Source organism: Chenopodium album, chromosome 8 (assembly GCF_948465745.1).
Source record: "Chenopodium album chromosome 8, dcCheAlbu1.1, whole genome shotgun sequence".
In the NCBI taxonomy this organism is placed as follows: Eukaryota; Viridiplantae; Streptophyta; class Magnoliopsida; order Caryophyllales; family Amaranthaceae; genus Chenopodium; species Chenopodium album.
Genome location: NC_137841.1, coordinates 66,332,384 through 66,401,400, shown reverse-complemented (window position 1 = coordinate 66,401,400; position 69,017 = coordinate 66,332,384). Strand labels below are relative to the sequence as shown.

At 32.0% G+C, this 69,017-nt stretch overlaps 5 protein-coding genes across 5 annotated transcripts; 3 read left to right on the top strand and 2 right to left on the bottom strand.

The window, feature by feature from the left end:
* Positions 1-6,497: 6,497 nt before the first annotated feature.
* LOC145556316 (protein BIG GRAIN 1-like B) lies at positions 6,498-8,530 on the top strand. The gene has a single exon (XM_081617967.1). The coding sequence runs from the start codon at positions 6,793-6,795 to the stop codon at positions 8,176-8,178; it is 1,386 nt and encodes a 461-aa protein (XP_081474093.1). The 5' UTR covers positions 6,498-6,792; the 3' UTR covers positions 8,179-8,530.
* A 10,615-nt stretch (positions 8,531-19,145) lies between these two features.
* LOC145555357 (mechanosensitive ion channel protein 10-like) lies at positions 19,146-20,943 on the bottom strand. The gene is made up of 4 exons (XM_081617103.1): positions 20,890-20,943; positions 20,301-20,594; positions 19,661-19,869; positions 19,146-19,356 (listed from the first exon to the last, which is right to left on the bottom strand). Exons 1-4 carry the CDS (start codon positions 20,941-20,943, stop codon positions 19,146-19,148), a joined length of 768 nt encoding a protein of 255 aa, XP_081473229.1.
* Positions 20,944-30,092: 9,149 nt separating this feature from the next.
* LOC145556314 (mechanosensitive ion channel protein 10-like) lies at positions 30,093-34,950 on the top strand. Its single transcript, XM_081617966.1, has 6 exons — positions 30,093-31,437; positions 31,551-31,671; positions 32,335-32,628; positions 32,733-32,935; positions 33,778-34,075; positions 34,546-34,950. The coding sequence occupies exons 1-5, from the start codon at positions 30,107-30,109 to the stop codon at positions 34,025-34,027; spliced, it is 2,199 nt and encodes a 732-aa protein (XP_081474092.1). The 5' UTR covers positions 30,093-30,106; the 3' UTR covers positions 34,028-34,075; positions 34,546-34,950.
* A 3,530-nt stretch (positions 34,951-38,480) lies between these two features.
* Positions 38,481-43,068, top strand: LOC145555356 (mechanosensitive ion channel protein 10-like). The gene is made up of 5 exons (XM_081617102.1): positions 38,481-39,823; positions 39,926-40,046; positions 40,575-40,868; positions 40,967-41,169; positions 42,652-43,068. Exons 1-5 carry the CDS (start codon positions 38,481-38,483, stop codon positions 42,905-42,907), a joined length of 2,217 nt encoding a protein of 738 aa, XP_081473228.1. The 3' UTR covers positions 42,908-43,068.
* Positions 43,069-44,121: 1,053 nt separating this feature from the next.
* LOC145556313 (thermospermine synthase ACAULIS5-like) lies at positions 44,122-48,720 on the bottom strand. The gene is made up of 10 exons (XM_081617965.1): positions 48,506-48,720; positions 47,816-47,882; positions 47,470-47,564; positions 46,530-46,632; positions 46,076-46,164; positions 45,759-45,915; positions 45,543-45,618; positions 45,357-45,415; positions 45,127-45,263; positions 44,122-44,469 (listed from the first exon to the last, which is right to left on the bottom strand). Exons 1-10 carry the CDS (start codon positions 48,652-48,654, stop codon positions 44,388-44,390), a joined length of 1,014 nt encoding a protein of 337 aa, XP_081474091.1. The 5' UTR covers positions 48,655-48,720; the 3' UTR covers positions 44,122-44,387.
* Positions 48,721-69,017: the final 20,297 nt, after the last annotated feature.

The window sequence follows — 69,017 nt, the reverse complement described above, 5'->3', positions numbered from 1 at the left end:
GGTGCCTACTGCAACAAGCTGCAGAAATTGACTCAAACATTGGTTACCACGTGAATCTTAAATTAAAGTTTTTTTTATTTAAAAAAAAAAGAAAAAGAAAAAGAAACGCAGCGCACGTGGGTGGGTGTAAGTGCAAAAATGGGCCAAAAAAAGACCCGACAAAAATCCAACATGAGAAGTGATTTTGTCAGAAACTTAGATAATGACATTATACAGAATACTGCCCTTTTTTTTTTTTTTTTTTTTTTTTTTTGGGTGAAAGAAGAAAAAGGATGAATTCAGCTATGATATCCTATATTCTTTTTTTACTGTATCTGTAAATATGCATGTTGTGTTTCTCCCAATGGCCCAATGTAGTACGAATAAATTTTAGCTTTTGTTATGAAATGAATACACATACATGTATGTGCCCATATATTGTATCTTTTCAGTTACTTCATTGATGGCCTTCCACCTTTGCCTTGGGATCGTTATTACCTTCTCTCCTTATATTACGCAAGGGCACTTTGTATCCATGAGTTGTGTAATCTCCGTCTTATGATCTCTTCATTTTTAAATACTTGTAATAATTCGAGTGATACATTTGTCAATATTGATGTAATTTGTATGTATGGAGTATTATGCATGATTTCATGGGTAATTCAATGATACATTTGCCTAGATTGAACTAGAAAAATAAAGCTAAGTTTAGGGCCTATTCACATTTACTTAATTTCAGCTCCAATTAGTTCAGCTCCAATCAGTTCAGTTCATTTTAGTTCAACTTCTAATTTCCTTCTCTCATAAAATATTCATTTCAGTTCAGTTCAGCTCCAATTAGTTCAGTTCAGTTCAGTTCAGTAAATGTGAACATGCCCTTAGTTTGGCTCGAGCTATAGGTCATTTTTTTCTTATTAAGCGCTTAGCTTGAACAAACTAATACTTGACTCTAATAGACTTAATTCCTTGACATCCCTAGCTAATTATGTTCATAATAAATAAAGAAAAATTATGGCGAATTATATTAGCAAAGGGTGTACCGATTTCAAGCTTTTGCAGGCCAATTAAAACATTATCATAAACCAAGCACCATGATCTTAGCTAGTGTGTGAAAATGAGAAGCCGTCGTTATCCGAACATATTTGAGACATACCACTTTGGGAATACTTAAACCTAAGTATTCATCATTGAAAGTAATTACTTTCTCTCATAGAGTTTAAATTAGCCATTAATAAGCGCTAAACTCTCACATGCTACTTAATTACTCTCTTTAATAAGCATGCACACTATAAAATTAATAAATAAACAAGCTCATTATTAGTTATGTGGTCAAAAAATATTTATTTGTTAGTTCTTAGGGTTTAGCTGTATATACCTTATGAAATGATTGTTGTAGATGCAACATTTGTCAAAAGAAACTGCATATTATATATACATACTAACAAAAGAAAGTGCTTAGCTATGAATTATGATAATTAGCTTGGAGACTTGTTTAATGGTGTAAATTTTATAGCTTGGGCTATAATTTATGCAAGATTAATTAAGAAATTAATTAATTATAATGTTAACATAATCTAGCATGGTGTAGATAAAATGATAACTAGCTTGTGCTTCGCATGTCTTATAAGACAATCTAAAGATGAGAAACATGAGATCGAGTTTATTCACACTTATTGCCACCAAGGCCAAATTGTTGCCATCACTTACAAGTACGTAGATGCTCTTGATCGCATCTAATAATAATTGCTATACATTATAATGATAATTCACATGTACTTGTATACATTTTGATCATTCTCATACATTGAACTTTTTCCAAGGGGCTAGATACAATGTCATTTTCAGTTATTAGTTGGGAGTTTATTGAGGTTTGGCATAGCAATTTTGTTATTATGTTAATGAAGTCCAAATATTAGATATACATAATCCTTATATCTTTGACCATCGTATTTAACAGTGACAAATAGTATAAACTATAGGAAATTGCTTGATTTGCTTTTATAAGTTGAATCTTAATTTGTCTTACATAACTATGACAAGCGTTACAAATCTTATTTTATAAGAACGTACGTACACTAAAACTATACTTTATCATGTGCGAAAGAAAGTACATATCTAGGTAGTGGGAAAAAATGCAATATATTCTCAATTACTTATGACTCGTCTACACAACATATATAATTAATTTAGACATTATTAAGATATACTCGTATGGTATATATATAATACAAGTATTTATTAAATTAAAATGTGTTCATAACTTCATATTATCAAGTATCCGCAAGACCGCAAAAACGTAACATGATAAAGACATAAAAAATATACTCGCTCTGCAAATGTAAAAGAAAATGACATTTATAAATCATATATGTCATTTTATATAGACAATTAAAAAGAGCGTTAAACTTTAAATTTCATGATTTTTTAAGATTTCGAATTTCACACTAGTTAATAATTAACAAGGTAAACAATTTTACAATTTTTTCACTAATAACTTTTCATGATTAAAAAGGTAAAATATATTGTCCCTGCTCAATTTCTGGGGCGTACATAAATATATAAGTAGTTGATTATTCCAAATTTCTTTGTTTCCGTTAGCATTGGCTTTTGAATGATGAAATGTCAATTCTCCAAATAGTATGTTGAGAAACATGGCTCCTGTGTCTCCTTTTATGTTCTTCAAATAATGCTCAACACTTTATGATCCATATTGAATGATGCAAAGTTTGGGTTAAATCACTTTCTCTTCTTTTCTTTGTATCTGTTAAATTTAACACCCCTTAGATAAGTCACATTTTTAAAAGTAAGCAATTAGAATAAAAGAATTTGCTTATTTTCTTTACCTAATTTCGGCAATATTATGGAATTTTAACATAGACTCATTTTTCTTCACCTTATGCTTGTTACTTGCTTATACAAGTATAGGTATTACAACAACATAAAATAATAAATTTTAATAAGGTAAGTTCAAACAAATTTAGAAGATAAGTTCAACTCATTTTTCTTCGTATAACATTCTACACTCGCTCCCGGCCTTGCAATATATATACTTTCTCTTTTCTTTTTCACTTAGACTTGTTTCTTATATCACGTTTGTCAATGCAAAACTTCAACGTTCAATAATTTTAATTTTCCATAAATAAAAATTATACAAGTTTACGTTATATATTATGATATTACTTGTTGTAACGAATTTAAAAAGATCTCACATGGATATGTTTTTCCTTACATACTCCCTTCATTCTTAAATACTTGCTCCATTTCTATTTTTTGCACTTATTCATTTATCTGACTTTATATTTGTGATTTATACATAAGAAAAAATATAGTCTTGTGGCTGAGTATTTGTTGGAATCGTTGCAATGAATAAATTATTAATTTTCAATTGTTAGAATTTACACTTATTAATAATTAATATTGCATTGGCATACGTGCAAATGAAGAAATGAAGCAAGTACTCCAATTGTTAGAATTTGCAAGGAGAAATGGAGCAAGTACTCCAATTTTAAAATGAAGGGAGTATTATTCACAAAAGACGGTTAAAGGAGGAGTGGTGAATAGTGTAAAAGTCAAAACGGGTTAGTAAAAAATAACGGAGAGAGTATGTAGTGAAGCAATCATAATTTTCGAAGGTAATAAAATGTGTAGTATCGAGTATTGACATTTACCAATTTATACAGATAAACGCTATGAATAATAAATTTTTATATAATTCAAGTACAACTTATCAATCATTTTACCTCATATTAGGTACTTATATTTATCAACGATAATTTAAATTAATGAAAGTTTGACTTAAAATACATGTGTGTCTAACTAATGATAGGGAAGGAGTTCACATTGATTTAGCTAGCTGAAGGAGAATGTCCATGAATTAGCTATATGTAGTTATCAACTATTCCGTACAAATGCTATTGCTTTAAAAATGTAATAGAAACTTGGAACAACAAATTCATCAAACTAATAATACTGTGTACATTCCTCTCCTTCATATACACAAGAGAAGGTTTTGCGTAGAACGGACTCACATGACTCCAATTTATAATGCACACATTCATCCCCCCACTCGCATGAAAATCGATAATACTACCTCCGTTTCTTTTTAGTTGACACGTATTCCTTTTAGGAAGTTTTTTTTAGTTAACACGTTTCCTTTTGGGGTAAATTTTTTACCTTGCATTTACAAGCTACCCCACTTGTTTTTTCATTCTCTCTTACTCTCTCTCATCTCCTTGATATATGTGTCTAAATCAAACGCGTCAACTAAATAGAAATGGAGGAAGTATTGTCTTATTCCTGACTAAAATTATCTTAATCCTGACTAAAATAGTCTTATTTCTAATAAAATTTATCTTATTCTTGACTAAAATAATCTTATTCCTGATAAAAATTATCTCAAATCATACGCCCACATCAAGTTCTTGAGCAGCAACAACCATTCTTCCACATATACCCTTGGAGGATTGATTGATTTTGATGCTCTCTCTACATCAAGCAACTATCATGAAGATACAATTTCCAGCAAAGAATTCTCGCAATCCCATTAAGATCGGAAACATCGCTAGAAGAAGTGAAGAAGATGATGGAAGAGATGGACAAAGACGACAACGAAATTATCTAAGTTTCATGCAAGATTTGGGGGAAATAAAAAAGAAGACAGAGAAAGAAGTGGAGAAGAAGATCCGGTCATTCTCCAGATCATCTTCATCGCCGGCAAGTTGGGAGGTGGAGTAGAGGAGGCGGAGAGTGGTGGAGGATCTGGCCACCATTGATGGGCGGGAGGAGAGAGAAAGGGGAAGAAGGAAAATGAAGATGGTGGATTTACGTGAGTTCGTATCACCCAAAACTTTAACCATAAACAATCATGTAATCGACAAAATAAATGTGGCCTAAATTATTTAATAATCTTAAAATAAAATTAACTTAACAATACGCATTCAAATATAATATATAATAGCTAAAAATAAAAGATATTGTAGCTACTTATTCAACAATGTCCATTCATCGATTTTGTTGGCGGTTTTGATAAATTTTATTGGCGGTGTTTAACAAATTCTTGTAAAACTATCCAGGATTGATTAGGGAAACATCCCTACGAACCCTACTCCCTACTATATATATGTGATCGATATTCTATATCCAAGCTAGGTAATTTTGAGCTGAGAAGCCAAGTGTCATCTAAATGAGTAATTACATTGTCAGTGAATGATTAGTTCACTCATTATATATTAATAAAACTAAAAAGACAAATAGAAATAACGTAAATTAATGAGGTGATATATTCTTCAAAGCTACCTATAAGATCAATTTCCCTTTGTTTAATACTTTGTTAATTAATTCATGGCATAGTGCTAATTATATATCTTGTGGTAATGGTAGTTAGTAAAACATTGTCAATGCAAATGCCAGCTCAAATGATCTTCATCCTTTAATCATATCATTTTAATTTTAATTAAGTTTATACCAACTAACTATGAGCCTTCCTTGTCATTTTCTGTCTTTTTTCCATCACAACAACCAATTATTTTAATTCTTCTCCCCTTAATTAATGAATTAAACAAACAAAAATTCTCTCTAGAATGTACAGTGTATATAATAATAATGCTTCACTAATACAAAGACATGCATGTACGTTGTTGTATATAATTATGAACCAACGTATTAAACCGTAGATAACGCTATTTCTACATGCGCCAACGCAGCAATATCAAAATAGAATTTGCTACTTTGAACCAATTAGTATGTATAAATAATTAATTAATTATGGCATTATCTCAATTGTTCGTTATTAACATGTGACTTAGCTTAAAATCAATCAATCTTTTTGAGCATTTTGTTCCATTTTCAAACTTAATAATTTGTGACTTTGTGAGAAGTCGTGTTTAGAAGATAACTAGTGGACTATGTTAACACTTTTATTAGTTTGTTAATATAGTGAGTTCGACTGTTTGAGCACTATTTCATTTGAATAATAGAGACTTAACAATGCACGTCAAATGAATTAATTAACCTTATATACGTAGTATTAATGTTAAGTAATGATTTTATTATTATTTGCAAAAATAACCAAAATAACTAACTTTTCTTAATTAATACAGTGTCTAATTTAAATTAAAGTATTACGGGTAACTTTATATAGAGACTCTAATATCGTTCAACAACATTTACAATAATTCATCACGTCCTGGTAATGATAATTATTTAACAACTTTTCAAACTATTTGTACATAAAATGTTCTTCTTTTACATATGGACAATACTTTTAGTCAAATTTCCTAAATTTTTCTGTCAAACATAATCAACGGCTTTTGCCTCCAATCAACAGGAAGAGGTTGGGGAGCTCCCAAATTCCAAACTTGACCAAAGGTGGAGAGGCGTCTCATCTTACCACGTCACATCAATTTTTATTTTAATCATTTTTAATTTTTTTAAAAAATAAAAATAATTAATTTTTTTTTAAAAGAAAAACCCATTTATCAGTAGTTCTATTTGCTAGTTCCAAATTTGCAAGATTCTTTATCCTCCCAACTTCTTCCCTCTAACTTTACAATGACAAACTGGCACTAACAAGAACTAAATTCCTCCCTTCTTAACATGCACGCGCATGCTCTTCTTTTTTAAAGCATCACAATTTTTATTTTCATTCTCTCTCTTATAATTTTGTTCTTCTTCACTTAAACCATATTTCTAACCCACAAAAATCATAAACACCTTTTGTCTTCTTTTTCTAAATTCCCTACTCTTTGATTTTGTTTTTGTTTCTTTTAGCGACAGAAGAAACAAATTACATGAAACTACATATATATTCCCAAAATGTATAATTGGGAGAAATCCAGGTCCAAATCCAAATCCAAGCCTAAGTATGGTCATGAATATGATGATCCCCATACCCCAACATTATCATCCTCTTTTTTAAACAAATTCAATAAACCCCCCAAATCCCACCACTCAAAAACCTCGCAAAATCTTGTATCAGACGGTCTCAACCCTGTACCTTCCAACAAAACTCACTTAGAACAAACTACGAGCACAAAAACCAGAGGATCACCAACAGCAAGACCACGACCTACAACATTAGAAGATGAGAAAATGTCGAGTCTCAGAAGGGCGTGTTTGGTGGAGAAATGGATGGAGAAGAAAGTAAATGACAAAGTCATTACTCGAGGAGTAGAGAAAAAATCAAACTCTAGATCATCATCATCTACGACTCTGCTCGAAGAATTCGACTTACAAGATGCTTTGTTTTTCAGTAGTACAACGACTACTACTACATCAACTTCATCTTCTCCATCAGAAACAGAGTTTCCTGATTATCCTGCTCCGAAGCAAAAGGATAGAGCTAATTGCTTTGCTCCTCCAAGGCCGAAACCAATCAAAACTCACTCAATCGAGTCTAAGTATCTTAAACAACTCGACAACAACAAAGTTGTAGATAATGAAGATTTAACAATGAGTTCCAGTACAACAAGATCAAGAGCAGCTCATTTTTACTCAAACTTGAAGAATTTAAAGCAGCCGATTTCACCAGGGTTGAGACTAACCAATTTCATGAATTCATTATTCGCAAAAGAAGGTAAAAACTCCAGGAAAAAGGGTAATAACAGCATAGCTTCTACAAAACAAGGTAACACGAAAGATGATACTCGTTCCTACTCGTATGCCTATTCATCTTGCTCGTCTGCATCATCGTTTTCGCGTTCGTGTATGACCAAGAACAAGAAGGTACAAGATGAAGGAGTTAAAAGGACAGTAAGATTTTGTCCTGTAAGTGTAATTGTAGACGATGAATCTCAACCTTGTGGGTATAAATCTTTGCGAGAAGAAAAAGGAGATCGTTTGTTAAACTCGAAATTTGGAAGATCTTTGTCAAAAAGTTATGAAGAATTAAGGAAATTTAATGGGTTGGAGAAAGAAAGTGATAAATTGCAACAACAAAAGAAACTTGAAGAAGTTGCTTTGGATTTATTAAGTGGTTATTGGGATAATAGATTGAGTAAATCCCATGATTTGTGTAGTAAAGAGAAGATTAATGAGGGTAATTATGGAGTTAATCGCGGCGTAAATTATGATCAACATGATGATGATGAAGAAGAGGATGATGGGTTTAGTTGTTCTAGTTCAGATTTATTTGAGTTAGATCATCTTTCATTAATTGGGAATGAACTCCCTGTTTATGAGACTACTCAATTTGATAACTAATTAAGATTATGTAGTGTTTTTTGTTTTTTTGTTTTTTTTTTTTTTGGAATAATTATTTTAGTGAAAAAAAAGGAGACAAAAATAATTCAAGTATAGGAGTTTATTTATCTTTTTTGACATTGTGTTAGCCTTTTTTAATTTTAATTTTATGGTAGAAAAAAAATTCACTAACGTACTTGTAAATGTGACCTAATCATACTTTAATTTGTTGAAGGGAATGACAAGACATCATTTTAGTGATGAAAGTGCAAATTGTAAATTAAGTTATGTGTAAGTCAAATGTTGAAATGATTTGCACATTTCTTTGAATGATTTCTTGCTTTCTACCATCATTAAGTAATATAGTTTCCAATGTTTGGACACAAGAATAATTCTCTTCGCTTTGGTCTATATATTTGTATTATTTTACTTCCACAAGTAATAGTGCAATGTTTTTTAAACTAGCAAACCATTCATATATATTACTATTTACTCGTACTATTTAAATGACAGATATTTTGAATGAAAAAAGGTTTAGTGGTTGAAAAATATGGAGCATATACCGATATGTCATAACATTCTCATAACTTATTTCATGAAATTCTATTCTACGTATATCTATATTAAATTTACATGTAAAAGACTAATAATCCAATAGTAAAATACAGAATTGAAACTCTCATGACAGACAACATAACAGAGTAGCTGTTTTTTTTTTTTTTTTTTGGATCAAAGTAGATACTATTTCAGTATTTCACAATAATGCAAACCTGTTTTAGTGTTTTGCAAAATGTGGGAAAAGATTAGGTAAAATAAAGCGAGTGAGCGAAAGGACTCCATAATATAAAATCTAAACAAAATTTGACTTATAAGTTGCACATTATTTTTAATTATTATTATTATCATCAATGTGGCTATTTAAATCGGATATATTTCGGGCTCGTTCCTAGACTTCCCATAAAGCCTAATAACTTTGGTGGGTCTTGATTTGATCGGATAAAATGCTCGCTCTAACTTTTATTAAAAAAAATGAGTATATTATTACAATTATTAGGGATATATTTTGATTAATAATTTTATGGGTAGATTTTATTTATTTATTTATATTTACCTTCACAAGATATGTAGGGGGAAATGGGCTCATGCTAATTAATTAGTTTGGCAATATATTTTTGGTGAGCTTTCCTATCAATATATACCTAACAAATACAGTATAGATCGCATTTCCTTGCCTAATTAATAAGACTAAGGGCCTGTTTTCATTGACTGAACTCGGCTGAGCTGAACTGAACTGAGCTGAACTGAACTGAAATGAACTGAGCTGAACTGGACTGAAATGAATATTTTATAAGAGAAGAAAATTAGGAGCTGAACTGAACTGAACTGAATTTCTAACGTAAAAGAACAAACCTAATTTTATTCATTCTTATGTTTAACTTTGGGACAATCCTTAACCATCCCACTATTTAAGGGGGGCATGTACTCCAAACGTATAGGGCTAAAATTAGAGCACTTGTCACTTCAACAAATGCAATGAAATGATCGATTTTATTATCTTCACCGCCCTCTTTAACATTAATGTCATTTCCAAAGATGATATTATGTACCACAAGTTTCCCCCATTAAAACTTTGAAGACTAATTGAATTCTACTCTACTTTTACATTATCTATAGTTGTCCCAATAACAATAATAGGAGATTTTATTAGAAATTTTACTATTGCGGCATAGCTATCATATTCAACATAATTCTTTTAGTTAGGGATTCCTTTTCTAAGAGTCTAACTATATATGCATGTTAGAATTATTAATAATTGAAAATGGCAATGTAATGTATATATACACTATGATCATCAAAACACTCCATGCATATAAATAAATCATGATAGAAGTGATCCGACTATCCGAGCCTGTGCTGTTGAGTTGGATATACACTTAATTGGATTGGGCTTTAGCTATAATTAACTTAAAAAGTCCTCTTCGATAAGGTTTCAATCTTTGAACCTCTGATAAACCTATTAACAACAAACCAATTGATTTTAATATGAAATGTCCTTAAGCCTTGTTTGTGGACTGAGCTTTCTCCTCTACCGAGTAGAGTAATGGTTAAGAACTTAAGATTTAGTCTCAAAATCAAAAATAGCACAAATGCTATTTTTGAATAGGATCGGAGATCATAGTAACTTTAAAATCGTCTAGAACGTAGAGAAAGTTAGAAGTGGGACAAAAGAAAGGTATGTACCCAATGTAGGGATGCAGAAAAAGAAACGAAGAGGATCACTTGATCAGTAGATATTTCATTTTTTGGATCATAAAGCTACTAAAATGCATGGTAGAGAACGACAGTTTGATTTGATCAAAGAAGGTTAAAAAAATAAAAAGCACATAAAAAAAAGATAGAAATAAAAAAAGATGAGAAATTTGTCACACTAATAATAGAATTTTGGGGGGAAATTAAAAAAAGATTCGAGATCGCAATCACAAGTAATAAAATGAAGTTTACAATTGGGATTGAAGAAAATTTCTATGGGAATAGTGAAAGCTGTGAAGAAGCTTATTAAAAACAAGTTGCTTTTGCTTTTTCTCTAAGAAAATAAAATGAAATAATGAAGAAAAAAAATAATTGGATCAAACTTTGAGATTTTTATTTATCATGATTCATGTTATATTTATTGCAAAAAGATGGAGTAAAAGAAGAAAAATGGCCCTTGCATGTATTTGTAGTGTTGCTTCAACATTGCGTTACCTTATTTGAGGCAAAAGAAAGAAAGGAACCATTTACTTCCTAGTGTTTTAGATCACTTCCACGCACTAACAAAAGTGATATTCTTAAAGGTGGTCCTAATGAAGTGGTCTAGGATTGAGTGTGTGTGAATGTTTAATTTGAACAAATGTTCGAGTTCAGGGTATTTTAGTCATTTTAAGAGGTGCTTATTATAATGTTCCATGCTGAAACACATACATATTATGAGGTGTTATCGATTTTATTTTACTCATAACTGAGAATTTAAGGAACAAAGGGAGGAATGTAGGTCTTCACTTCAACTTCAGTTCAGCTCCAATCAGTTCAGTTCAGCTCTTAATTTCCTTCTCTCATAAAATATTCATTTCAGCTCAGTTCAGTTCAGTTTAGCTCCAATCAGTTCATTTCAGTTCAGTAATGTGAACAGACCCTAAGGGATTGAGAAAGGAAGAGGAATTTTTTTGGTGATGGATGCCAAACCTTTTTTTTTCCCCTTTCTTTTTAGCGGTTTATTTTAAAGTTGTCGTTATAAATTTATGGTAAAATGACGATATATTTTTTTGTAGGCCAAGAAAGTGATTAAAAAAAGAATGTTGTCCAAATTATTATAAACTCGTTCAATTTCTTTGAATTTTATCCTCTAATCACTCATCCTTTGGTTCGAATCTAAATTCTTGAAAATAGAAATAATAAAATAATATAATTCGTAATGTATAGATATAAAGTCGACATTAAGATTTCATCCCAAGTATCACAGCAAAGCCCTTCAAACAAAGGATCATGTAATACTTTAATTTGTTGTTTTTTATGATAACTTGTGCATAAAACACATTTTAATACTGCCACAAGACATCAAATTTCTTGTAGTTTATGACAAACTGACAATTAGGATCCTGTTCAAACTTATGACTGAAATTAGTAGTATCATCGAGGGAAAAGAACTAATAAAGTTAACCTATGATTAGATATAATAATCACCTAGCAATATACTAATTATTTATTGTCGTAGTTTGGTACTTGTATAATATATTTACGTACTTGATTAACAAGAATTATAAAATGTATTAAGACGTGCCCAAGATCAGCATGCAAGGCCTGGCAAAAATTAAGTACTACTCGTAAAATGCTTATACTAATGAAATAAGGACCCACTTATAATTACAGGAATCTCCTTAGTCAAGATTCTAACATAATCACGTGATTAAAAGCTAAATATATTACTATTAAATTGATTAAAATTGATTAACTAGTTGATTTGTAGCTAATGTGGATTATTCATTTTATGCCACGTGCAGTCCTAAACTGTCTGACATTACTTTGTGAGATAACTCTTCCAACTAATCCCTTTAATCTCCGTCCTTATATTTTTGCCCCATTACTAAAATATAGGTTATCGGGTTAAACTTTTAAAACTTGATTAATAATTTTCACTGAATAATAGATGTATATCAAGGCATGCATGCTTTGTGTAAAATTTCACAACATATACTAAAATTATTTCATTATGTATACAAAATTTAAATTATTTTTACTTAATTTAAATTAATTACATTCTTTCAAAAAAAAAAAAAAATAATTACATTGAAATTAATTAAATTCTTGTTACAAAATTTAAATCATGTTTATTACGAGTACGTAATTATGATTTAGTTTTACTAAACTTAAATTATTTTAACTAACTAAAACCTTTTTATTACCGGTTCATTATTATAATTGTTCTTTAATTGCTAATTATTAAACTTACATTTTTCGTACTTAAATTATTTTTACAGAGGTGAACTTATTTTACTGAATTTAATTAAATTAACTTATATATTTTTGTTGAATTTTACTTTTTTTTACTGGTCTAAATTTATTGTTATTAAATTTAAACTAATTATTAAATTTATTTGAATAGGGTGAACAAAAGAAGAACTAAATCTCCTTGAATTAAAATCCATTGAATATGCAAATCAATCCATAATATTATTTCCAATTGATATGATGCTTCTTCATACATAGAAAAAAATCAAATTTAAATAGTAACAAATCAACATATTCATAGTAATTAATCCTCATGTCTCACACTTAATATCATCTCCAATTATTGATCCAATAATGGACAATGATTCTTGTATCAAAACAAATCAATCCAAATTATTATTTCCAATTGATGTTTCCTTATACATGGAAAAAATCAAATTTAAATAGTAACAAATCAACATATTCATAGTAATTAATTCTCATGTATCAAACTTAATATCATTTCCAATTATTGATCCAATGGACAATAATTCTTATATCAAAACAAATTAAGCCCAATTATTATTTCCAATTAATTATTCTTCATACATGGAAAGAAATCAAGTTTATACAATAACAAATCAACATATTAATAGTAATTAATGCTCATGTATCACACCTAATACAAATAATAGTCAAAGAGTAGTAGTTGTTCAATTCACTCACTCTCACTCTCCAGTTTTTCCTCCTATGCTAAAATTCTCATCAACTTCTAAAATTTTCAGGTATACTTCTTATTTCTCTCTTATTTTTAATTTATTTTTATTTTATTATATCACTTTTTACTCCTTTATTTTAATTTGTTGATTTCATGCTTCAATTATGATTGATTAGTTGTTGATTTATGCATTAGTTTCTCCATTTTTAATTTTGGGATTGTTTCAAAAATATAATTTTGGGTTTGATGATGAAATTGATTATTACATTGAAATTTATAGCTACAATATTCTTATTATATTTGTATTGGTGCCTTGATTATTCTTGTTAAAGTTTTTAATTTTTAATATGTAGTTGTGTGATTTAATTTTAGAGTTTGTTTGTCATAATTTAGTTATTACTTTGTATTAAAAAAAAATGGAAATAATAATTTATTAGTTACGGAGTTTGTTTAAATATGCTCAACAACCTGTTTCTGACAATGGGTGGCTTTTGCAACATTTTTTTTTTTTTTTTTTTTAATTTGGGTGGTTTTTTACAACATTTTTTATTGTTGGTGGTTTTTCACAAAAATGTGTTTTAAGTGGGTGGTTTTTCACAAAATTTCTTTTTTTTTTTTTTTGATTAAGTGAGATTATCATTTTGGTTGAAGATTGAAATTCATTTGAATGTCAATATTTATATACTACATCCATTAACTATTATTTGCAACAAATGAATATTTTATATCTCACAAATAATCCCCCTTTGTTGAAAATAATAGGTAACGGAGGTAGTATTTTTGTGTTTTAAGAAAAGACACAGACATGAGAGAGTATTTTAAGGACAAACAACACACCCAAATATTTTAGGTTGAGTTCATGGAATTTGAAATACTAAGCATTTTATTTGGTGGAATTTTACGAAGTTTATAAGTTGAATTATGTATTTCTTTTCCAAACAATCAACTAATTAAGGGCATTTACTTATTTAATTCTATCCAGGTCTTGCAACTTTACATTGTGCGAATAAATACGAGTAAATTCACCTCAATAGACATGCCCAAGGTGGTGCATGTTCATAGTGTTTACAAAATTCTGCATCATCCACCTTTAACTTACAACTCCAATTTGAGGGTTGCGGCTCAATTGAGCGTAGACTACTGCCTAACCTACAAGGTCAGTTACATTATTCTCTACATCATAGCCTAGTCGTTGGATGCAATGGCGTTTCAGGTGGTGCTTCTATTCACCAAATGGAGCATAATTTATATTTCCATCATTGACCCTCCTTTAATTCCTTGGGCTCTAACATCCACCAAACAAGCTAGAAGGCAACAAACAATATTAGATCACTCGCCGAGGTTCTTCTCTTCTTGGAACGATTGAGGATTAGGTGCTTGGAATTTTTGTTTTTCTCCTAGCCTATATCCTTCTACTTATAAGCATTATAGGTATAGTATTATTGGCCAGATTGAATTCGTAATTTTTCATGTCAATCAACCTCGTTCTAACCGGTCATCATCACAAAAGGCTTGGCGTGGTGCACCATATATTTAGACTATGAAAATTAAAGTAGAAAGATTATATTGTTTGTTGAGGTTCGTGAACAAGAGTATTCCTTTTCTATATTTACCCTAAGCCATATATATTAGCTATGTATGAGATTGCCTGCTTTCTCCAACATAGCTGGGGCAGAATCCTTTCTTGCAAGCAATCCCAAATTTTTAAAAAAAAAAGGTTAAATTCATGGCTTGGAGTAAATCTAGAAAAGGGAATACTCTTGTTCGCGAGCCTTAAACATTGACTTGTGACTTTTTTCTACTTCAACTTTCGTAGACTGACAAGTATGGTACATTAAATTACAAGCTAAGCCTTTGGACATGATAAACAAACTGGGAGGCTTATTGACCTTAAAAATTCAAATTTTGGCCAACAATGCTATGTCCATAATGCCTATAAGTAGCATGGATAAGGGCTAGAAGAAAGACCAAAATTCCGAGCACTTAATCTTGGACCGTTCCAAGGAAAAAAGAGCCCTAATGGGTGACCTAATGTTGTTCGTTGCCTTCACGCTTGATAGGTGAATAATGGAGGAGCCCAAGGAAGGGAGGGCTAATGATGGAAATATAAGTACGTTATGCTCCATTTGGTAAATAATCGCACCACCTAGAACGTCACTGCTTCTGACGACTAGGCTGTGATGTTGAGAATGATGTGACGATTGAACTTGTAGGTTAGGCAATAGTCTACTCTCAATTGAACTGCCAACCCTCGAATTAGAGTTGACACTTATAGGCGGTTGAGGCAAAGTTCCACGAACACTAGGAGCATGCACCATTTACAGCATGTCTAGTCAGTTCCATGACGAGGCATTACAGTATTGATATTGGCACTTGTATTAGGATGTTGGATGTACATTATTAGAGCTCGATTACAGTGTAGATCAACGCTAGTTCTCAAGGTAAGATATTCATAAGATTCACCAGTACAATGTGAGCATTATTTTGACATTTTACGCTATTTGTATATTTACTACTTTAACCATATATTGTACTTATTTATTTATAAAAATTATACTTGTATATATATATAATATATTTTACTTCTTTCAAAAAAAAAAAAAAAATTACTTATGTATAAAAATTAAATTGTAGTGTGTAAAATATACGTTGATATACATTTTACTGATAAAAAAAATAATAAAAAAAAAATACTGATTTTTGGGCATGATCTTCTAATACTTTATACATTCTCTTTTACTTAACCTGTTTCATTTATCATGCTTGTCAATGCAAAACTTAAACGATCAATAACTTTAATTTCTTATAAGTGAGAATTATTGAAATTATATATTATGATAGTACTTATTAAGACGAATATAAGAAGATCTCACATGAATTATTATGATAGTACATATAATTCACAAAAGACGGTCAAAGGAAGGGTGGTGAATAGTATAATAGTCAAAGCGAGTCAAGTAAAAAGAATGGGGGGGGGGGGGGGAGTATATATTAAGGTTTACTTCAATATATTACCTCTGGTTCTTATATTACTCGTGACAAAGGAATATTTTATGTTTCACAAATGATACCCCTTTGTTGCGAATAATAAGAACCAGAGGTAGTACATGGTATTGATAAAAAAAAAAAGAAATATACACATTTTACGGTTGAACATTCAAAGTACTCGGTATTAAATGATACCTCTTTGTTGCGAGTAATAAGAACCGGAGTAGTATACATGCAGAGCTAATGATAAAAAAACAAAAATGTACAGATTTTTCGGTTGATCATACTCTCTCTGTCCCAGAAGACATGACACTGTCAACATTGTACACATGTCGATGCACTATTTTAACTTATTTTCATATAATTAAATATTAATGTAAATCATTTTAAAATTTATATTATTAAACTTTATATTAATGCGTATCGAACAACAGATTTTATTATACTAGTAGAAAAGTATGGCCAAAACTAATACGAAGTACATAAATAGTGAAAAAAGTCCAACGTCTCATGTCTTCAAAGATGGAGGTAGTACAAAAGTACTCTATATATACAGAGTACATATTATACTTAATAGTTCAATAAATGTTCCTAATAAAATGTACATATACATTTATACTAGTTTTTTTTTAAAAAAAATTGCCCAACCTGATTCATCTGAACTTAGCTCTTATTGCGAGCATGTTCTCTTCAGTTTATTTTCAGTTCAGTTCATTTCCTAATTTCCTTCTCTCATAAAACACTCAGTTGAGTTCAGTTCAGTTCATTTCCTAATTTCCTTCTCTCGTAAAATATTCAATTTAGTTCAATTCAGTTCAATTCAACTTCAATCAGTTCAGTTTAATTCAGTAAAATCAGAACGGACCCTACATCCACCTTCGACCCAGATTGCACACATGACCAGCTCTTGTAGTCTTGTTGGTACATATAATTATACAGGTAGTTCCATATATTGTACGGAGTACCTTTTTTAAATGTTAAACTATGACTAATGATTTCCTCACATTTTTCCTCAAATTTTTTCAAACAAGTGGGCCCCCATCTGGGCCATCTAATCTGATTATCTCAAGCGTAAAGCCCAACCCATCTAACATTACTCCTACGGGCCTTAACTCCCATGCTCCTTGTGAAAATCGGATCTTTGTGACAAAAAATCTGACTTTGTTAAATACTCGTATGTAATTGTATATATGGGAAAACATTATCATAGAACTTGTTTAGTTCTGATAAGTTCGGACACACTCACACATATAAGCTCCATTACACTTATTGAATATCCAGCAATTGACGCACCTCGGTTATTATCTCACTAGCTGCGTCATTGCCCCAAGCTCAAAGATTACACGTACTGAATATCAATTTAGATAATAATGTAGTTAATTAAGTTTATATATGATAGTTTCAAACCAAAATACTTGAACTAAACGACACCTTAATCTACCAATATAATAAACAATGTTAATAACTAGTGAAATACAACTTGATTATATAAACTTAATGTACATTTATAAATTAATGACACAATAAGAGTCTGTTGTAAGCTTAACATGACAACGACCTAGGGTCGTGCAATCGTCATAAACACTTGTGAAATTTGACATGAGCATGACATGTCACATTATTCTTGCATGTCTACCACTCATGTTAATTATTTAACTAAATATATAAAAACTATTTATAAGGAAGTTTGCTAGTATCAAAAGCACACCCGATCCGAAACCGATCTAAAAAATATGCGATTCAGATTTAGACACTCGTATGGACATAACAATTTAGTATGACTTAATTTTAAAAATTTCCCGACCTGATCCGGCCATATCAGACCCGATCCGATCATCCGAATTAACACCCCTAAGTATGAGTGTATGACATGGGTCGAGTTGTGTATGTGCAATGTGCTTTGTTTATGGAAGATTGGCATGGTACGACTTTTCCTTATTTCACATCAAATACGACCCATTGATCGAACAAAAGGCCCATGCACAACTTTACAGGGGAGGGATTGATCCTCACATGAACTCATATGTACTGTTGTTATATTCTTCTCCAATAATATTTTCACCAAAAATAAAAAATTCTTCTCCAACGTGATCAAGTATTTCAGTTTTTTGTGTATGTCAATCAAATACTTCTATTATACTCGAAGTATTGAAAATTTTACACTAGTTGTGTGTAATATAAAAACTATAATGTTTTAATGATTATAAAGTTAATGATTGACATATTTTTTTTCATGTGATTAATTATACTTCATATTACTTTAAATTAATAATGGTTAATATTGTATTATTAACATTTTTTCATTCATCAAATTTTTAGTTTTATTTATGTAATTTTTATTCTTATTTTATGGTTTCTCAAAAAAAAAAAATAATAAAATAAAATAAAATTATCTATTTTATGTTGGATTATAATTTTGAAATTCATATTTATATTGTAGATATTATAAAACTAATTGTGGTCATTTTATAACGTGAAAAAATGAACCGATGTTATTATATATCATAAATATAATATGGTAGTCATTTTTCAAACGACCGCTAAAAATAAATAAATAAATAAATAAAAAATAAAAAAAATTGATGGGATATGCTTCATCTATCCATAATTTGATCAAGCCATGCATCAATTTATTTCCATGCCACACAATGACAGCTTATTACAACTAACACGATTAAATTATTTCCGCCATATAATTACATATAACGTGATATTGATTATTAGGCGAAATTATCAAGATCCACATCATTATTAGTCGAAATTATGTAAAACATCTGATAAAGAATATTATGCATACATGCATGCGTATATTATCTGTTTACATTGTTGCTGAGTTTTTGTTAGCAGCCTCTTGAAGAATTTTCGTGATTTCTAAAACAAGTAGAGATTTTCGGTTCTGTCTTTCTTCGAAGTCGTGAGGATTAATGGTGTGCTTAAAATGAAGTCTCATCTTCACTTTGTTCTCGTCTGTCAACTCCATTAGCAAGTGATAATCTTTACGCCAGAATAATGGATTATTTGTAATATAACTGTGGAACAACAAATCCAACATTTGGTAAAAAAATGGTCATATAATATCAAAATTAACTTAGCTTAATTTCATTTCAGTTCAGTTCAGCTCCTATTTCCTTCTCTCGTGAAATATTCATTTTAGCTCAGTTGAGTTCAGATCAGTTTCAATCAATTCAGCTCAGCTCAATTCATTAAATGCGAACAAGCCCTAACTCTATCATTGGTTTTTGAATTTGTGAATCATGACGAGTTAAATCACAAAAAGAGAAGGCAATAATGTATATAATTCAATGTAAAATAAATGATGAAATTAAAGAACACCTTTTTATTTTGTGCTCAATTTCCTCAATTGATGCACCAGTTTCAGGGGTAAATTCCACAAAATCACCCATTTCAGGACTTCGAGTATAATTGCTGATACATTTGACGGCTAATTCTGTATTTGGATAGTATCTTATCTCATTGTCAAGTGTCAAAGCAATTGTTGTAAGGATTTTTATCCTTTTGATCGTCACCTGTTTCAACTTTGACTATGTTCGACATGGCCAGGATCACAACATTAAACATTTATATTATACACCTGCCACCTGGAAGCACTACATACTAGATAAGTGAAAATGACACATTCACATGAAACACACGAGCTAGTGGACATGTATTGACATGAGAACCATTTTCGATATGTACTCGATCTCTAGTCAATCCTTAAAATAATTTGCTAGACTTTAGGTTCTATTTAAGAATGTTACATGCACTACGTACTAAATGAGTGAAAATGACACGTTCACAAGAAACACACGAGCTAGTGGACATGTATTGACATGAGAACCATTTTCGATATGTACTCTCTAGTCGATACATTAAATAATTTGCTAGACTTTAGGTTCTATTTAAGAATGTTACATGCACTACGTACTTTATTTTGCAACATATAGGCATATGTACATTAGCCAAATCTTACCAGAGTGTCATCAATGAGACAACAGTCACCAATGTCAAATGGATGCACTACAAATACGAACAACAGGCAGTCCAAGAGCTTCTTGCAAGTGTCTCCGATGATCACGGCTGAGCCTACAATGGCAGTGCCAATGACAACAATGAACTTTCGAGTTTCAACCCTAAGCAACATAAGCCACAAAGCGAAGATGAAGAACACAAGGAGGGCTTCTGTAAATTTGTTCAAGGCTTCGAATAATTTCTTATTAGCCTTCAATGCACTTGCTAGTGTTTCCCGGTACTTGAATGCCTTCACCTGTGTCAAAAATATAAGTCATAGGTGTGATGAGGTAAGCGCGAAGCCAGGATTTGAAATGGCAGTGTCCGAGACTAATTGTTAAAAACAATTATTAAAAAAAAAAAAAAAACATTCATCTTAGGGGATAACGACTCACAATTACCATAAAACATTAGAAAGTTACACTTTAAAAGGAGTTACGAGTCATACTTTTAATTAACATTCAAAAAAGTTATTCTGAGTTATTATGATATCATCTCATACAAGATAAACACGTAAATTAAATACAAGAGTTGAAAAACAATGCACGTACCATCAATTCTGTTAGATCATCCTCTGTGATCTGCTTCTCAACCAAACGACACATTACTGTTGATACTTGATCTTTAGGTAATTGAACTTTCGCTTTGATGTACGTCTTGACTTTATTCCTTCCATTATATACACGAGAAATTGATTAGATTATTTTAAATTGTTACCAATAATTAATATAATCCCTCATGCATCATATGGATCCAATATACATCTATCACCACCAAAAAGAAGATACTCCATACTGAGGGTGGGTATGTTCAATTCAACTTTTTTATGCAATTAATTGCTTAATTCTAAAATAATCCGATCATATCTTTTTATTGTGTTTACTTATCGTTAATATACTAAAAAAATTTATATTTGGAAAGTACACATGAATACAAATCTATTGACACCTCATATCATTCAGTAATTATATATATATTAGTGTACAAATAAGATTAAAGTTCAAATCAAGCTAGATCAGACCATATTATATTAAAAAGCTACAAGTTAAACCCTAAATATATGCATGAACTTAAGAAAAGAGATGCATGCTTACATTAAATCTTCATTTTGAGCCAACGAGGAATAGATGTACTTGGCAGCTTCAATTGCCTCCAATTCAGATTCAATCTTTTTATCTTCTCCATCAACCAAATTATAGTAGGTCAAATTTTCGTTTTCGAAAAACCAGTTGATGACCTTCTGCATCCCCCAAGACGAAACATTCTTCTCATTCACTTGATCACTTAGACTAGGCATTTTCTCCTCCCAATCACACAAACGTTGACACAAATTCGACTTACGGATATCGTGCGTATTAGCACGAGGAGTGAGCCTATTAATCACATGTTGATGCATTAATGCATCGTTAACTCTTTCAAAGAACTTGCTTATGTGAAAGGAAGACTTAGCCATTAGTAACACTACATCTTTTAGTAACCAAAAAATAGAACCAATTATTATGGTATTTAGGGTAACGGTTATTATAGGAAATGTCTTAGCAAATTTTTTCTTAAGTTTTTCATTTTGATCTTCTTTAATACCTAAGTAACTTGGCTCATCTACCACCCAAAACCAGGCAACCAGTATTATACTAAACCACAATACAACCCAAGCACTCTCGATTAACTCCACAATATAGTAGATCACATTTTCTCTAGCCATGGCAGCCACCCCAAATTTTGTGTCTATGAAAATAACCATGTAATGAAGTAACTTGCTTAAGAGAGGGCCGCATAGGAGGACCGTCACGAGCAAGCTCCATTGCCACATTGCTATACCACTCGGTGTGGCCTTTCGTAGTGACGGAACTGTAAAACTTGCCACACATATTCCTGCCGCCACCAAGAAAACGACCAAGTTGCACCAAAATAAGACTTTTTTTCTTATGTCACGGTCGAATTTTTTGTACGTTACGCTCGAATTATCGTCTATTATGCTCAAATTAGCATTATCTGATATTTGAACCGTGGTTTCATTGCCTTGTGGAGTAGACATTGATCCTCTATCATAAATAAGTTAAGACTTTAATTTATAAATAGCATGTATCATTAAAAATAACGTTAGTTCGTTGCAAGTGATTAAGTAATTCAAAAATACACATACATTGAAATAAATACAAGATCAATCCATATTTGTGTTAATAACTTAATATATAGAACAATTAACACTTACCAAAATTGGAAGGTCCTTGTTTAATTTGAGCGAGCTAGCAAGATTATAGAGATCAGAGAAATTAAATAATGTAAACACAAAATAATTGAACAGATTTAAAGAGAGATGCTATAAAATTTTGTTGCTACTAATTATTGGGGTAGATTGGTAGAATTATATATATAGAACAATATGTGGGTAGCATTATTACAAAAAAATTTAAAAATAAACATAAGTTTATTCTCTTAAGTACAATGTCAACTGTTAATGAAAGAATTTACTTTGCGTAATTGCTGCTTAGTAGAATAAATAAAAGTCGTACTAATCTCATTTGGTTAAGTAATGTCTATTCTTTTTCTATTCATTAATTCATATTGTGTATTTCCTTGGTTCCTAATTAAATAGTTGAGTTTCTGGTCAAAGTCAATCTGATCTTCTCCCTTTTTACTCTCTAGCTAGGGTTCTCAAAACTCAAAATATATTTCTATAGGGAATAATGCTCATCGGGTGGTTAGAGATTTCCTCCCGGCTTCAAAGGATCCTAAGATCGATTCAATACTCACCTATGAGACTCTCTAAACACCAAAAGTATACTTCATACGATCTACATGCAAATAGCTAGGTAAAACAACAATGTATTGTGCTTTTATTATGTTATAATGTGTATCTATACGGTAACAATGTGTTTTTTCTTAAATTACTATATGCTTATATAATAATGTTTATACTTCCTGTAAAATAAAAAAAAAATTAATGATCAAATAAAATTTTCCTTCGTAGAAACTACGATCGTCGAGTAGATCTTGCACTGTGGAACATTAATATTAGATATTTACTTATATCTAATATCAATGTTTTTTTAATTTAATGTTTGTACTTTAATTATAATGTTAATTATGTGCTTTAATTCAATATGTATGTGCTTTTTTTGTTTTACAAAAAAAATATTAAAGCTGCCCCTGATTGCATGTGAGACTACGACCCTTTTCTTTTGAACTTCTGGGCAGAGTAGAGCAGGAGTCAGCAGAGCAAGGTGAGTCGAGCAGATTTCATTATTATTATTATTATTATTGTTATTGTTATTGTTATTGTTATTGTTATTGTTATTGTTATTGTTATTGTTATTGTTATTATTATTGTTATGATTATTATTATTACTATTACTATTATTACTATTACTATTATTATTATTATTATTATTATTATTATTATTATTATTATTATTATTATTATTATTATTATTATTATTATTATAAATAACAAAAATCTACAAAGTCAATCAATTTACAAAAAAATTGGTGGGAAGCCGAGATACAATCTGGGCCCCCACTCCTCTAGCTATAGCGAACACGATCCTGTTGAAGATGTGAGCAACTGCACGAGCACCTATATCCTCAGTCTTTGCAAACGCCTGGACCTGGTTCAGCAACCCAACATCATCCTTTTCTAATTCCCCCAAAGAAGAAAAAGAGAAGGGAAGAAAACAATAACCAATAGCCCTGCAACACGCTCCATATTTGCCCCGTTTCAGCTGAGCAGCAACCGACACAACACGACCAGAAACAAAGTCAGACAATCCTGATTGAGTCAAAGGAGAAGACCTCGTCAAGTCAACACACACATCAAGACCTATATCCAAAGAATAAAGCAACACATCTGTAGGTCGAAGAACGAACCCCAACGTTGCCTCCAGTCAACCCAACGTTAACCTCCTTTCTCACAAAAATTCCAGACCGAAAACAAATATCAACAAGGGTGTCACGAACGACATTATACCGATGTTTAATACCCACCATCCCAGCACAGGACACTACATGATCTCCAAATATATCTCCATTGAAAACCCTTGAGCAAGCGAAACGCGGTGTCGAAGTCGAGAATAATAGAACACCCGATCTATATCAAAGAACATAACGGTAAGCCTTACCATTCATAGTCTGACCCAACCCCGATATTGGGACTGCCCGCAACCAGGCAGAAAAGTGATCCCCTTGCTAGGATTTACAGAAGGCAACCTGACGCTGAATAAGGAGAAAGTGGATGTTGCAGAAACAATAACCTTTGTGAAATATATATCTGGCATTTTCACTAGTACTATTATTATCATTACTATTATTATTATTATTATAAAATTAAAAAAAAAACCTACAAATTCAATCAATTTACAAGAAATTGGTAGGGAGCCGAGATACAATCTGGGCTCCCACCCCTCTAGCTATAGCGAACCCGATCCTACTGAAGATGTGAGCAGCTGCACGAGCACCAATATCCTGAGTCTTAGAGAACGCCTGAACCCGCTTCAGCAACGCAATAGCATCCTTGTCTAATTCCCCTAATGAAGAAAAGGAGAAAGGAAGAAAACCATAACCATTATTATTATTATCACTATTATTATTATTGCATTATTATTATAATCATTAAATAATATTATTAAATATTAATTATAATAATTATTAAATATTAATTATTTATTATTATTATTATTAAATATTAATTACTTATTATTATTATTATTATCATTATTATTAAATATTATTTATAATTATTAAATATTAATTATAATTATTAAATATTATTTATTTATTATTATTATTATTATTATTTAATATTAATTATTATTTTTAAGCAGAGCATGACAGAGCAGAACAGAGCAAAACTCAGCAATGCAGAGTAGCTCTAGAGAACGGGACCTACATGTAACAAGGTGCATGTTCTAAATACGGAGTAGTGCCTATCCATCCCCACCTAATTGGCATGGGTATATTTTATACATAGGGCAAGACTCACTAAAACTCACCTAATTGATATCCCTAATTTCATCTTCTTTTTCTAACAATTACATTTTCAATTCTTTTTAACAACCTAATCTTAAATTCCGATTCAAGAATCGGACTTTTTTATATTTGTGTAGTGTCATTTTGAATTATATTTTACATCAAAATAGTCTTAAAAGGATGGAATCAAAAGACACCAGTATGGTGAACGTTATTGCAAACATCATCTTCTCATCTTTTTTCCTTGAGATTTATAAACCAATTTTCATTAGAGAAACTAAAGGTGGGAGCGGTTACACTTACCCCTCACTATCACTTCGTAAAACTTTTAAAGGTACACAAGTATGGGGGATTTTTAAGTTGTGTGGCTGATCACACCGAGTACCCCTGACCAAGTAATCCCTCAAGTGACTCCAGACCGAGTAACCCCAAATAACTAACCCTTGACCGAGTAACCCTTGACCGAACCCCTCAAGTAACCTCTAACTGAATAACTTCTAATCGAACCCCTCAAATAAACCTTGACCGAACAAATCGAATAATCATTGACCGAATAACCCGGACTACAAATGGCCAAACACATATAAACAATTGTCACATCTACAAGGTTCTGGCCTAAAGGAAAATCATTCTTACATATACAAATTCCAAAAAAAAAAGGTGGAGGTGGGGAGAGGGGGAGGAAGCAATAATACTCTGGGAAAAAAAGGAAAAAAAAAAACACTATATTCTTTCTTGAATCCTATTCCATGTCCACCAGTAAATTTAGCTAGATTTTGTTTTGAAAGCTTTAAACTGAAGCAGGAAAAAAAAATCGAGTACATTGCACTCCCTTTAGTTCGTCTTAGAAATTAGAATAACTAACACATTTTTATTTTTGTCCGTCATATAATAACTTAATTATACGTTACTAAATATAACATGAAACCAGTAATTAAAAATTGTTTTCCTCTACTCTATGATCCACTGACTTTTAGGAAACAATTTCAACTACATAAAATAAAAATCAAAATAAAAAATCAAAATGAATCTTTTTACATTAAACAAATTAAACAAGCTAAGAGGAACACACTACATGCATGTACAATATAAAAAATTATAAGGAAAAGTAAATAAAAATTAAACGACGCAAAAAAAAAAAAAAAAAAAAAAAAAAATCAGGGTCTGTTCTGATTTACTGAAATGAGCTGAACTGAGCTGAACTGAACTAAATATTTTATGCCAGAAGGAAATTAGGAAATGAACTGAACTAAGTTAATTGGAACTGAACTGAACTGAAAATAAGCTGCAGAGAATAGGCCCTCATTTTTTTATGGGGAGTGAGAACATTTGAATATATAAATTTAGGGTAATGTTATATGTAGCCATAATGGCTATATATAAGCATTGTATACTCTCTTGAAAATTGTATAAAATTAGAAATTCATGACAAAAACACGCGTAAATCAGTGTAATTAGTATTTATATTTTAATAATTTCTTAACTTTTTACGGTTTTCAAGTGTAAATTTAATGCTTATATGTAAGGGCTATGTATAACATTTTTCATAAATTTATATGCAAAAAATAAAACAATTATTATAGAGTAGTTAGGAATTTTTTGTAAAAACACTACTCGTACCCGTATACTCTTATTCTTACTCATTTAATTGTAGATAAGATGGGTGATTTGGGAATATGAAATTTATCACTTAAAATGCTCTTCACTTTATATATTGGATATGACATAGGATATATTAAATGGTCTCACTCGAAATTTTCTTAAATTACAATGTCTCAAATATTATAGGACGCAGGAAGTAACGTAATTAAATTGTACTCTTTCGTATTTTTATTCAATGTTTTTGTTTAAAATATCAAAAGTGTTCACGATTTAATGAAATCTTATAAGAAATACTACGGAGTACTATTTACATTACATACTTCATACTTGTATTACATATTACTCCATATAAAAACTTTTAAATGTTACACTGTATATATTACATAAAGTGTAACGGATAAAAGGAATAATAATGTTGAGATTATGCGCGTCATGTCAAGAATATAAGCGTTAGGTGTACAGTTTCCAATAAATTTCTAACATATATTCCCTTTTTTTTTCCTCCTTGCAAATGAATTTCTAGTTTTCTACCATTGCAAATTGCAATGAGCCAATGGCCAATAATGCATACGATTTGAATTCAAGTGGTTCACAGTTAACACTCTGAAGTCTGAAGATCACTAAATATTAATTGTACTCCTAGAGTCCCACTATAGATAAATCCTTCAAAACATGAGTAATTGTAGGGAAAAAAAACAAACCATGAAATTAAATTTGGAAATTGAAAAAGAATTAAATTCAATGACTATTTAAAATTCACATTGTTTAGGCTTTGTTCTATTTAGTTTATGTTTGCTAAGGTTGGTTTATCGGATTTTGTTTGATCATTTGATTGAACTTTATGCTATACGGAGTACAAATTATGAGCGTATTTTACTTTATTTAATTTCAGACTATATTAGATTTTCTTAGCTATTGTTGCTTATTGCCACATGTCTTTAATTTCATATGTAAAAGTTATGAAAATTAAATACGAGTATTTGAAATATACACAGCTGAACACACACAAGAGGACTTTCGATACATAGGCTCACCAAATCACCAAGCTTCAAAGACACATGAGGGACCCGTCCCACACATAACGCATGTATTGTCCCAGCCGAATCGTCAGCTATGATACCACTTGTTAGGGCCGCCGCACACGTTCACTCACCCACTAGTATGACATTGTCCGCTTTGGGTCGCTCAAGCCCGCATGGATTTGTTTTTGGGCACAACCCAAAAGGCCTCATACTAGTGTACTGAACATCTCATTAATAAGGAACTCTCCCTCTCCTCATTTATTCCATATGGGACTTGGGATGCATACTCCCGACAGATCAGATCAGGTCGGACTTTAGAAAATTCAACTTTGCCTTAGGTAGTCATCATCAAGTCAATGTTTATTGTAATATTCCCAACTTTTATTTCTTTAATCGCAACCTTCTTCAAGCAACCTTTTAGATGGTAAAGGCAAGCATTAATGTTCCATAGTCAAAATCTTGACATAAATTGATGATTTTTTTTTTCTTCTTGTTTGTCATTATTGCAATCCACCAAGTCAAGCTTTTAGTTATTTATAAATGATTATAACTATGAATTTCCAATGATAGGAACTCTTTTATTCTTCAATATTAATTTTCCTAGTAAAAAAAAAAGGTTTTCAATTTGACTTTGTTAGTTCTTTGAAAACTTTATTTAATTTATTGTTATGAGTAATAGTAGTAAATTAATGATACATCATACATTCCTTTAATATATATATATATATATATATATATATATATATATATATATATATATATATATATATATATATATATATATATATATATATATATATATGCAGCCTAAAAAACAAAAAAATTGTTAAGCAATGATTTGTATTTTACCTCTATGTACCCAATTAAATTCATAATTATTTCAAAACTAATACTCTTTATTTTTTAAAAAAAAAAAAATTAAAGTGATTCACTTTGACTTTTGCATTTTTCATACTTTATAGTCATTATTTGACCAATATTTATGATTCATGCACAAGATTAAACAAAGTCATATACATTGGTACCTTTTAGAATTGTCTCATTATATAGGTTTTGGATATCAACTACTTGTTATTTATATTTATTTGTATTGCTAATTAAAGATATTATTTGTCAAAAATAAAAGATACGAGTATTATTTGTCAAAATTTTGTGTTTGCAAATATGGAGATTTTTTTTAAAATTATAGGAAAATGATATATTATAAGGAGCTAAAAATGGGAAAAAGCCAAATAAAAATTAATTCAGCGTAACATTAACCAAAAATAAAAACACTAAAACAAAGCTCCTTCACTTCACCTTATTTTTGTTGAACTGAAATTATTTTTGCTGAATTTAAATTTTTTTATTGAACTAAAACTAATTTTTATTGAACTGAAATTATTTTTGCTTAATTGAAATTATTTTTACCAATTCCCTGTTATAATTCTTTAAATATACCGATTTTTATTAAATTGAAATTATTTTTATTAAAATGAAATTATTTTACCAAATATTACGGAGTATCTAGAGTTACAAACATTTAAACACCAAAATACATCAAAAACTCGACAAGAAATTGTTTTACAATGATATAGGAACTTGACTTACTAATCTCCCGGCAAGATTATGCATCCAAGTACTTCCATGGGTTCCCAAAGCTCCTTAGGAGTCATGAATAATGCTTTGAACACCATTTTTTTTAATTACGAAAAATTCTGGAAACATTAGATGCTGGTGCAATATACAATATACGGAGTAGTACGGAATACGAGATGTAATTAATCTAAACCACGTTGTCAAACAACACAAAATGCACCAAATCAACATTTCCAAGAATATTACCAAAAAATTGTCAATAATAAAAAACATAATAATAGAAATATCTGCATTAATTAAAGTATAATTCTCCGTACTTCGTATTTCTTTACTTGCTTAGTTGCTTTTTTTTTTTTTTTTTTTTAAGGCAATTACTTGCTTGCTCTGCTCTGCTCTAAACCAGCTAAACCTCTGTCAAAGAAACTTTCCCCTGTTTTCCTTACTCTGAAGCCACCTTCCCACTCTCACTCTTCTCTTTCTTCCCCTCCAAATATTCAATGCACTTTCATCTTTCTTTCAAACAAAAACCTCTTTTCTCTCTCTTTTGAATTTTAAAAGTACAAAAAGATGCTAAAAAACCAAGCTTTTTGAAGCTTCATCAATGGCGGAAACCAGTAACAAAAACCCAGAAGAAATTGCAATTCCTATTTCACCTCTAACAAATGAGCAATCTCCCAAAAAGGGTTTTCAAAACAATGAAAATGAAGCAAAACCCACAAATCATTCCCCTCAATCTCAAGAAATTTCCAATTTTAGCCCTAGCCCTAGAAAACCCCCATTATACCCAACCCCAGAATCACCCTTAAGAAGAAGAATTACATTTAAGGAGAAAACCAGATTTGGGGAACCTTCAGTTCCTCTTGACTCACAAACCCTTGAAATTTTGGGGGGTTCTCCTCGATTTTCGAACCAACAATCTTTCTCAGAGAAGACTCCTAAAGCTTCAGAAGCTTCTGGAAGGAAGGAGAAGGAGAAGCAGAAGGATGTGGGCCCAGATGAGAGGGAAATTTACAAGAGGGTAACTGCTCAGCTAAGTGCTAAAAAGAGTTGGAGGATGACTATAAAATTGGTACTTGAAATGATTGTTTTCTTGTTGATTTTGGGTTGTTTGATTAGTAGTTTAATTGTTGATAAATTTAAGGGTAAATTATTTTGTGGGTTAGAAGTTTGGAAATGGTTTGCACTTTTAATGGCTATATTTTCTGGTATGTTGGTAACTGGATGGTTTGTGCATTGCATTGTGTTTTTGATTGAATGGAAGTTTTTATTGAAGAAGAATGTGGTGTATTTTACTCATGGGTTGCAGGATACTGTTGTGGTTGTTATTTGGATTGCTGTGGTTCTTGTTACTTGGGTTGTGTTGTTTAAATATGATTCCGAATCAGCCCCAAAATTGACCGCGAAAACAAAGAGAAAACTCGATTTCATTACTTGGACTTTAGCTTCATTGCTAATTGGGTCGGTTTTGTGGTTGGTTAAGACTACATTGATAAAGATATTAGCATCTTCTTTTCATTTGAATAGGTTTTTTGATAGGATTCAGGAGGCTGTGTTTCATCATTATGTGCTACAAACTCTCTCAGGGCGTCCTGTGGTTGAGTTGGCTAGTAATTTTAGTAGGTCGGATAGTCGTGGTACTCAGGTGAGCTTTAGGGCGCATACGGGTAATCATATGGAGAATAAGGTGGTTGATTGGGAGAAGATTCATCAAATGAAGAGGGAGAAAGTGCCTTCTTGGACTATGAAGTTGTTGGTTGATGTGATATCCAATTCAGGATTATCGACAATGTCTGGTATTTTCAAACAAGATGTGGTTGAAGGAGGGGTTCAATTGGATGATGATGAAATAACGTGTGAGGAGGAAGCTATAGCAACTGCTGTTAGGATATTCTACAATGTGATTGGTGACAAGGCGGCTGATCTCAATGAACTGTAAGATGATTTGTGATTATTTCAAGTTTAGTTGTGAATTGTCGTATCTTGTGATCTTATCTAAGAAACGCTATGGTCTTTTCTGTTAACATATTTTACGTTTGTCTTTTCAGCTACATTGATAGAGGTGACCTCCACAGGTTCATGATTTGGGAAGAGGTGGATGTCGTTTATCCATTATTTGAAGTCAATGAAAAAAAACAGATTGATATGAAGTCTTTTTCTAAGTGGGTGGTAAGGAAGCTGTCTTGTTTCTTGATGATATATTTTAATATTCCTTGATTCTGTCTTGAACGTATCTTCATAATGGGAATTATGTACTGCATACAGTTGATGTACTTCGCAATTTATTTATTGTATCCTGCTTACTTTGTGTGATGTTTAATTTGTTGCTATTTAAGGTTAAAAAATGTAGCTTACGTCAATTTGTAAATAATTTTGGTTCTTAAATCGGACTCAGGTACTTGTCTTAGACATGGTTATGCGTTTGATGTCACTCGGCTGATTATTGAAGACATTGGTCCGTATGAAGTGCCAAGTATATAAGCTGTATTATTTTGTGCTTTCAGTGTCTAAATTGCCAGAATTTAGGTGTTACACTGTGACTATATTTATGGTACTTGTGCAAAATCACCAATCTTCAACTTTGCCTCTAAAACTTTATGGACTTTATTAGATATTTACTGCACCAAATGTAATTGAAAGAAGCTTCTGTCTGTTCTTAAATGGAAAGAGTTGCATGATAATTAGTCTGGACTCAACTATATTGTATTTCACTTGTATATTCTTATCTCATGGTGTGTTAAATTTCATGAATTAAATGTTTTAGACTGAAATTTAGCTGGGAGCCCCCTCCCTCTTTTTTAAAATCTGTTTTTATTTTTCTACCATTTGCAGGTAAATGTTTTCAAAGATCGACAGGCACTCAAACATGCTTTGAATGACAACAAGACTGCTGTGGATGAGTTCAATAAGCTATTAAATGGACTTCTGATTATTATAATCACTGTACTCTGGCTTCTCCTGACTGAGGTCCTTACGACAAAGATACTTCTCTTCTTCTCTTCCCAGCTGCTCGTAGCAGTTTTTGTATTCGGGAACACTTGCAAGACTGTTTTTGAGGCACTTATATTTGTTTTTGTTATGCATCCATTTGATGTTGGTGATCGCTGTGTCATTGACGGAACACTGGTAATACTTCCTGCTGTAATGCTTCGTTTGAAAATAATCAATAACTATTTTAAATTTTTTTTTTTACATTATATAATAATTCATTTCCTTTCATGTTGTAACAGATGATTGTTGAAGAGATGAATATCTTAACAACGGTATTCTTGAAATTGGACAGGGAAAAAGTATATTATCCAAATGCACTTTTATCTACTAAATCCATTGGCAACTATTACAGGAGTCCAGATCAGGGAGATACTTTGGAGTTTGCAATCGATTATAGAACACCACTGCCAAAGATTGCAGAACTGAAAGAAAGAATTAAGCAGTAAGTTAACTTATGTCTAACCACCTCAGAATTTCTTGGAGAATATAGCATTTGTTTGGATGGTTCAGATGACTTCTTAATATGGCAAAATTATGGTTTTGATTGTTGTTCTCATAGAATTTGTTTTTATCTTCTACTATAATGTATCATATACAAATATCTCTTAATTGTTTACCAATGATCGATTGATGGTACTCATGGTAGTAGTCGAATAGAGTTTTGTTATAAATATAGAATGATCAAACTAAAAATCTACATGAATCAGTGAATTTTGTTGGTGAACTAAAAGAGCATGTAAAATATTCAAAGTGGACTTAAAATAGATTGGTCAGCTGCGTGAAGCATACTGTTTTGCATGAATCGTATGCTAAATGAGGTGCTAGACTGCTGGTGAATTGGTAGTTTGTACTTCATAGTATATAACATGTGAATTAGATAACTTTCCAAATATGGCAAAGGAAAAGGAACAAGTGCTGACCGTGCTGAACTAGTCCTGTCTTTTTCTTTGCTCTTCTTTTTTAGAGTAGAGCTGTATTTCTGCTAGCCCCCCATTGATCTTAAAAAAAAGAAAAAGAAAATTTGTATTGTTTAATCTATGATGGTCTAGGGCCAAGGGCCAATTTTTTCCATTGACTTTAACATTTGATGATCAGCCATAGGAGATAGCTTAATGACTAGTAACTTTTAACTATGGGCACTTAAACAAGTTAGATTACTATGAGAACTATTGGAAAAAGGCTAGAAGTTTTGTATTTTGTAATATATTTTGCTTCATGTTAAGATTGAAATTATTCAATTAATTAAACAATTACTAAATTGCCTAAACTTTTCTCCTCTTGCAGGTATGTGGAGAAAACTTCGCATTATTGGCACCCAGAACACAGTATGGTTGTTAAAGAGATTGAGAATATAAATAAGATAAAGATGGCTGTCTATGTGACTCATACAATGAACTTTCAAGACATTGTTGAGAAGAGCAAACGAAGAACTGAATTTTTCTTGGAAATGAAGAGCATATTTGACGATCTTGAAATATCTTACCAATTACTGCCTCAAGAGATTCATCTTACTAAAGCAGTCCAAAATATCTAATTTGGTAGCTGAAGACTCAAGGAGTTCATTTGGCCGTCTGTACTGCAAGTAAGTGTTATCTTTCCAGGATTCGCGTAGTTTTTTTGTACATAAATCTCCACTTGGTACATATTGTTTGGTAGTCATATTTCATTCTGGTGGGTGATATTTAACATAGAAATACTGATAACGAGTTCATTTTCACTTGTTTGGTAGGCTGTTATGAATGACGATAGTTGTAATGTGTTTAATTATACACAATAATTATGCTTGGAAGGTTCATGATAATGTTTATTTGCTTCATAAATTTGCATAACGAGCTCCAGGCTCTAGAGATATAAATTGGTAATGAAAATTAATATCGAAAAAATGAAGTAGAGATAAAGTTGCATTGTCAATTTGTCATGGACTTTGGTGTGATAATTTCTTGCAAACATATACCAATCCATTCCCATTATCATCATTTATAATCACCTAACAAATAGGCCGCTATTACTCTATTAGTTTAGAACATACTAACTCAATCGGCTTCATGTCAGGACCATGCTCCATCGATGATCAATGTCACCACAGAAGCTTCTGTGTTCGTTCGAGAAAGCTGCTGTCAAGTGATTCTGGTGCATTATCAACACATTTTTATAATGTTTATGCCCTTATGGGTGTCTAATTATCGAAACAGATTTATAATCCTTGTTGCACTGCTCTCCCTCGGCTTTACCTTTTCGATTATGTGATGGGGTTGTGCATGTGCATTTACGAATAAACTCGATGCTAATCTAGGAAATCAGATGTAAATTGTTTCTTCTGCTCTAAGTTTCATCATTTAATAATGTGATTCAATTTGTAAAACTGCTTTGTAATGTTACCTTAAAAGGCAAAAGTACACTTATTATATACTTTTGCACCACGTTAATAGACAAATGTAATGTGACTTTTTGTTCAAAGTGAAGACTTGATCTTAGAAAAGAGGGCAAGGATCTAGCAAGGCTCTTTATGATTATATATAAATTGGGTTCCTTACTTCTTTTGTTAAACTTCACAATTTTCGCCTTTGTTTGAGCACACGTCATATGTATAAACAAAGGTACTGTGTGTATGCGCATTTACTATATTATAAATAATATCTGTACACTCCTTTCTCATTGGTTAAGAAAATCTTATCATAAATTATTGTAAAAAATAAAATTGTCAATGAATTTTTGTATTTAGAATTATGGGCAATGACTCAAAATGGGTAGAAGTATTAAGATAGAGAAACGACTCAAATGAGGGTTTTAAATCCTAATTTTCTTAGTTTGTTATTGTAATACGTCTAATTTATAGCATTTTTTAATGTATTAGAACTTTAGAAGTGTATGGGATATCATTTTTCAAGGCTGCATGAAGAATAATATATGAATCTTGGTTTGAAGAGATTGTGTAATGAAGCTAAGTATAAATAAACATTTGAGTATCAAAGATATAGATTGTGTATATGATTAACTTAAGAAAAACAATATAAGAAGAGAAGAATCAATGTAACAACACTCGTAGGAAGATAAGCCAAATAATGGAATTTAAAGGAAAAAATCCAAAGAATAAAAGATTGGTAAAATCTAACATTAAGGGTATGTTCTTATGCGATCATTTTCAGTTCAGTTCAACTCTAATAAGTTCAGTTTACTTCAGTTCATTTCAGTTCAACTCTTATAAATTCAGTTCAGTTCATTTCAGCTCATAATTTTCTTCTTTTATAAAATATTCATTTTAGTTCAGTTCAATTTAGCTCTAATAAGTTCAGTTCAGTTCGGCTAAGTTAAGTCAATGAGAATAGACCCTAAGAGGGAAAATCACTATAACATCTCTTGTAAATCTAATTAATTTGTAATAATAAATCAAGGATTCAAGGTAATTTTTTTCAAATATCACCTTTAAAATCTTTATTTTTGTGAAAAAACCGGTTTATTTTTAAAAAAACTGTTGTAATTACTAATTAACCACCCAAGTATTATTTATTTATTTATTATTATTTTTTTTTTGGTATTTCACCACCAACAACAGAACAAATGACGATTGAATTGTTAGTAGTCAAAGATCATTTTCTTACAAAATATGATGAATTACAATTTAAATTAGATGGCTATTTACCACAATTTTTAAAAAAGTGATTTTTTTTTTTCACAAAATATAAGGATTTTAAAGCTGAAATTTCCATAAAGCAATTAAAATGGTCTAAATACAAAATTGTGTGCACAACTCCACACATTATGAAATTGGGCCATTATAAAAGGGTTGGGTAACCCAAAAGTTATGGGCTTTGTGAGTTGTGGGCTGGTGGCACACGACATGAAAGATCTCAGATGCTCAAATACACACATACTCCCAATTTGGTCATAGTATTCTCTCTCTCCTTCAATTTTTATCTTTTTATTTTTTTTTACTTTCGCCTAAAATTTTACCAACAATATCCATGAAAATTCCCTTAAATGCAATACAAATCAACAGTCATTACGATTATTTATGATTTATCCTTAATTTTTTGTTTTATTTCTTGTTAGAAAGTTGAATTTTAACTTTTTTACAAGAATAAAAACTCAAAATTTTCCTAGGTTATCATCGATGCAAATGATTTAGACTTGATTAAGGTATGATATTCTTACTTAAATTTTCACTCTTTTATCTTATTGCCCTTTACTACTTCTAGGAATAATTATAAATTTACAAAATTATTTGAGGGGGTTGTTGATTTGTTGTCATTAATATTTAATTGTACTTTAATTAACGAATCTGAAACCTATAATTGTACATTAATTAAGGTAATCTGCTGAGTTGAATAACTAATGAATTTTCAAAACCCTCTTCACCAAACACTTAAACTGGGTCACAAATTAATTTGTAACTCCAAGGTCAAAGTAATTATCTTTCAATCTTTCGTACTTGTTTGTTTAGTTGTTTGGCTGTAAGCCTCTTACTAAGCACTAAGAAATTAAAAAAATGTAAAGAAGCAATCATATGAAAATGAAATCATGATTATACTATAATTGATGGGTACTTTCCCGTTGACTAGTTGTTTAAATAAAGAAGATATTACTCCCTGAATTTCATTTTACTCATCACATTTGTCCAATTTTTGTGAGAGCTTTTGGTATTAACGGAATGAGCCGAGGGTCGAGGGAGCATAGAATGTGGTGTTGGGGTGATTTTAAGTAGAGCTATATCGATCCTTTATTAGCTTCGAAGCATGAGTAATACTCCCTCCGTCCCTTTATGTTTGCACCATATGACTCGTAAAGCTCTCGCATTAAATGGGCACATGGTGCAAACAAAAGGGGTCAGAGGGAGTATCAATTAATGTCACAGTGATTAAGTTAATTGACAATAGACTCGAATATGACTTGATTGTTTTCAGCTTACGCGAGTAGCCCAAAACAAATAACTCATCACCCGAATGTAATAAAACCAAAATCAATCCAAATGACTAATTGTCATGTGAGTATGTGACTCATGTCTAATGATCTAATTTTGTGATAATAATTAGGAAGGGAGCTGGCATGTACAATGAATCTTTGATCTAGCTGGGAAGAAATATCAACATATGATCAATGAATCAATGATAAGCTAAACCTTGAGGGATAACTACTTCCTAATTTTTTCTGATTCTTTAATTTAGGCTTTATGTTAAGCTGTTAGTTTATGCTTTTGAGCTACATTTTGTTCTTGAAATAAAACTTGATATCTTGAATAGATTTGTATAAGAAATGACAATGAAGTAGGCTTAAGACAATTTGAGATTAAGATTTGGCATTATTATAGTAGTTGCTGAAATAGGAATTAAATCATATGAGTTAGATTTATTTCTAAGAGACTAAGAAAGTTAACTTATTTTAGAAAAAAATCCGAATACTTGAGTGCGACCTTAAGTTATTTTGCAATTTAACAGCAGTTATCAATGACCAGTCTAGTGTATTTTGCTATTATACTTCATTTAGCTATTAGGGACTATTCTAGAGTATTTATCAGTTTAGGTACTTTAGGGTTGATTGATTTTTTAAACGGAAATTGGATGTATACAGATATACTTAACAAAAATGAAACGAAAGGAGTATTAGTGTTTATTTAACATAGGAGCCCCCTCAAGTCAAACTCCGGCCATTGAGCCATTTAAATAATTCTTAATAATGTAAACATACATATTTCAATGATAGAGACTATTTTTTTATAATTGTTGTTGTTACGATGCACGAAAACAATAACAAAACAACAAACATTTCTAAATACATCAAATCAAATAAAAAAAAGAAAAAAAAGAAAAATGCATTAAACAACAATACTTGCTCTGTTTTCTGATTACTTCCTCTGTTTTTTCTTCCACCAAAGTCACCTTCAAGCAATCTTCCTTTCAAATAATGCAAACTCATCTCCCTCCCAAACAAATTTTTAGATTCTGAGTTGATAAAACATGCTAAAATAACTAAGCTTTTGAAAGGCTTCATCAATGGCGGCAAACCCGGAAGAATTTTCAATTCCAATCCCACCTCTAAAACTTGAGAAATCTCCCAAAAAGGGTTTGCAAAACAATGAATTTGAAGAAAAACCCACAAATTATTCCTCTCAATCTACAGAAAATTCCACATTTTGCTCAAGCCCAAATAAACCCCTCATTAGAAGAAGAAATACTTTCAAGAAAGAATCCAGATTTGGGGGGCCCTCAGTTCCTCTTGACACACAGACCTTGCATAATTTAGCCGCAACACCTCGATTTTCAAACCACTCTCCCTTTTCAGGGAGCACACCTCGGGTGGGCACACCTAGGGCGGCAGAAGCTTCTGGAAGGTCAAAGGGAAAGGAGAAGGAGAAGGAGAAGGAAGGACCAGATGAAAAAGAAATATATGAGAGGGTAACTGCTCAGCTAAGTGTTAGAAATACTTGGCGAATGACGATAAAATTGTTACTTGAGTTGATTGTTTTCTTGTTGATATTGGCTTGTTTGATTTGTAGCTTAAAAGTTGAGCGTTTTAAGGGTAAATTTTTTTGGGGATTAGATGTTTGGAAATGGTTTACACTATTAATGGCTATATTTTCTGGTGTGTTGATAACTAGATGGGTTGTGCATTGCATTGTGTTTTTGATTGAATGGAAGTTTTTATTGAAGAAGAATGTGGTGTACTTTACTCATGGGTTGCAGACTAATGTTGTGGTGTTTATTTGGATTGGTTTGGTTCTTATCACTTGGGTTGTGTTGTTTAAGCATGATTCCGACTCCGCCCCGAAAATGACTGCAAAAACAAAGAGAAAACTCGATTTTATTACTTGGACTATAGCTTCGTTGCTAATTGGGTCATTTTTGTGGTTGGTTAAGACTACATTGATAAAGATATTAGCATCTTCTTTTCATTTGAATAGGTTTTTTAATAGGATTCAGGAAGCTGTGTTTCATCATTATGTGCTCCAAACTCTCTCGGGGAAACCCGTGGTTGAGTTGGCCCGTAAACTTAGTAGGGAGGACAGTCATGAATCTCGGGTAAGTTTTATGGAGCACATAGGTAGTCACAAGGAGAATAAGGTGGTTGATTGGGAAAAGCTTCACCAAATGAAGAAGGAGAAAGTGCCTTCTTGGACTATGCAGTTGTTGGTTGATGTGGTATCTAATTCAGGTTTATCGACTATGTCTGGTATTCTCAACCAAAACGTAGTTGAAGGAGGGGTTAGATTGGATGATGATGAAATTACTTGTGAGGAGGAGGCTATCACAACTGCTGTTAGGATATTCTACAACGTGATTGGTAATGAAAAGAATGGACTCCATTTACTTAGTGATATGCAGGATATCAATCAACTGTAAGATGATTTGTGTTATGCGTCTTTTCTTGTGAATTAATTTAATAATCACGATTTTCGTGTGATTTTCTCTAATCAACATGTTTACCTCTGTCTTCTCAGTTACATTGATGGAGCTGACCTCCATAGGTTCATGATTTGGGAAGAGGTGGAACTTATTTTTCCATTATTCGAAGTCAACGAAAACAAACAGATTGATTGGAAATCTTTTTCTAAGTGGGTGGTAAGGATTATAACTTATTTATTAATCATACATTCATATGGCCTAATTGAAGTGCTTATCCTCTGTTGGTTTATTCAATATGCATGTTACTGCATATGTGCGTAATTGCGTACCATACTGCTGATGTAATTCATATTTATTGAATGTAACCTGCTTGAGAAGATTACATTTATTACTTTTAAAGGCTTGAAAATATAAAGTTTGTTGATTTAGTGAACAATTTTGGTTCCTAGTTCTATTACTTATGTTGTGACACACCGAGTATGTGTCTAATTGTCAGACCCGGCTATTTTATGAAATATTCCATGTTTCTGGTACAAAATAAACTTGTTTGAAGGAAGCTTTTGTCGGTGTAATTGGACAGAGATACAGGATATAAGCCTCTTATTAGGACTAACTGAAAATGCCTTGTATTTACTGTTTTTTTTTGGTTCAATTAGATTTCATGAATTTAATGCTTGCTGAATATTGATACTTATCTGGGAAGCTCGCTTTAATTTCATTATCTTTATCTTTTTTCGTTTGCAGGTACAAGTCTTCAAAGATCGGCAGGCACTCAAACATGCTTTAAATGACAATAAAACTGCTGTGGATGACCTCAATAAATTACTGAGTGGAATCCTGATTATTATAATCCTAGTGCTTTGGCTTCTTATGACAGAAGTTCTTACGTCTAAAATGCTTCTCTTCTTATCTTCTCAACTTCTGGTGGCAGTTTTTGTTTTTGGAAACAGTTGTAAGACTGTTTTTGAAGCAATTATATTTGTTTTTGTTATGCATCCATTTGATGTTGGTGATCGTTGTGTTGTTGATGGAAAACTGGTAATATATCCTGCTGTGATGCTTCCTGTGAAATTATGAGTTAGATTTTTCTTTTATTGTTTGGTGTTTACAACTCAATTTCTTTGATGTTGTAACAGATGATTGTGGAAGAGATGAATATCTTAACAACAGTATTCTTGAAATTGGACAAGGAAAAGGTATACTATCCAAATGCGGTGTTAGCTACTAAACCCATTGGAAACTATTACAGAAGTCCAGATCAGGCAGATACTATGGAGTTTGGAATAGATTATAAAACACCGCTGCCAAAGATTGCGGAGCTAAAAGATCGAATAAAGAAGTAAGTTAGCATATGTCAACTACCTCAGCATTATCATTTGTTTTGATGGTTCAGGTGTTAGATTTGTCTTAGTTTATTTAGCCAAAGTGTCGGTTGGTGGGGGCGGTGTTGGTGTTGTGACTGTTGTCATAGGATCCCTAGATATCTCTTGTTACCTACTCCGTGCTAATCTACTAGTATTACATATCTCCTAACTGTTTTCAAAAGATCAATAGATGGTAGAAAGTTTAGTTAAGAGAAATGAGTAATAAAAAACTAGATATGGAACTTTGTGAGAGCAAATGAATATTCTATCAATAGATTCATATTATTAGGACGTTAAATGTACTAAGAAAAAGGAAATTCCCTATTTCTCATATTGAGAAACGAAATTTGTTTCTCATGGAGGCATTTTCTTGAATAAATCAACAACTTTTTCGTTATTGTGGGCTCCACAATTGAATAAAGTTGTTGGTTTAGTTACAAAAATGTCATGTTATCTCACTATGAGAAACTGGGGCATCCCCGAAAAAGAAAACCCAGAGACTGGTGTGCTCTATACTCCGTATATTGCTTAGGCAACACCGGATGTTGATCTTGAAGTATGGTAATGGATACACAAGACTAGGAATAGTAAAAGAAAGTAATGTGCGAAGATTTGGTTTACTACACTCTTTAGCTCTGGGGTTGCGTTAGGCTTGTCCTTTAGATTCTTTCGAGGGTGGGGAGTATAATAACTGGAATCTGATTGAGTGAATTTCGTTGGTGTTGGAAAGGAAACAAGTATATTAAAAAAAGTTAGAGAGGAAAGGTGATACTTCGTAATAGATTGTTGGTCAGCTGATTGAAGCATGCTGCTTTACAATAAAGCGTATGCTAATTCATGTTGGTGTTAGATGAGATTATATTTATCATATGAGTTAGAAATCTTTCTTAATACGGGGTATGATTGAGCACATGCGGTATTATAACTTGTTCTGTCATCTTTCTTTGCTCTTGACCTCTGGTGTAGAGAGGCTATTACTGTTTTTTCTGCTAGGCTTTCTCTGCTCTCACGGCACCAGGACTTATTGCTTCATTGTATTCATTACTTTTATTGATAACTGCTGAAACTGGAACAAGTAAGACCAGTTAAAGAACCGTAGGTAAAAGGCTAATAGCTAGAAGTTTTGTATGCTTATTATGTTGGCTTATACTGAGATTATACATGAGACTTTTTTGGCCTAGTCTTTTACAGTTTACTTATCTACTAAATATATTTTCCTTTCCTACTGAAATTTCTTTGGAAAATATCTACTAGTATAATAGTTCATTGTAAATGCATGATTTCAATAAAAGCCCTTTGTTATATTAGTACGTATCTCACCATCTCTCCCGCTACTTATTCCAGATGGGGTTGTCATGAAAATTCAATATTAGTGCTCCGTATACATGATTATTATTTCCTGACATTGGAAGTTTGACACTGTCAATAAATTCCCTAAAATTTTTCTTCTCTTGCAGGTATGTGGATCAAGCTTCCCACTTGTGGCACCCAGAGCACATATTGGTTGTTAAAGAGATTGAGAACGTAAACAAGATAAAAATGGTTCTCGTTTTCAATCATACTATGAACTATCAAGACATTGTTGAGAGGAACAGGCGGAGATCTGAATTTGTCTTGCAAATGAAGAGCATATTTGATGACCTCGAAATTTCTTACCATCTACTTCCTCAGGAAATTCATCTTACCAAAATGGCTCAAAATTATCTTGGTTGATTGCTGAAGAGTTCATTCGCCTATCTGCATCTGCAAGTAAGTCACCTGACTCACCTCTTTGTCCAGGTTACTCAGATTTTTTGGGGATAAAATTCATTTTGTTTGCTACTCTTTGGGCATCAAAATAAAATTTTGTCATATTTTCTTATTTTTGGGCTTGTGACACACAAATACACATGTTTTTACGACTTGTTTGGTAGGTTGTAATATTAGAGTTTATATGTAATTTTGTGAGGAAAGCTCATGATATTATGCTTCATAAGTTTGTATTACCACTTATTACCATCTATAGAAGATTATAATAAGTGGTAATGAAAATTTATTTACAAAAGTTTTACTTGGGCTATAGCCACATTACCATGAGTCTTTCTTGCAAGAACATGTACAACTTCATTATCATTACAAATTTACAACCGTATATTATTGTCTGCCAAACAGGCTACTAGCAATTTATATGTATATATAAAGTTGTAATATTACTGGCTTTAAGCCAGAATTAAGCTCCATGGAGCCTGATGAATGATAATTTTTTGCCGGAGAAGCTCCATTGTACGTTTGAGAAAGCTGATTGCCTTATGAGCACATTGTTTATAGCTTGTTATGGTTAATAGTATTATTGCAGATGTCTAATTTATGAAACAAATCATGAACTGTAAAGTTTATGGTTATGGTTCTCAAAAGGAGCATGACAATTCTTTTTATTGGCTTGAATTGATAGTTCGATTCTCAAGCTCATTGAGAAGGGGTTGATTTTAGAAAAATCTCCCCTACAAATTTACAATGAGCTTGGTAAGATTCGATCTTTTGGTTTCACGTCTGTTTGTCGGAGAGCTAGTCAAATACGCTTCGTCCATAATGGATGATGCCTAAAACATTTTGTTTAACCAAATGTACTGTGTAGACTTGCAGATACATTTTAAGTGGCCTTCTTTAGAGTGAAATCATGATGCTGCTAATTAGAATAAGCTGAAGGGCCCAAAATAAGGGTTCAAGACCCTATATTTCTAAAAGCTCAAGCCTTGCACAATACACATTGTAATACTACTAAAGCCTCAAAGAGAACAAAAATAGTGAAAATTAAGAGAGATCATTAGTTAATTTCACTTTGTGAGTATTTTCAATTTGTGTAATCCTTAATTAATCAGGACTTCTTATCAAAATGACAAAATGGTAAAAATAATAAAGGCATTTTTGAGATTAACTAAGATTAACTATTGAGATAGAATTTTGGAGGAATACCTCATTTTTCATTTCATAAAATAAAGCTAAAGACAAGGTTTACTTTTTTTTTTTTTCTTTTTCATTTGAGCTACTAATATAGTTTCTACAACAGCAACAAATTAAAAACATTCTTCTCCTATAAGAAACCCTAGTTATATATATTAATTTTATTTAGGTCTCTTAAGCTACTACTATTAATTTATATTCAACAACATGCCCTTCATTTCAGTTGATGCTGGATTTTCTGCTCCAATTGCCCTTATAGACGATTCATTATCAGCCCATGACCATGCAGAAACCTTGCACTTTCTTCAGTATAGACATGAGTTTCTTGCTTCAACCTGCCCAATTTAAGGGAAGATGAACACACAATTAAAATTATTATACAATTAATTATCGCGGTGACCTTGACCATATTATTATAAGAGAAGGAACGGTAGATTTAAACCATAACATATTTATTTAGGAATTATGATCATCTCTTGAGATTGTCAAAACTGTCTCCGTATGTAAACTTTTAGTGATCGAACCAAATTCATATGAGCATGAGGCTTCAATTTGAAATGACACGACCTAGCTTTACATGATCCAAACCCGGCCTACTCACCCGACTTAACATCTCTACATATTTTAGACTAGGCACCCTTCCCTCTTGTGATTTTCTTGCAATAAATATTTAGAATGGTCTAAAAGGAATTGATTGGGCCTCTAGAACTCGGGAGATGAAAATGCGGCCCAGTTATTTACAAGAATCTATTTAATGCAAGCACATGTTTTTAATAAACTTGGTTGTATAACTCAAATGTGGCATATTCAATTTTTAATACTACCTCTGTTTCATATTATTTGGAACGATTTGATAAAAAGTAGAGAGGAAAAATGTCTAATTGTTGCAAATAATATGAAACGGAGGTAGTAATACTTTTAAAAATTGAAGATAATATATACTTCGTACTATCAAAGCAAAGTCATGGGTAAAAATAGAAGGATTTGCTTACGATTGAGATATGGTTTTGTTAAGGGAGGTTGAGGAAAGCATGGCAGCTCCATTGAGGTAGAGCAACTCTCCATCAATTCGGTCTTGGATCTTCACATCAAGATCCTTAGCATCGAGAAGAATTGGATGGTCCGAGGCCTAATTAGATATAATAATTAGTTGATATATGCATTTATATTAAAAAAAATATCCACAAAAAATTATACGAAATAATATTTATGTAGTCCATACCATAACCCATCCCCAGGTATCAGCATACGATGGCACGTGAGCAGTGAATGGTACAACATCTACCCAACAAAAACAAAGAGAGGTTAAAATTTAGTCAAAATCAAACGACTAATAAAACACGGAGGAAGTATTTAAGTTTGATATACTTAGCCCTAGTCGGCTTTATGTATAGATAGATCAACTTACATTTGAAGACTTGTTTGATGGTGTTGTAAATGGAAGAGAAGACCTCCTTGTGGGTATAAATACCAGCAGGCCCAGCCTATACCAAAAATTTCAGATGGATTAATTAGTGTGAAATTTTGAAAATGAAATTATTAATCAAGCATTTAATTTTCATTTAACATTAAATTCTATGATAATATAATAAATTTGAGTGAAAATATAGAGTGATAATGAAACCTGAGTGATAAAGATGCCATTTTCAGTAAGTCTAGGTTTGAGAATATTCTCATAGAAAGATTTGGTATAGAGTTGGTAACAAGGTCCTCCCTCAACTGGATCAGCCAAATCTCCTACAATTATATCAAATTTCTCCTTCCTTCCTTCCAATTCAGCCCTACAAATAATGACAACAATGTACATTTAGTTTCGAGTAAAGTTAATTAAGTACGCACATTTGGTTGGATATAGGAAGTTACACTTATACGGTTAGGTTTTTTATTTTATTTTATTTTATTTTATTTTATTTTTTTTTTATCGATAGTGTCAAAACTTACTTAGCATCATTGATCATAAGCTCAAGCTTGCTATTGTTGAAGGCTTCTTGGTTGATAGTTAAGTGTTTACGGCAGAAATCCACCACTTCCTGCATGAATTAAGAAATTAAAATCGTTATGCTTGTGAATTATTGAATCCACTAGTCAATTCTTGTAATTTGAACATCCTTTTTTTGGCACGTTAAACATCAATCTCAAACTCATTTTATAATTTCAATAATCAAAATATATAACGGAAATTTAGTCATCACCCCGGAGTGAGATAAAGGGTGGTTAATATGGATTACGTACATACAACTTATTATATGTGATCAAAATTGAATTTATAATTAATGCATTATATTTTTCCTCAAATAAAGATCACAAGATGTACACATTTTTTTCCTGTAATATTTTTGTTCAATAAAAAAGTTCTTAAGTCCGTCATTAATATAATCAAGACGATATATCTTACCTTATCAATGTCACACATGACCACTTTCTCAATGGACTTGTGCTTAAAGGCTTCTCTAGCAGCAGAACCTTCACCACCACCCATTATGAACATAGTTTTGGGGCTGTTATCATCATTAATCCACAAAACTTTGTTAATAATTAATTAAACATGCATAATCATACTCACTAATAAATCAAAACCAATGATATCATGACACGCATTATCGAAATATTGTAATTATATTGAACGCCCACATAATCAGTATATTTACTCAAATACATTATTCATGTAAATAATTGCGCGCATGCAAGTTATAGCTTATGAGCTTATTCATATATGCGAATGAGACAGGCGACAAAATGCCACATTATTATTACTGTGTCTAAAGTTTTATGTTATCATCGAGTATAGTTGATTTCTACCAACCACAACTATGACCAACTATTGAGTACTTTGATTTTATTTTTATGGGTTAGTTTTAGGTAATTAATGAAATATACTACATATAATTGTTAGTAACCTTAATTAAATATATAATACTTTTATTTTCCACCGTCTTCCTTAGTTGTAAAAATTATCTTCTCTACATTTGTCCAAATTAAAAGTAATTTTCTTCAAAAATAATAAAATAAAAGTAATTGTCACATTTAACATTTTTCTATATTCATAAAAAAGTCGTCACGTTTCTTAATATAGGGTATCTGTCTATCTGAATATCTGATGACTCATAATTATCGTATATATGTGTCATATTGACTATGCTATTGCATGAATTATTGATGCTATGGTGATCCTTAAATTCAAAGAGATTACATTATTAAATGATTTTAAGTAAATTTTACCATAGAAGTAACAAAATTTATATTTTAAATTACTATTTGAAAATTTCTTTATATTTGTAACTACTTAATAAAGTGTAAATACAATTTAATTGAGTATAATTAGGAGTTGAACTCACTTTGCATGACAAAGGAGGGCAGGGTGAATCAAGCATTCATGGTAAATAAATTCATCAGCCTCAGCGCTTTGCATCTTTCCATCAAGCACCAACACCTATACATATATTCACATACCCAAAAAAATCAAAATCATCACATAATAGTAGCATTAAACAAAATGATTAATAAATTAGAATGTATGCTAACGAAAAATAAATAAATTCATGCATGGTCCGTAACCAATTCTATTATACCGAGATAATTTATCTTTTATTAAAATTGTACAAATTACCTATCCAAACAAAGCGTAAATTATTAAATTTTATAATTCAACGACGTATTTAATTTGATTAGAGATGTACAAACCTTTCCAAATTTCTTAGTATCGAGTAGCACAATGTCCTGGTATTCGCTAGTCGCTTTTTGCAGCACGCTGAGAGACAAGAATAACAAATCAATTGTAGAAAATCATTTACAAAAATCAAGAACCAAGAATCATTATCTTTATCAATGAAATTTTAATTTCATGCGACAATTCTGTTTTACAACATACATTTTAAATTAAAATATTATTCCTCTAAATATTTTTAATTAAATGATCATTTTCCAATTAAAAAAATAATTTATTTTTTTAATCCCAATGCAAACATTTTACGTAGTAGTCCATAACTCCGTACCATTCTCTCAACAACTTACCAATTGACATGCAACTATTTTTTGAAACACGCATGCATGAATGATAGCAAAAGATTAGATTTAATTTGATGAATTGTCAAAATAATTTTCAAGTAAATTTATCTACAAAGTAAACAAACTATTTTTTGTTGGCCTCTTAGCACCATGCATGTTACATTGCTACATGCTACCTATGCATGACTTGTGAACGAATCCTCGTTCACAAGTGTATATGATGACTAGGCGGCATGGTGTTTACACTACTGATGATCTGATAATTAAACTTTTCTGTCAAATAAAAAAAAAAATCACACATATTAAATGATGGGAAAATGTAGTTAGATTGTTGTAAATAATTAAGAAGAAGAGATTAGAACAAACCTATTCAAAGCAAAGGACCATTTGAGGTCATCATCAATTTCTTCCTCATACCAAAACTCATTTTTTTCTTGATTGAGACAATTGTTAGGATTATCAAAAACCCCTGTTAGAGCACTTGAATTGATGATCGAAATAGCCTCAGTGCCCATTTTTCTAAGTAGCTAGGAGAGAGGAAGAAAAACACTTAGAGAGAGAAAGAAATGGATAAGTTTAGTTGTTTTAAGTTGTGTGAAAATGAGAAGACCACAAAGTGGGTATTTATAGATGAAAAAAATTAAAATTGGAAAAAATAATTATAATAAAGATGGATTAGAAGGATAAATGGTTCTTAAGGATTCCATTGGATAGAAATATGATGTCACTCATTACCAAACTATTTAACTTTAACCCTTTTTTCAGGATATAGAAGAAAAAGATCGAAATGTGATGGGTCACATTCAAAATGCCTCAAAACTCACGTGTTTAGTCCTCTAAACGACCTCTAATATCCGTTTTTCATTTTATGTGTTGAGGTGGTGTTTTCTCAACGTGATCGAATCATCATACAGATCTGTTCCGATTTTAATAAGGTCTGATAATACTTTCTTCGTTTTAATTAATTGTAACAACTGGATTTTTAATACTATCATATTACAATTTGTGGTGATTTTTATCAACTCATATAAGGAAAATTAATTAAGAATGGAGAGAGTATAATTTAGTCTTAATCTTTTTTGTCATTGTGTGTACTTGGTCTTACTCTTATCTAGTGTACTGATATGATTAAACTTTGTTTGTAATTTTACATTATTGTAAAAGAAAGAATTTTACAAATTAAAGTATCAAATTAGATTACATTTGTTAATTTGAAGAGAAAAAGGTTTTAATAATGTATAAGAAAAACATAATTAAAGTAGATCATGTTAAAATTTGCCTCAATGTACGTGACTTTTGATCAAACAAGTAAAGTTTCATATCATATGTATGATTTTCGAGCTATATTTATTAATTATACTATCATTATACTTGTATGCAATATATATAGTTTATAATCTGGTCTAGCTTGATATTCTCACCTTACAAAAACATGTTTCATAATGTTCAAATATTAGCTAGATAAGTTCTAGCTAGTCTTCAAAAGTTCAACGTATTTCATTACCATTTCCACTTTTTTAATTATGGCTTTTCATTTATCCTCTACATCCTTGTTTATTTAAATCCCCGAGTTTGCAGGTTATCCTTTGTCATATATACCAGCGGCTTACTCCTTCTGTCCACTATTTTTTGAAATGAAGCTTAAAAGGTCTTAAAGCGCATTTTCCTATTTATGCACGAATTTTAGTTGAAAATTTTGTGTATGTCTTACGCTAACTAATCAACAATGTTCAATCATAAAAAAATTGACATCCTCTATTTTTGATATGTATTTAGAAACTCAAACACCCACGTGATTCGGCGATTGATTATCTTATAAATGTCACTTATTAATGATATAGTTCAGCGAACGGGTATCTCATAAATGTTGATAAATATCTTGGTAAATTGGATTCGAAAAAAAACAAAATAACGACAATAGTGCCAATGGTTATAGACCTAGACACGAAAAAGATAGAGTTCCCCTCAAATATCGGGATTTGGTGCCCACATCAAAGGTGAATTTAAAGGAGAAATTTAAGCTTCACAATCATTCGAAGATATCGTGGAGAGAGAGAGAGAGAGAGAGAAAGACTCAAATCTCGGGATTAGATGCCACTTCGAAGGTGGCTTTTAAAGGAGGCATTTAAGCTTAATAATCATTTGAAGATTGATGCCCTAAATCTCCCGATCAATGTGCCTTAGTTATGTCGTTATTTCTCTCGCTTGTTATCCTAACTACCATATTTTAGCAATACAAATTAATTAATTGGTTTATACCTTTTCTGAATTAGACTTAAATATGACACATTTAAAAAGTCAAATTATATATATATATATATATATATATATATATATATATATATATATATATATATATATATATATATATATATATATATATATATATATATATATATATATATATATAAGAGAGAGAGAGAGAGAGAGAGATCCCCTCAAATAACAAGATTATGTTCCACGTCAGAGATGGCTTTGTTAAAAATAAAAATAAAAAATAAAAAAAATTAAGCAAAAAAAAAAAGTTTAATAATCATTCGAATTGAAGACATCTTGCCATCGTCTCTCATGTATGTCGTTATTTCTCTCGGTTGTTATCCTGAGTTCCTGACTGTTTTATTTCCCACTAATATCCGAGAAATGACATTGAATACTCGAATGTGTCAACAAAAATTTTTTTAGCACTATGTAATTAGCAACATAATTAATTAGTCTATATTATTAGAATGTTTGATTTAAAGTGTATGTATCATACATTATTTAATTAGGTTTTGCATGTTTAATCTTTCTATGGAAACAAGTCATTAAATTATGAGAGTATATGACTATATGTCTGTTATTAGAGTATATAGCTGTTTAATTTTATGATATATGAAATCTTGTTTAAACTTAGTGAGTTAGCGTAATGTAGGCGTGACATACACAAATGATATCGAAGCCAAAGCTTGCAAGTTTATATGAGTGGGGAACATTTTTTGGGTCATAATAATGGAGGATGCTAAGACGTGAAAGAATAGTTTGTGCTTGGGTAATGTGAAATCGTATGACTTGAGATAGATAGAGAGGATTTGGAGAGTAACATGATTAAAGAGGTTTAGAAAGAAGAAAGCCATAATTTCAATACTATAATAAACATTGAAGTACTCTAAAGATCATATACCATAATTCTAAATTTAGAGAAAGTTGGGACAAAATTATAATATCCTTTTTAGCACAAAATTATGTTTTATTATCTTTATTCAAGTTTAACTATCAACGTATCACATTACTCCATCATCGTTCATTTCACCCGATTTTACGTAAGAAGTTACTTCTTACTTTATTGAATAAAATGAGTTATAGTGATTGAAGCAATATCATTGTTTATTAAACTATTCATACATCCTCTTTTGATCGTCTTTTGTAAATTATATTTAAGGAAAAACTTATTTATGTGAAATCTTGTTAAAATCATCGCAATAAGTACAATCATTATATATAATTTTACTTATGTAAAATTAAATTTATTGATTATTAGTTTTGCATCGACAAGAGTTATACATGAAACAAATAGTAAAAAAGAAAGGAGGAAGTGTTAATATTTTGAGAATTTTGCATATTCAAATTTCTAAATCAATGTAACTATAAGTTACAAAATAAAATTTTGTAATGAATAAAAATTATAATCAACAAAAGAGTCATGTTTCTGCTTGTAAGAATTTTTTTAATAGATAGTTTTTTAATATCAAATTTTTATAATTTACACTTATTGCTAATTGAAGATTTTTCGGTAAAACTTTTGCAATTGCAAATATACCAGCCAAAACAAGGCACTTAAGAGAGATCATAGTATATTTTTCTTCTCATAGTCCCTAATCTTCACTACTCTTACATTACTGTTATATTTTAATAATTTTTATTAACTACGGGTTAACAAACCTTACTTGCATTGTAAAATACATTAAACACATTATTTTAGTAAGCTTTCTGATTAAGTAAAGTGTAACACTTAAAAAAACGGAGAAAGCAGATGAGATAGTAGGTGGAGGGGATATGATTTATGTATAGATATAGTGGTCACGCATTGCATGCGAGCCAGGTAGCCATGATCTAAATGTGGTAGTGAAAACCATGATTTGTTTTGATGTCATAATAAGTACGTACAACTAACGGACGATTTGACTTGGCAAAAAAAGAGAAAATTAGTGAACATTTTTTATTTTTAGTTGAAGAAAAAAAAAAAAAAAAGGCAATTATTTCTGAAGAAGCATGCGCATGTTATGGTAATAGCTAGACAGCCTAGACTCATAGAGTGTGGATATACAAGTATTAAGGTTGTCATTGCATGACCTCATCCTTACTCTCGCCTTAAAATCCTCTTTTCCATCCAACTTTGTAACAAACTACTTGTTTATATAATTTTATAAGATTAAAACGGTTGCAATTTAGAAATTGGTTAGTTGGTTTTATGTTGTTTTTTCTTAAAAGTTTGAAATATAGTTTAATTTGATTTTGAATTGTTGAATATATACATAGAATAGAATTTGAGATGTGTCCACGCATGCTGAGAAGTGGAGACGTTGTTGAATACACTAATCTACTACGTGTAGAGTTGTCAAAAGCTGACCCGACTCGAAAAATTAGCCCGAACTTGATTATTAACCAATTTGTTTGAAATCGGAAAAATGGTGACCCGAATGTGTATATGACTCGACCTAACACCAACCCTACACCCGAGTTAACCCGAGAATTTGAGACCCAAACCCGAACATGAACCGACCTAGAGATGACTCGACCCGAATATACCCCGTAAATTATTAACCTGAACAGAACTTGAACTCAACCGAGATTGACCCAACCCATTTTAACGAGTCAAAACCCGAATTTAACCCGATATGTTACTAATCTGACCTGAATTTAACCCGAACTATTATCAAATCGACCCGAATTTAACTCGACTCGAATTTCACTCGACCTATTACTAACTTTACCCAAAATTCAACCCGATATGTTACTAACCCAACCTGAAATCAACATGACTTGTTATTAACCCGACCCAAATTTAACCCGAATTGTTCCTGACCCATTTCGAACTCAACCTAGCATGTTATTGACTAGACCCGATTTCAAATCACATTAAATTCGATTTAGACCACCTTATTAATATTAATCAAAGTATAGTTATATAGTTACGTTGTCACTTATTACGTATATCTTATCTAAACTTATTTGAACCAATTAGCTCGAATTTAAACTTATCTGAAACTACTACCTCCGTTACATATTATTTGCAACGATTTGACATAAAGTAGAGAGGAAAAATGTTTAATCGTTGCAAATAATGTGTAACGGAGGTAGTATTTATCTTACATAAATGAAATAATTGAGAAAATACTAGATAGTTTATTATAACAAGTCACATATATAATTAAGTTTGGTAAGTACGACATGTAATACTATTTTGTAAGTTCTTATAAGGTCTAATAAATTTAGGGCCGTTCTCTTCAGCTTATTCTCAATTCAGTTCAATTCAGTTCAGCTCAGTAAATCAGAACAAATCCTTAGTGGAGTTTAAATAAGTGAAAATTATATATATAAAATTGTAACACTAAAAGTTCATGAAAATTGTGATTATTAATCTTCAACTCTGACACTCGTAATCATATTCTTATAAACTAAACAAAATTGTAACAATATTTCTCGAGAAATTATGGTTTTTTCCCTCCTCAAATACTGAAATAATTTATCTTGAGAATTGGACATTATTTGGTTACAAATTGACAATAACAACTTCTTAATTCATTAATTCTATTTTATACCAGTATATATATGTAGGGCCTGTTCTCTTCAGCTTATTTTCAGTTCAGTTTAGTTCTCATAAGTTCAGTTCAGTTCAATTCAGTTCTTAATTTCCTTTTCTCATAAAATATTCAGTTAGTTCATTTCAGCTCAGTTCAGTCAATCAGAACAGGCTCGTACTCTCTAAATCATTAATACTCTATACTCAAATTCTACATAATTTCATCTTTTATTAAACCAGGAAATCCTACGTGTGCGATACAACTAGCCATCGTAGGAGAGTTATAAATTCGAACCTCAAAGTTTACGTACTTTGAGTTGCTGTTGAATTATACTTGTCTTAGGTCGATCAATAAGAGATTATATCTTAATTTATTTAATTGTGGAAACATATTTTGTGTTATGCTTATTTATTTTGAAAATTATCATATATATTATAACACGCCAATGTATGTATTACTATATAAAAAGACAATCAAAGCTATTGCATCATTCTATAACTACAATAGGAGTGTTATGGAGAGGACAAAACCCTCATTGAACACCCTATAGGCTATGTGAATTAGTATATTTCCCTGTAATTAGATAGTCTTTGCATGGACCATATAATGGAGGAGATAGCATTTATGAGCTACGAGTATTTAACTGATGATATGATGTATGAGTACATCTTAACTCTATCCTATAATCATAAACTATAAGCTTTTCCTAGGATAAAAATCGAGACAATGACACAGTAACTAAAGAAAAATACATCTTTAAACAACCTCTTAATCAAAAGCATAAGACTATAGTACCTCATATGTAAGACATAACTGCTACATTCCGTAGAAGACTCATCAAATGAGTTGTTTGTTTGACTCCCCTATAAACACAACTGAAAGAGATTACATCAAAAGTATTAATTTTTTTTTTTGGTTTATCATTTTAATGGTATCCAAGCAATTACACTTTACACTCCACCACTACGAAGATACCATTATTGCATTCATTCGTCAACTCCACCAATCTTGAGCTGTCCCCAACTCTAACCGGATACGGGCGTCTCCGAATAGTACGCTTATTCACCTCTTCGTATAACATAAACAAATAGATTGCACAAACTTTACATTTCCTTTAGTATAAAAAAAACAACCAACAGGGTCATCATCCTTATAGAATTATCGCGGCAGTGGGTGGTGATCGGGGGAATGGAAACTGATATCTTAGCAGTATTTTCTAGCAACCAGAAAAGGAGTTCGTGAGAAAAGAGGAAATTGAAAATGAGAATTTTCGGCCTTTTCGATGGAATGATAAGAAGGAAGATAAACAAAAGAAATAGAGGACAAAAACACGAAAGGTTAAATACTTAAATGCATCAAAATTAATTTTAATTGGGGTAAATATAGAGCTGTCAAAAGTTAACCCGACCCGAAATACCGAGTCAAACTCGAACATTAAACGACCCATCTGAACCCAAAAAAAAATGGTGACCCAAACCCGACCTTACCCGACCTGAAACCAACCCTAGACCCGGGTATGTGAGACTCGAACATGAACTGACCTGGAGATGACCCAACCCGAATGTAACTCGTAAATTATTGACCTGAACCGAACCCGACTTGAACCGAAATTGACCTAAACCCGTTTAAACCCGTCAAAACCCAAATTTAACCCGACTTGTTACTAACCTAACCTGAATTCAACCCGACCCGTTCCTAACCCAACTTGTTACAAACCCGACCCGAAATCAACCCAACTTGTTATTAACCTGACCCAAATTCAACCCAACTTGTTATTGACCCGACCCAAATTTTACCAGACCTATTACTTACCCGACCCAAAAATTCAACTCGGTCTGTTACTAACCCGAATCGAAATCAACACGACTTGTTATTGACCCGACCTAAATTCAACCCAAATTGTTCCTAACCCGATTTCAAATCACCTTAAATGCAATTTAGACCACCTTATTATTGTTGATCAAAGCATTTTTTTCTAGGGAGACCAAGTCGGTCTAGGCCAGCAAAAGAAAGGAGCATCATCCTCAAATTTAAGAGTTAAATATAGTATATATTTGTTGTATGGTCAAAGGAGATAACTATCTTCCTAAATTATAAACTATAGTTCCCTAGTATATTGCCATATAGATTATAGTCAAAGGAAATAATTAGCTTGATAAAAATGATAATTATCTATTTATAGTTATTTTAACCCGAATATGACCTGACTTGAAAATGACCCGACCTGATTGTAACCTGCAAATTATTGACTTGAACATAACCCAACTTGACTATGAGAATGACAAGACTTGGAGATGACCCAACCTGATTATAACCCGCAAATTCTTGACTTGAACCAAACCCGACTTGAACCCGAGAATGACCCGACTTGAAAATGACCCGACCTGATTATAACCCGCAAATTATTGATTTGAACCGAACCCGACTCAAACCCGAGAATGACCCAACCTGATTCTAACCCGCAAATTATTGACTTGAACCGAACCTGACTCAAACCCGAGAATGATCCGACCTGCTTATAGCCCGCAAATTATTGACTTGAACCGAACCCGACTCGAACCCAGAACTGCCCTAACCCGTTTTAACCCGAATTAAACCCGACCTATTGTTCACCTGACCCGAATGTAACCCGACCTGTTATAAACCCGACCAAAACCCGATAAGAAGTATGACCCGACTAAGCATGACCCAACCCAAACCCGACCGCATAGGTTATGGAATTAATCCGAGTTAACCCGACCCGAGTTGACCCGACCCACTCTTACCGACCCAAACCCGACCCATTTACCCTAATTGACAGCTCTATCCAAAACCTTAAAACATTCTCAAAAAGCGTGGATATTAGCCTTTAATTTTGGAATTTTTTTGACTTTTTTCGCCCGAAAATAAAAATTGCCGAAATTTTTACCATGGTTCCTAATACCCTCCGTAGTCCAATTAGGTGGGTGGAACCATCCAATTTGCATTTAAACGGTCAATTTACCGATTTACAACTTGCACTTATTTCATTAAATCAAGCCTAACACGAACATTTATGACAACATATAATGGTCATTTATGGTTTCAAACGTCATTATATGACCTCGACATGTATCTAATAAAATCTCATTTCTTTTTGACACCTGGCCCCGAAACCTTCGAAATTTCTCAAAAATCGTGGATATTAGCCTTTAATTTAGGAATTTTTTAACGTTTTTTCGCCCGGAAATAAAATTTCCAAAATGTTTACCATGATCCCTAATAACCTTTGGAGGTTCAATTGGGTTAGTGGAACCATCCAATTTGCCTTTAAACGACCAATTTACCGGTTTACAATTTGCACTGATTTCATTAACTCAAGCCAACAACGAACATTTATGACAACAAATAATGATCACATATGGTTCCAAACGGCATTATATAACCCCCAGATGTATTCCCTAGAATTTCGAGACTTTTAGACACCGGGACCCGAAGACTCCAAAAATTCTCAAAAAGCGTGGATATTAGCCTTCAATTTTTGAATTTTTTGACTTTTTTCGCCTGTACATAAAAATTGCCGAAATGTTTACCATGACCCCTAATACCCTCCAGGAGTCCAATTGTGTAGGTGGGACCATCCAACTTGTCTTTAAACAACCTATTTACCGGTTTACAACTAGCACCGATTTCATTAACTCAAGCTTACCCCGAACATTATTTATGTCAACATATAATGATCATATATGGTTCCAAATGACATTATATGACCCTAAGATTTAATCCTAAAATTTCAAAGCTTTTCGACACCTGGCCTCGAAATCACCAAAATTTCTCAACATGCATGGATCTTAGACTTTAATCTTTGAATTTTTTGACTTTTTTTTCGCTCGAATATAAAAATTGCCAAAATGATTACATGGTCCCTAATAACCTTTGGGAGGCCAATTGGATGGGTGGAACCATCCAATTTGCCTTTAAACGACCAATTTTACCGGTTTACAACTTGCACCGATTTCATTAACTCAAGCTTACCACGAACATTTATGACAACATATAATGATCATATATGGATCCAAACGGCATTATATGACCCCAGGATGTATCCCCTAAAATTTCAATGCTTTTCGACACGGGGCCATGAAACATTCGAAATTTCTCAAAAAGCGTGGATAATTAGCCTTCAATTTTGGAATTTTTTGACTTCTTTTCGCCCATAAATAAAAATTTCCGAAATGTTTACCATGATCCCTAATATCCTCCGGGTGTCCAATTGAATGGGTGGAACCATCCAATTTGCCTTTAAAAACGGCCAATTTACGGGTTTACAACTTGCATCGATTTCATTAACTCAAACCTACCACGAACATTTATGACAACATATAATGATCATATATGGTTCCAAACGGCATTATATGATCCCGAAATGTATCCCCTAAAATCTCAAGGATTTTCGACACCGGACCTCGAAACCTCCAAAATTTCTCAAAAAGCGTGGATAAGCCTTGAATTTTTGAATTTTTAGACTTTTTTTCGCTCGAAAATAAAAATTACCGAAATGATTACTATGGTCCCTAATACCCTTCGGGAGGCAAATTGGATGGGTGTCACCATTCAATTTGCCTTTAAACGGCCAATTTACCGGTTTACAACTTGCACCTATTTCATTAACGCAAGCCTACCACGAACATTTATGACAATATATGATGATCATACACGGTTCCAAATGGCGTTATATGACCCCGAGATGTATCCCCTAATTCTTAAGGCTTTTCGACACCGGGCCCCAAAACCTCAAAAATTTCTCAAAAAGCGTGGATATTAGTCTTCAATTTTGGAAATTTTTTACTTTTTTCGCTCAAAAAAAAAACTTGCCGAAATGTTTACTATGGTTCCTAATACCCTCCGGTAGACCAATTAGGTGGGTGGAACCATCCAATTTGCATTTAAATGGCCAATTTACCGGTTTACAAATTGCACTTATTTCATTAACTCAAGCCTACCACGAACATTTATGACAACATATATTGGTCATTTATATATAGTTTCAAACGTCATTATATGACCCCGAGATGTATCTAATAATGGATATTAGACTTCAATTTAGGAATTTTTGACTTTTTTTCGTCCGGAAATAAAATTGCCGAAATGTTTACCATGGTCGTCCCTAATAACCTCTGGGGGTCCAATTAGGTGGGTGGAACCATCTAATTTTCCTTTAAACGACCAATTTACCGGTTTACAACTTGCGCCGATTTCATTAATTCAAGCTACAACGAACATTATGACAACAAATAATGATCACTTATGGTTCCAAATTAAACGACATTATATATGACCCCGAGATGTATTCCCTAGAATTTCGAGACTTTTAGAGACTCTAAAATTTCTCAAAAAGCGTGGATATTAGCCTTCAATTTTTGAATTTTTTCGCATGTATATAAAAATTACAAAAATGCTTACCATGGTCCTTAATATCCTTCGGGAGTCCAATTGTATGGGTGGAACCATCCAATTTGCCTTTAAACGACCTATTTACCGGTTTACAACTTGCACCGATTTCATTAACTCAAGCTTACCATGAAGATTTATGACAACATATAATGATCATATATGGTTCCAAATGGCATTATATGACCCTGATATTTAATCCTAAAATTTCAAGGCTTTTCGACACCGGGCCTCGAAATCTCTAAAATTTCTCAACAAACATGGATCTTAGACTTTAATTTTTGAATTTTTTGACTTTTTTTCGCCCGGAAATAAAAATTTCCGAAATGATTACTATGGTCACTAATACGCTCCGCGAGTCCAATTGGGTGGGTGGAACCATCCAATTTTCCTTTAAACGGCCAATTTATATTACCAATTTACAACTTGCACCGATTTCATTAAGTCAAGCTTACCACGAACATTTATGACAACTTATAATGATCATATATGGTTCCATACGGCATTATATGACCCCGAGATGTATTTCCTAAAATTTCAAGGTTTTTCGAACCATACCCAACTTCAAAAATTTCTCAAAAAGCGTGGCTATAAGTCTTCAATTTTGGAATTTTTCGACTTTTTTTCGCCTGGAAATAATTATTGCCGAAATTTTTACCATGGTCCCTAATATCCTTCAGGAGTCCAATTGTGTGGTTGTATTAATCCAATTTGTCTTTAAACGACCAATTTACCGGTTTACAACTTGCACCGATTTCATTAAATCAAGTCTACCACGAACATTTATGACAACATATAATGATCATAAATGGTTCCAAACGGCATTATATGAACCCGAGATGTATCCCCAAAAAATTCAAGGCTTTTTGACACCAGGCCTCGAAAACTTTAAATTTCTCAAAAAGCATGGATCTTAGCCTTCAATTTTGGAATTTTTTTGACTTTTTTTTCGCTCGAAAATAAAAATTGTCGAGTGTTTACCATGGTCCCTAATACCATCTGAGAGTCCAATTGGGTGGGTGGAACCATTTTTTTTTTTGAAAGAAGTCCTTAAGGACACTAAATTTGATTAATATAAGCCATACGACATCTACAATTTACATTGAACGATAATGAAAACGAATTTAACAAAATAAAAAAAGAATTAATCGGGGAAGGGCTAAGAATCCAAATACATAAATATAACAATTCGGCATATTCTCGATTCGTTGTCTCATACAACTTTTTGAGTGGATCCGTCGTCGCTTCACAATTTTGTGAGAAAGTAAATTCTTGTGCTGATTTCGTAACCAGAATCCGAGCCATAATCAATAGTAGCCCCGCACAACCAGAGACCAAATTAAGCACAAATAAAACCTTGTCTTTCGAAGGAGTACGAAAAACCTTGTCTTACCTTATCTTTCGAAGGAGATAAACCCTTTCTTTCGAGGGAGACATTATTGTAACCTAAAACAAAAGGCTTAAAAGAAAATAAAGATTGGGGCTTTCCACCGGTGAAATCCGATGGAATCCCCTTTAAAATTGACAATGAATACTAGGTTTAGGAGAGAGAAGAGAGCAAAGGAGGCTAGGGTTATTTATTTATTTATTTATTTATTATCGTGGGTGGAACCATTTAATTTGCCTTTAAACGGCCAATTTATCGATTTATAACTTTCACCGATTTCATGAACTCAAGCCTACCACTAACATCTATGACAACATATAATGATCATGTATGGTTCCAAATGGTTTTATATGACCCCAAGATGTATTATCTAAATTCTCAAGACTTTGCGACATCGGGCCCCGAAACCTCAAAAATTTCTCAAAAAGCGTGGACATTAGCCTTCAATTTTGGAAATTTTTGACTTTTTTGCCAGAAAATAAAAATTTCCGAAATGCTTTCCATGGTCCCTAATACCCTCCGGTAGTCCAATTGGGTGGGTGGAACCATCCAATTTGCCTTTAAACGGCCAATTTACCGATTTACAACTTGCACCGATTTCATTAACTCAAGCCTACCACGAACATTTATGACAACAAATAGTGATCATATATGGTTCAAAATGACATTATATAACCCCGAGATGTATTCCCTAGAAACTCAAGACTTTTCGATACCAGGCCCCGAAACCTCCTAAATTTCTCAAAAGCGTGGATATTAGCCTTTAATTTTGAAAATTTTGAAACTTTTTTCGCCTGGAAATAATAATTGCCGAAATGTTTACCATGGTCCCTAATACCCTTTGGGAGTCCAATTGGGTGGGTGGAACCATCCAATGCCTTTAAACGACTTATTTACCGGTTTATAACTTGCACCGATTTCATTATCTCAAACCTACCACGAATATTTATGACAACAAATAATGATTTTATATGGTTCCAAACGGCATTAAAGGACCCCGAGATGTATCCCCTAGAATTTCAAGACTTTTCGACACCGAGCCCCGAATCCTCCATTTTTCAAAAAGCGTGGATATTAGCCTTTAATTTTGAAAATTTTGACTTTTTTCGCCCGTAAAGTTAAATTTCTGAAATGTTTATCATGGTCCCTAATAATGTCCGGGAGTCCCATTGGGTGGGTGGAATCATCCAATTTGCCTTTAATCGACCAATTTACCGGTTTACAACTTGCATCGATTTCATTAAATTAAGCCTACCACGAACATTTTATGACAACAAATAATGATCATATATGGTTCCAAACAGCATTATATGACCCTGAGATGTATCCATTAAAATTTCAAGACTTTTCGACACCGGGCTCCGAAATCTCCAAAATTTCTCAAAAAGTGTGGATTTTAGTCTTCAATTTTGAAATTTTTTGACATTTTTCGCCCAGAAATAAAAATAGTCGAAATGTTTACCATGGACCCTAATATCCTCCGGGAGTCCAATTGGGTTGGTGAAACCATCCAATTTGCCTTTAAACGGCCAATTTAATTACCGGTTTACAACTTGCACGGATTTCATTAACTCAAGTCTGCTACGACCATTTATGACAACATATAATGATAGATCATATATGGTTCCAAACGAAACTATATGACCCCAAGTAATATCCCCTATAATATTAATACTTTTCTACACCGGGCCCCGAAACTTCCTAAATTTCTCAAAAAGCGTGGATATTAGCCTTCAATTTTGAATTTTTTTGATTTTTTTTCGCCGGAAAATAAAAATTGCTGAAATGTTTACCATGGTCCCTAGTACCCTCCGGGAGTCCAATTGGGTGGGTGGAACCATCCAATTTGCCTTTAAATGACCTATTTAATTATCGATTTATAACTTGCACCGATTTCATTAACTCAAGCCCACCACAAACATTTATGACAACAAATAATGATTTTATATGGTTCCAAACGGCATTAAATGACCCCGAGATGTATCCCCTAGAATTTCAAGAATTTTCGACAACGGGCCCCAAAACCTCCAAAATTTCTCAAAAAGCATGGATATTAGCCTTCAATTTTGGAATTTTTGACTTTTTTTCGCCCAAAAATAAAAATTACCGAAATGTTTACCATGGTCGCTAATACCCTCCGAGAGTCCAATTGGGTGTGTGGAACCATTCAATTTGCTTTTAAACGGCCAATTTACCAGTTTACAACTTGCACCGATTTACCGGTTTACAACGACCAATTTAATTAACTTGCACCGAACCCGACTTGAGCCGAAATTGACCCAAACCCATTTTAACCCGTCAAAACTAGAATTTTACCCGACTTGTTACTAACCTGACCTGAATTCAACCCGACCCGTTCCTAACCTGACCCGAATTTAACTCAACCTGTTACAAACCCGACCCAAAATCAACCTGACTTGTTATTAACCTTACCCAAATTCAACCCAACTTGTTATTGACCCGACCCGAATTTACCATACCTATTACTTACCCAACCCAAAAATTCAACCCGATCTGTTACTAACCCAACTCGAAATCAACACGACTTGTTATTGACCCGACCTAAATTCAACCCTAATTGTTCCTGACCCGATTTCAAATCACCTTGAATATAATTTAGACCACCTTATTATTGTTAGTTGATCAAAGAATTTTGTCTATGGAGACCAAGTCTGTCCACACCAGAAAAAGAAAGGAGCATCATCCTCAAATTTAAGAGTTAAATATAGTATATATTTGTTGTATGGTCAAAGGAGATAATTATCTTCCTAAATTATAGACTATAGTTCCCTAGTATATTGCCATATATATTATAGTCAAAGGAAATAATTAGCTTGATAAAAATGATAATTATCTATTTATAGTTAGTTGAACCCGAATATGACCTGACTTGGAAATGAGTAAATGACCCGACCTGATTGTGACCTGCAAATTATTGACTTGAACATAACCCGACTTGAATCCGAGAATGACCCGACTTGGAAATGACCTAACCTGATTATAACCCGCAAATTATTGACTTGAACCGAACTGACTTGAACCCGAGAATGACCCGTCTTGAAAATGACCAGACCTGATTATAATTTGCAAATTATTGACTTGAACCGAACACGACTCAAACCCGAGAATGACTCGGCCTGATTCTAACTCGCAAATTATTGACTTAAACCGAAACTCAACTCGAACCCGAGAATTACCCTAACCTGTGAAAACCCGAATTAAACCCGACCTATTGTTCACCCGACCCGAATGTAACTCGATCTGTTATTAACCCGACCTAAACCCGACCCAAACCCGATAAGAAGTATGACCTGACGTGACCCGACTCAAGCATGGCCCAAGGCCCAACCCAAACCCGACCCGCATAGGTTATAGAATTAATCTGAATTGACCCAACCCGAGTTGACCCGACCCACTCTTACCCAACCCAAATCTGACCCGTTTACCCGAATTGACAGTTCTAGGTAAATATGTCAATTAACTTTTTTTAAGGGTATAATAATCTTGACACTATTTATAAGAGTATTTTTCCACATTTTATAAGGTAGGGGATACGGAGTATCTTCTTTTTCAGCAATATGTAGTTAATATATCATGTGCATTAATATGAATACTTAAATAACATAATAGTAAGAATAATAAACAAAAGTGAAAATCATTTAAAATGTCAATTTTGAAATGAAGCATGCATAGTAAACAATTTATAGCCTTAAGTTAACTTCAACATATAATAGTAAAGTAAGAATAATTAACGAAAGTGAAAATCATTAAGATGTCAATTCAGAAACGAAGCATGCATAGTAAACAATCTTTAAGTTATATTATACTAAATTAAGGTTAAATATTGACCACTTTTTTGCATCTCCCTTTCAATCCCTTTTATGGTTCGTGAGTTTGAATATTATCTGTTGTTGTATTGTTGAGAGAAAGGTGGTGGAACCAACAAACAATAGCTATGTTTGTGAGCGTGGGGGTCAGACCACTTCATTTTGTGGGAAACCCACTATTATTAAGGATTTTCGTCCATCATATCATTTCTCATTTGCGTGCACTGTATTTTACCATATTTCATATTTCCATGTACCAAGTATGAAGTACATAATAGTACATATTCATCCTTACCCTCACCATTCTCCCATACTTCCAAGGAGTCTTAGTCTCTTAGTTTCTGTTCTTTTGAGTTGCCGTTGTCTGCTTTGCTTTGTTAAAATCTTATTTGCTCTGCTCATTATAAATAAGTTGTTTAGCTCTGCTGACACTTGCTCTGCTTTGATCTGCTGACACTTGCTCTACTCTGCTCAATAGCTCAGTAGAATAGGACCTTAGCTTGCCAACTAACTCAAGCTGAATTCACTTGTATGTGAGAGATATTGATCCAATATAACATATTCATCAAGAGATAATGGAGATCGGTCTTCCCAAAAAGAGTATTAAAGATACTGTAGGTATATATGGCTCATGCTTGCACTAGGAATCTAGGATTTATGTAGCTCGATCTGAAATGAACCTATATCCAAAAATTTTAAAGTTGTTTACTGAGGGTTGCCAATATTCATTGACACGTGAATTGAATATTATAAATTACATCATGTTTTAAGCTAATAAAAACATAGAATTTCATGTGCTATGTTATGGTTACATATCTTAGGCTAATACATATAGAATGACACAATTTAGGTTAAATTTGGTAAGAATTGTACCTCTACATGTAATTATTTAATATTTATGTCTAGAGCAACTCTAATGGTTGTAGCTAGAGACTTGCTTGCAATATTAAATAATTCCTAACTACTAGCTTAACTATTGAAACTAGAAAATACAATTAGTTTGGCCAAGCAAATTAGCTTTGTCAAGCTAATTTCCCTGGGAAAAAACTTGCTAAAATAAAACAAATTAGCATAAATAAAATGAAATTTATTAACGTAAATTAAGGAGGTGTGGTCCATTTAAATAGTAAGCTATTTTTGGTGTTTAGAGAGCCACAAGGGCGGGGGTGAGAATCGATCCCAAGATCTCCTGGAATCGGGAGGGAAGCTCTAACCACTTGAGCTATCCCTCACTCTCAAATAGTAAGCTATTAGCTAACCATTAAAGTTAAAATGACAATTAGGTTAAAAGCTTATGTGTTATGAGATTTTGGCATATTGACCAATATACCTATTCCATTAGCTGTCTAATTTGAACCCAAATAAATGTGTCAAATACTCCATTTGTCGAAAATATTGAGAAATTAGCAAATGTCGGTACGTAATTGTTTCAAATAGTTTTTTGTCTATACCCATACCAGTATAATTCGAGGATAAAAGAACTAGGAAAGTGGATCAGTAGAATAAGAGAATATGCATGCATTTAATCAATTTCTATGGGCATTATAGTAACAAAGTGGTACAAAATGTGGAGTGGATTTTTGTGTTCTCACTATTTTCTTGTTAAGCGGCCTAAATCGAGGGATATGTATTTGGTACTTACTCCTTTTTTTTATTATTAAAAAATAAAAACAAATAATCGCATTGCTAGATTTTTTACAAATAAAAAATAAAAATGTCAAAATACTTGCAATATACTATAATTTTTTTTTTTTTTTTTTTGGTGAAACCTACACTATTACCGTTATTGAAAGTCTACTTTACCCACTTAATTATACACCTAACCGTCTCTCATCTGGCCATCCCTATTTAATGTGTTAATTCACATAATTATGTAAGGCTTACTTTTCTTAAATATCATGAAAAAGTGAGTGTTAAAGCTATATACGAAGTATATAAATATATATATATATATATATATATATATATATATATATATATATATATATATATATATATATATATATATAAAGAATAAAGTATTTTATAAGTATTAGTAATTTATTAAAGAAATAATCCAATTTATGTTTCCTCATTGTATATTTGTATAATTGTATGGGCGACTTCCCGACCTTCCGTGACTATCTAGCATACTTCACTAAAAGATCCTCCTCACCTTTTTAGTCCATTTTCTTAATGAGTCAATACCTTTTCTAATTTATATAAAAAAGCATCAAACCTTGTCAAACTACTTTCAAATCTTCCAATTTAATAATTCCTACATTAGGTTTAGATTTGGATAATGTTTATTTATTTAGTAAAGGAGTGCTACTCGAGCACTTACAAAATGATACATCCTATTATACTCTCGTCTAAGTACATGCTTCAATACACTGTTTTGATAAGATTCAAAAGATTAGAGCTAATATAATCGCAACATTAGGAATTTTAAATGATTTTTCCAATATTTTCATTGATGAATAATAAATTTAAATTTGAATCACTCATACTTTATTTTGGCTGAACTTAAAATCTAATTATATTCAGGTGTGTGGTGAATAAAGTCAATGTCTACTTAACAATCACACGACTTTTCAAATTTAAGCTTACTAAAATTGTATATCAACAAGTTGTATCAAATAGACTATAAACAAGTAAACACTCCATCACTAAGACAATATGCTTAAGTCTATATCTTTGATTAGTGTATTTCATGTATATCACGCGTGATAGATATGATCACTTAAGAACTTAACATTTTTGCCTTTATTTTTTTGTTGTTTTTCAATTTTTATTTAGTTCCTTTTGTGCGGCCATCAAAAGCTTTGTAATTTATCTCGAGTCTCAATTTTATTTTACTTTTTAATGTTTGGCATGTTATGCATAAATGCAAGAATCTTTGATATAATTTGACCCTTAAATTAAAATATAAGTTGAACCTAACGCTGATAATTGCAACTTCGCATGCACAAGAATGACATAGCTCGTGCTACTTGCTCCACTAAAGATTTTGTCATTCATCGTAGAGTAGTAATCATGCGACTCCCATATAATTGTTAGTTATGATAATTAAAATAATATCATATGTTCCCTTAGTTTTTGATCTTTTCTTGGGAAGATTAATTAGTGTTTTAAGTATCATATGTTATATTAATATATTTTTAAAAATATATTAATTATTATAGGTTAAAAATGATTGCATATTAAGCAAAAAGGTGAAAGGTGATCATACTAATCAATACATATTATGAGTTTATGACCCTAGCATGGTAACAACTCACCTTATGCTACAAACATGGCCGTGAAAAATCTCTTGAAAACTGTAAAAGTAAAATAAATATGAAACTTATTGAAACTAGTGTGTTTGTGTGTGTGTAACAAGCTAGGTCGAAAACTGAACACTTTTGGATTTAATGGGGGCACTAGTGCACTACCATGCTGAATTGGATAAGAATTATATATTGATATATTCGGCGTGGCATGGGAGAAAGATAATTCAACCAATAGCTTTTTACTCACAAACAAAGAAACTAGCTTCACATTACACCATATCTTAAGATCTCTAAGGTGCGTAGATTAGACTGTGTTATATTAGAACTATTTTCTCAGAACATATATTTCGCTTTATGAAGCCAATTTGTAATGTGTCTAAACTTAATTTCGCTACAATAAAATATATTTTATCTGAACTTAATGTATATAATGATTATCAAACAATATGTTAACCTATTTCATTTGAACCTATCTAATATACATTGTTTGAAATAAGTCAAAATAAACTGACGAGAATGAGGATTTAATTGCTTGTTAACCTGACTCGGCCTTACCAAGAGGTTAGAGCCTATCCATCCACACTAAGGCCAAGCTTGACTCCCAATCTATAGCTAGCCACCTCTAGTCTAGTTGAGCACTTTAGTTACTCTAATGGTTGACTATAAGTATAATAGGATAATTGAAATTAAAGATAAGAGACAAGGTAGATCTTTCCCACCCGCACGCTTTTGGGTGATTTGTGGAGATTTCCTACAAAATCATAACAAAAGAATTGAAGTAGGCAAAATGCTACAAGTAGGGACACAAAATATGATACAATGTCTAAAAAATGTGAGATAATCTTGAGTTGCTACAAATCTTTAAGCACTTTTTTACTTAATGATGCTTAAAAAAGTGGGATTTTGTGTGCATATACGGCCCCCTCTTTGTGTAGCACAAATATTGATTGTTGTTGGAAAAAAAATAAAAGAAGGTGGGTAATAATACAACACCACCAATATAAGTATATAATGTGGAACGTAACTCGATTAGATTCACTGACTTTCCCTAGACAAAACCCATGGCTTAAAAGTGTATTATCTTTATAACTTAACCAACCAAATTACTTGAATATGTTAGTCAGTTTAGTGTGCTCCACTTTTAGCTCAAATGAGTGGAATGAGTAGGTGGTTGTCAGATGTTGTGTATGAGGAAAAGGAAATTATGAAATGGAATTATATAAA

What these genes read in the sequence shown, in the direction of transcription:
- LOC145556314 (XM_081617966.1), top strand. Translation starts at nt 30,107, where the DNA reads ATGGCGGAAACCAGTAACAAAAACCCAGAAGAAATTGCAATTCCTATT. An exon ending in GCGGCTGATCTCAATGAACT is followed by an intron (nt 31,438 to 31,550) that starts GTAAGATGATTT and finishes TTGTCTTTTCAG; the next exon opens with CTACATTGATAGAGGTGACC. An exon ending in AGTCTTTTTCTAAGTGGGTG is followed by an intron (nt 31,672 to 32,334) that starts GTAAGGAAGCTG and finishes TACCATTTGCAG; the next exon opens with GTAAATGTTTTCAAAGATCG.
- LOC145556313 (XM_081617965.1), bottom strand. Translation starts at nt 48,654, where the DNA reads ATGGGCACTGAGGCTATTTCGATCATCAATTCAAGTGCTCTAACAGGG. An exon ending in ATACTAAGAAATTTGGAAAG is followed by an intron (nt 47,565 to 47,815) that starts GTTTGTACATCT and finishes ATATATGTATAG; the next exon opens with GTGTTGGTGCTTGATGGAAA. An exon ending in CATCAAACAAGTCTTCAAAT is followed by an intron (nt 45,416 to 45,542) that starts GTAAGTTGATCT and finishes TTTGTTGGGTAG; the next exon opens with ATGTTGTACCATTCACTGCT.
- LOC145555357 (XM_081617103.1), bottom strand. Translation starts at nt 20,943, where the DNA reads ATGTGTCGTTTGGTTGAGAAGCAGATCACAGAGGATGATCTAACAGAA. An exon ending in GTCTCATTGATGACACTCTG is followed by an intron (nt 19,870 to 20,300) that starts GTAAGATTTGGC and finishes TGTCGAACATAG; the next exon opens with TCAAAGTTGAAACAGGTGAC. An exon ending in ATTGAGCACAAAATAAAAAG is followed by an intron (nt 19,357 to 19,660) that starts GTGTTCTTTAAT and finishes GTTGTTCCACAG; the next exon opens with TTATATTACAAATAATCCAT.
- LOC145556316 (XM_081617967.1), top strand. Translation starts at nt 6,793, where the DNA reads ATGTATAATTGGGAGAAATCCAGGTCCAAATCCAAATCCAAGCCTAAG.
- LOC145555356 (XM_081617102.1), top strand. Translation starts at nt 38,481, where the DNA reads ATGGCGGCAAACCCGGAAGAATTTTCAATTCCAATCCCACCTCTAAAA. An exon ending in GTGTTGTTGATGGAAAACTG is followed by an intron (nt 40,869 to 40,966) that starts GTAATATATCCT and finishes ATGTTGTAACAG; the next exon opens with ATGATTGTGGAAGAGATGAA. An exon ending in CTAAAAGATCGAATAAAGAA is followed by an intron (nt 41,170 to 42,651) that starts GTAAGTTAGCAT and finishes CTTCTCTTGCAG; the next exon opens with GTATGTGGATCAAGCTTCCC.